Genomic DNA, 72,089 nt, shown 5'->3' with positions numbered 1-72,089 from the left:
CCTTGTTGCTGTGAGGCAGGTCCTTATTATTATGACGTTGTGAGTATTGCTGTTGTGTCATCATGTCAGAGTCAGTCTGTCACACGTTGTGTTGTGCACCCTGAGGGATTATGTAACCTGTAGTCAGCTGCGTAGTTTCCATGTGTTGTACTGCAGCACACAATGCCTCTTCCCTCTTTGCCCTGAATACATTTGGTTTAATCTCGTGTTAATGATCCACCTTGAATAAAAACAAGCTGTGCTCAGTGCTACGAAATCCCTGCGAGAGTCCTTTCTCTCTAAAAGTTGGAGTTGTTTATTGAACTCTATTTGACTCTCGCCGCGGCGGTTTGATTTGCCTCAATATAGGAATTTCTGTTTCAGTGGAGCAGCAAGCCCTGAACCCAAATCTCTGCAGGCAACTCGGCGGAGTAACCTGAAGGACCCAGAAGCGCCTTGGCAGGCTGTGTGAGTACATGCACGCGTACATGTAAACGTGCACATGCGAGTGCTTGTGCTCACTGGAGTGTGTGCGTGACGGGGCGGCGTTGGCGTTGTGGCGGGGCTCAGTCGCAGCACAACGGGCAGGGCTTGGTCAGTGCAGCCCGTTGTATCGTATGATCGGTATTCGTGCCAGGTGCTCAGGGTGCAGGAGTCGGCACGAGAATCGCAGTCAGTTCGTTCAGCAAATGCAGGAACGTTTGTTGGTGATATTAATGGCAAATGCACACTGAAACCCGGGGGTACCGGGGAATAGGAAGGGGTCCTTGTAGACCGTATGCGACATGGATTTGGCATGAGACTACACACGTGGCTTTGTTGGATCACTCAGGATCTGTGCCTACACGCAGCCTGGCGTGCTGAGCCGCTGCAGCGTGGATGTATTTTCAGACATGTGCAGCATGTGTGCTTACGTTACATAGAAGGAGCCGAGGGACAAATCAGGACTTATTCAGAACAATAACAATAACTCAGCACTGTTGAGTGTCTTTCAGTGGTATGGTATGGGGAGGAAATTTGGATATTGTTGTATGATACACAGTTTTCTCTTTTTTCCCCCTTTGTCTCCCCAATCGATTTTTTTTTGGCCCCCACTCTTCCGAGTCGTCCCGGTCTCTGCTCCACCCCCTCTTCTGCCGACCCGGGGAGGGCTGCAGACTACCACATGCCTCCTCCCATACATGTGGAGTCACCAGCCGCTTCTTTTCACCTGACAGTGAGGAGTTTCACCAGGGGGACGTAGCGCGTGGGAGGATCACGCTATTCCCCCCAGTTCCCTCCTCCCCCCTGAACAGGCACCCCGACCGACCAGAGGAGGCGCTAGTGCAATGACCAGAACACATACCCACAGCCGGCTCCCCACCTGCAGACACGGCCAATTGTGTCTGTAGGGACGCCCGACCAAGCCGGAGGTAACACGGGGATTCAAACCACCGATCCCTGTGTTGGTAGGCAACGTAATAGGCTGCTATGCTACCTGGACACCCCCCTGTTTTGCTATCTAGGTTAGTGATAGTATAAATCTATTGGCTGAAATTTCTAACAAAATGAGGTCTGCAGTATTTGAGAGAATATTATTTGGAAACTAGTTTTGGTGTCCTGTTCTGCTACATTACCACACAGTTCAGTGTGATGAGCCTCAGTTGGATTCTTAAACATGGTCACTTTGTATATGTAAGCAGATGTGGTGATGTGTATCAGTCCATCCATCCATTATCCGAACCGCTTATCCTGCTCTCAGGGTGGCGGGGATGCTGGGGCCTAGCCCAGCAGTCATCGGGCGGCAGGCGGGGAGACACCCTGGACAGGCCGCCAGGCCGTCACACAGGGCCCACATACACACAGTGGTTAGAACGGTCGCCTCACAGCAAGAAGGTCCTGGGTTCGAGCCCCGGGGTAGTCTAACCTTGGGGGTCATCCTCTGTGTGGAGTTTGCATGTTCTCCCCGGGTCTGTGTGGGTTTCCTGCGGGAGCTCCGGTTTCCTCCCACAGTCCAAAGACATGTAGGTCAGGTGACTCGGCTGTACTAAATTGTCCCTAGGTGTGAAAGTGTGTGTGTGTGTGTGTATATCAGTATCGTTTTATAATCTTATAATGATATTTTCATATCGCCCAGGGCTAGTTTGAGGTTATACACAGGTTTTTTCAGACATGACACTGTAAGTTGTCCAGGATTATTGCAATACTACCTGGGTAATAATAGGAAGCATGCTTCATATACTCAGGATCCTCCAGGCAGATGAGGGAGAGTTGAGAAGACAGCGGGGTCGTGCAGAGCTTGACAGCTCTTGGATTGTGGAGGTGATGGGTGGTCTTAACGGTCCAATAGCATCTCATGAAAGCTTTTGGGGCAAAGACGGTTGACTGGTTGGGCAGGGTCAGTGCCAATACTTCCTGCACTTTTTGCTGACCCTCTCTGGTGTCACACTTCTCTTACGGAGGGCAGCTGAAAGCCAATGATCTGCTCGGTTGTGCAGATGACTCGCAGAGCTCGTGCTTGAAACAGGAGTACTGTAAGGAGGTAGCAGACTAGTGATGATGACGGTGGTGGCGATCGTGCTGTTGAATGATTGACATATAAAATTGGATACGATGTAGTCGGGAGATACTGTAGCGCTTGTTTGCCACGGGGAAGAACATCCTCAGTCGGGTCATGCCGGCTGAGCAGATGTACATGTTCGATTTAAGAGTTCTGGCAGTGTTGTGGCCCAAGAGCTTGAAAACACCCTTAATGAAAAGAACGGAAAGCAAGTGGAAATGTGACATTTCAAAGCTCGGACTTATTTTGAAGAAGTGTTGGTTGAAGTTATTGGTTCTGTGCCAGAGCTCTGGATAATCCTTTTTATTACCTGACTCTATTCTCTATGGTTTGAGCTTTACTCCAGTAGTTTTTCAATTTGTCAGAGAAACGGCTCGTATTCATGATTATACTGTACAAATCAGACCATCCCAGATCACCGGGATAACACGCGTGTTGTGAGAAACCTTTTTGTTTTGTTTTGCAAAGTATGAGATGATTCTGAAAACATCCATCCATCCATCCGTCCATCCGTCCATCCATCCGTCCCTCCATCCATCCATCCATCCATCCATCCATCCATCCATCCATCCATCCATCCATCCATCCATCATCCAAACCGCTTACCCTGCTCTCAGGGTTGCTGGGATGCTGGAGTCTATCCCAGCAGTCACTGGGCGGCAGGCAGGGAGACACCCTGGACAGGCTGCCAGGCCATCACAGGGCCCACACACACACACACACACACACACACACACACACACACACGCACACACACACACACACGCATTCACACCCAGGGACAATTTAGTATGGTTATTCACCTGACCTACATGTCTTTGAGTCACCTGACCTACGTGTCTTTGAGTCACCTGACCTACATGTCTTTGAGTCACCTGACCTACGTGTCTTTGAGTCACCTGACCTACGTGTCTTTGAGTCACCTGACCTACATGTCTTTGAGTCACCTGACCTACATGTCTTTGAGTCACCTGACCTACGTGTCTTTGAGTCACCTGACCTACATGTCTTTGAGTCACCTGACCTACATGTCTTTGAGTCACCTGACCTACACGTCTTTGAGTCACCTGACCTACACGTCTTTGAGTCACCTGACCTACGTGTCTTTAAGTCACCTGACCTACATGTCTTTGAGTCACCTGACCTACACGTCTTTGAGTCACCTGACCTACATGTCTTTGAGTCACCTGACCTACACGTCTTTAAGTCACCTGACCTACACGTCTTTGAGTCACCTGACCTACACGTCTTTGAGTCACCTGACCTACACGTCTTTGAGTCACCTGACCTACGTGTCTTTGAGTCACCTGACCTACGTGTCTTTGAGTCACCTGACCTACGTGTCTTTGAGTCACCTGACCTACATGTCTTTGGACTGTGGGAGGAAACCGGAGCCCCGGAGGAAACCCACACAGACACGGGGAGAACATGCAAACTCCACACAGAGGACGACCCGGGATGACCCCCAAGGTTGGACTACCCCGGGGCTCAAACCCAGGACCTTCTTGTTGTGAGGCGGCCGTGCTAACCACTGCACCACTGTGCCGCCCTCTTCTGAAAACATAAATGAAAACATAAAACCAAAGTGAATTTAGCGTGGCAGGATGAAATATTCATGAGACTTGGAGAGATTCTCATCATGCGGCGCAGCGTTCTCAGAGTTCTGCAGACGACTGCCGGCCAGCTCACAACTGCAGAGAAGAAGGTGACAAGCCCAGCTGCAGAACTATGATGCATTTCAGGCAGTAAAACCAAAGACGTCCTGCGTTGTCCTTCTTTGTGCTGCTTCTCTCTGCTGACACCTAATGGCCACCGTGAGAACATACTGCAGATACTCAGATATTCACATGTACTTGGTGAATGAAGAATTGGCGTGTGAATTTGTGTTATTCCGTATGCCAGTCCCACTTTGTCTCCCTTCTTTATTCTCTTGCTGCTTAATCTGGCCTTGAGGAATCTTTAGACACAGAGTCTTTGGGTTTCATATGTGACGTCGAGCCGCCCGACAGGAGATACATACATATGTCAGGGCGTCTGGGTGGTGTAGTGGTCTATTCCGTTGCCTACCAACACGGGGATCGCCGGTTCAAATCCCCGTGTCACCTTTGGCTTGGTCGGGCATCCCTATAGACACATTGGCCGTGTCTGCGGGTGGGAAGCCGGAGGTGGGTATGTGTCCTGATCGCTGCACTAGCGCCTCCTCTGGTCGGTCGAGGCACCTGCTCGGGAGGGGGGACTGGGGGGAATAGCGTGACCCTCCCACGCTCCTCACTGTCAGGTGAAGAGAAGCGGCTGGTGACTCCACATGTATGGGAGGAGGCATGTGGTAGTCTGCAGCCCTCCCCGGATCAGCAGAGGGGGGGGGGGGGGGAGCAGAGACCGGGACGGCTCGGGAGAGTGGGGTAATTGGCCAAGTACAATTGGGGAGAAAAGGGGGGGAGAAGGGAAAAAAAGAACTACATGCGTCATAAGAGTAAATCCAATCCAAGGCTATACTTGGCCTTTACAGCACTGGGGGGTCCCAACCCAGTTTCCTTGGGGTGTCTTTGCTTCTGTCCCACTCTTTCCCCCTCTCTTCTCCATAAGTAGTCAGCCTCCCCCATGTGATGCTTTGAATCCCCTCTCGTAGTCCTTGTGTCCTGAATACCCCGCATTGTTGGTGGGATTAGAAAGGCTGCGTTTAAAAATGTAATCAATTACCGGCCTCCAAATATCTGTTTGAAATTCTAATCACTAGCGTAATCTGATTGGTCACCCGCTATCCAATTAGATCTGACCTAATCTGATTAGTTTCGGCTACGTTTGGAGGGCCGTGCTGCCAAAATCTATAGGAAGTTGAGATGAATGGGAAATTGCCGCTGTGTTTGAAGGATGTCGGTTTAATCTTGGTGTCAGATTGTGCGTCTGAATTAGGCCCCGTACCCCTGGTCTCAGAATACCTTGTTGACATCAAACATTCAGTGAGAGACTGAAAAAGTAAGTATTATCTCATTCCCCGTAATAAGATCGGTGTAATCCTGCTCTGTAATCCGGCGTGCCTCGGCCCTGTGCTGCGGCGGCTGTGAAGCTGGCAGCGGAGCGGCGTTCCGTGTTTCCGGCCGGATGTTGTACGGTGCCAAGAAATGGAACAGGGTGCCTGTGACGTTTCAAGTGCCGGGGGGTTAATTATTCATCGGCTTCCTCCTCCTCACAACAAGGAGGAGCACAGCGGGAGAGCAGCTTTCACCGCCGCTTCTCGGTTATTCCCTGGGAGAGGGCCAGAAGTTTAAAACCACTGCTGCGGTGGAGACGGGGGGGGGGGGAGGGGGGCAGGTCCCCCCCCCCCTTTTAAAACGTGAGTTGAAACAAAATGTTAATTGCTGACCGCCGTAATCTGTAGCAGGCAGTAATGAGATGCTAGTCCATCCGGAACGAGCAAGCTTGTCTTCATTTATTTTAATTGCGTGTTTGGTGTAAGAGGATGTTATTTGGACGGGAGTGTACAAATACCTTACTTTATATTGTGTAAAAGAAAAACAGCGGTTATAAAACGGGGGCATGTGAAAGTCATCCTGACTCTCACATAACAGTATTATTACTCTTAATGATAATGCTTATTGATCTGGTACCTTTTTTACATTTTAATTTCTCCCTCCCCCCCCTTTTCCTCCCCACTTGTACCCAGCCAATCACCCCACTCTTCCGAGCCGTCCCGGTCTCTGCTCCACCCCCTCTGCTGACCCGTCCCGGTCTCTGCTCCACCCCCTCTGCTGATCCGGGGAGGGCTGCAGACCACCACAGGCCTCCTCCCATACATGTGGAGTCACCAGCCGCTTCTTTTCACCTGACAGTGAGGAGTTTCACCAGGGGGACGTAGCATGTGGGAGGATCATGCTATTCCCCCCAGTTCCCCCTCCCCCCTGAACAGACACCCCAACCGACCAGAGGAGGCGCTAGTGCAGAGACCAGGACACATACCCACATCCGGCTTGCCACCCGTAGACCCAGCATTGTGTCTGTAGGGACGCCCGACCAAGCCGAAGGTAACACGGGGATTCGAACCGGGGATCCCCGTGTTGGTAGGCAACAGAATAGACTGCTACGCCACCTGGATGCCCCTCAAATAAGATCCATCCATTATCCGAACCGCTTATCCTGCTCTCAGGGACGCAGGGATGCTGGAGCCTATCCCAGCAGTCATTGGGCAGTAGTTACTAATACTTAACTAATGCTTCATTTGTGTAATTATTATAAAGTGTTACCCACAATGCTGGCTGAAGCAAGCCGGCTGCAGTACTTGCTAGAATTTCTAACACCTCTTTGTCAATAACGAGATCTCAGGCTATCTAGCTCGACCACCAACGGCCAAAAATAGCTCCATGACTCACATACAGATGACAAGCAGTGGCTGGGAAGGTGTTTGAACACCCTGTCACAGCCCACTTCATCCCTGGTTGAACCACAATAACTCACTCTCTGGCCAAGTAGGTCAGTAGACAATGAGGTTTACCTTACACTGCACCGCAGCTACCCCACCCCCGGTCCCTCTGGTGCACGCACACACATGCACACGCAACTCTTTACTGGCCATGTTCAGCATCCAGCGCCACACCCAGTTAGCAAAACTGCTGTGGCCCCGGCCCGTCCCACACCCGACACTTCATCCAGCCCACATACCACGTGAAATGATGGCACCTGGACGGTTCGCTCCTGTTTGCCAGATCTGGGCCAGAACCAAGCCATAGCAATGCCGCATGTGCCACATATTTGCCAAAGGTGGCCATATTTGTTCTGTGATATTTGGGCCATATTCACCATTTACCACACGGGCCACTTCAGGGTCACATCCAGACCACATGTTGCCCAGAGCACCGCATCTTTGCCAGAAAAGGCCCACATGTGATTTGGCATATCTGGGCCATATTTACTATGATACATGTGGGCCACTTCAGGCTCACATCCATTTGGTCAGGGCCAGAAGAAGGCCACCAGTGCCGCATCACTGCCTGAAGTGGCCCACATCCGGATGTGATCTGTGACCCAACCCATTAAGTCCATACATGAAGGAACTTCAGAACAAGGAGGACCTCCTCATGTCTTTTCTGTCAGTGTTCAAGGTGAACCGCGGGGATGCATACCGTCTGTCTCTGCAGTTTTTCTTCTTCCTGTGGCTTAATCAGAGGATTGAAATATTGGGTTTTAAATTTCAGGTTTCAGTTTGTCGTGTGCAACAGTTGCCCATGGGGCAGCCAGTGCAATAAAATGCTTATTATGCAGCCAGTACAGTAAAATGCTTTATTGCCCATTTTATTAAGTAAGAACATTAAAAATGCATAAAAAATGGATACAGATTGTGTGTGTGTGTGGAAATGCTATAATTCATAAAATATAGTAGGTGTAATTTATTTTCTATTGGAAGGTGACAACAACAGATCAGCAAAGTGAGAAAACACAATAGTGTTCAAAAATAACACAATACCATACAACAGTACAACAGCCTAGTGTGAGAATAGAGAATTGTTTTGGGGGGCGGGGGGTATTGGGTAGAAATACTGATATTGTACTGCACAATGTAATACGAAATAGCACATTTAAAATGTAGTCATGTCTTTACTGAATGCTTTTCTTGTTTTAGAAGGTAGCAAATGCTTTAATGTCTGCACTGGATGTAGAAAGCCTACACACCCCTGGTGAAATGGCAGGTTTCTGTGAGGTAAAAAAAAATGAAACCGAGATAAATCATGTCAGAACTTATTGCAACCTATAGACATAAACTGAAAGACAACCAGAAACCTTTTAGAGAAAATAATAATAATAATAATTTTAAAAAAAACCTACAATAACCTGGTTGCGTAAGTGTGCACACCCCTAAACTCTTATTGTGTTGAAGCACGTTTTGATTTTATGACACACGAATGTCTGTTTGGGTAAGAGTCTGTCAGCTTGGCACATCTTGACTTGACAATATTGCCCCCCTCTTCCTTGCAAAAACCTTGTAGCTCCGTCAGCTAGCGAGGGCGTCTCCTGTGCACAGCCCTCTTCAGGGCACCCCCCTGATTTTCATTTGGATTCAGGTCTGGGCTCTGGCTGGGCCGTTCCAAAGCACTGATCTTCTTCTGCTGAAGCCATTCCTCTGTTGATCTGCATGTGTTTTGGGTCGTTGTCCTGCTGAACGGTGAAATTCCTCTGCAGCTTTCTAGCAGACGCCGCAAGGTTTTGTGCCAAAATCGACTGGTATTTGGAGCGATTCATGATTCCCTCCACCTTGACTAAATAAAGCCCCAGTTCCGGCTGATGTAAAGCAGCCCAACCAAAGCCTGATGCTGCCCCCGCCATGCTTCACCGTGGGTCTGCTGCTCTTCTGGTGATGTGCTGTGTTGTTTTTGTGCCAAACATACCTTGTGGAAATATGGCCAACAAGTTCAACCTTGTTCTCATCAGACCACAACACCTTTTCCATGTGGTTTTGGGAGACTGGATGCATCTTTCCGCAAAATGTAGCCAAGCGTGAGAAAAGCCTTCCGTCTTGGCCCCCTGCTGCCCCATAGCCCAGGCAGCTGAAGAATACAGGTGATTGTTGTCACGTGCAGGGAACAACCGCAACTTTCCAAAAATGTCTGCAGCTCCTTCAATGTTGCCATAATCCTCTTGGCAGCCTCCCTGACCAGTTTTCTCCTCGTCTTCTCATCGGTTTTGGAGGGACGTCCTGTTCTTGTTAATGTCACTGTTGTGCCATATTGTCTCCACTTGATGGTGATTGTCTTCACCGTGTTCCATGGTGGATCTGATGCTCTGGAAATGGTCTTTTACCCTGCTGCTGATCGAACCCTTTAAACAATTTCCCCTCGGGGATGAGTAAAGTATTCTGATCTGATTCTGATTCTGAATGACATCCTGTTCATGCCTTGTCAGCTCTTTGTGGACCAGGGCTTTCTCCTGACACCAAGAAGATGTCAGGAGAATCCTACAGGAAGAGCTGAACTTTATTTGGGGTTAATCACGGTCACTTTAATTGATGGCAGGTGTATACTAACTACTATTTAACACGAGTCTGAATGTGATTGGTTAATTCTGAACACAGCCACATCCCCAGTTATAAAAGGGTGTGCACACTTATACAACCGGGTTATTGTAAGTTTTGTATTTTGCTTTTTTTCCCTAAAACGTTCCTGATTGCTTTTCGCTGTACTTTTATAGGTTGCAATTTCAAACACGTTCTGACATTATTTATATTGGTTTCATTTTTTTACATCACAAAAACCTGCCATTTTAACAGGGGTGTGTAGACATTTTATATCCACTGCAGAGCCATTACACCATGGAATATGCAGTAGCGAATAACAACATCACAAAACAATAAAAACCTGCTGAACAGATGGTAGGTAGTCAGTGTTTCCTTTGGGACCATCAGGATTGCTGTGGGACAGCGAGTATTTTACTCAAGTACTGTGCTCAAGTACTCAATATCAGGTAGCCTACTTGTACTTTATTTGAAGTCCTTCTACATTTCAGAAGGAAATATTGTACTTTTTACTGCACTACATTTATCTGAGAGCTTTAGGTAGTAGTCACTTTACATATTAGTTATTTACACACAAAACAAAGAGCTTGTAGAATATTCTTCTTCTTCTTCTTTCGGTTTGTTCCCTGTCTCCCAGGGGTCCTCACAGCGGACTTTATAGTTTCCATCGGGACCCTGTGAGGGCCCTGACACAATCACTAACCCTATGGACGGGGGCACAGGCAAAATATTGTTTTGTTATAAATTAAACTGCCCAACAGTATATGTAAGTACACCTGAATCAATTAGTCGATTGAGGGAAAATTATTTGGTTATTTTGATGATAAGGGCTTTGAAATTATGATCGCCTGAGCCCTGTCATTTCATGTCAGACTTGGTGGTTGTTGTTCGAGGGTCCATCTAGGAGGCTGCACATCCACAGACTGACAGGCAAAATGTTTTTATTAGCTATTATTATTTTATTATTATCATTATTTTATTATTATTTTATTAACTTAGATTTTCTAGCTTGAGTGCCGCATATTAGCAAGTTTTTCCCCCCTGTTTCCCGTTCAATGTACTTGGGCGCTGTGCAAAAGTCTTAAAAAGGCAGGAAAAACATTGTATTTTCTATCCATGTGTGTGTGTATTTCCCTTCCCCTGGTAGGGGAAAAAGGGTTTGTCACCAGGTCCGGACGCCGGAGAAGGGGAGATACATACGTCTGGTGGAGAGCTGCTGTCTACGGAGTGCGCTGCTCCAGTTCATTTTGATTTCATGTTGTGAAAGCCAGCCTACACACCTGACCAGAACCCCTTGGGCTAGAGACTAAGCCCCCAGTCTTTCAAGACCCTAACAACGCCTCTGCTAGCTGGTTTGTTGTGGAAAACGAGTCTCTCCCGGTGTGTGAGAGAAGAACCAGCACGTCCCGATGCATGCTCAATAATCCAGGTAAGAAAATCACAGAAAGTCAAATCAGTTCATGTGGACACAGCGTTTACCGAGAGAGATGTCTCATCACTCAGAAGTGGCGTGCCGCTGTCAGTGGAGGCGGACTCATTTCGGGATGTTGCAGGTGTGTGAGGCAAGAGGAGATTCCGTAAAGGGGAGAAGGGGGACAGTAATTCTGTGTGCTTGACTTTTGAAGGGGAATTGCCAAGAGTGTGTGTACCTTGATTGTGTGAGTTACAGGGTGAGGCCGTATGAGAGAGCTCCTCTCAGATGAATTTGCTGTCAAGAATATGGACATGTTATTGCAGGATTTAATGGAGTCAGAAGATGCAGGAGATGTGGTAAGGACGACTGCAATGTTGAAGATTGTAAAATTGCGAGAGCACAAGCGAGGTGCCTGCACTGCAAGGACAATCATGATACAGGGTCAGCAGTGCAGGAATTAAGGAAGAGCAAGTGAATAAGATGAGAGCAGAACTGGGATGTTTGTACACCAAAGCTGCTAAGAGAATGGAGAGAAATGATGAGATGATGGAAGTTCAAAAAGAACGGCAGCAGAAAAGGAATGGAGCTGACAGGCAAAAGGTTTTTGGCGCTCACTGCCGTGGTCACGAATGATGCTGCTGAAATAAAGGGGAAGTCGGAAAGAGTCAAGATGGTCAAGATGGACGCTGCCAGGAGATACATGAATGGTTTGCCATATCTGGAGAAGATCTAGATGTTACACTGTGGGAAGGATTTGCATCAACTCCGACTGGCTCTGGGTTATACTCTACTCAACTCAACTCAAAAACTTTATTGCAGACTCAGTCTGTGAATGTTCTCATTCATCCAGGTTATGGTTATCCAAAGGAGTTGGATAACCATAACAAACAAAGACAAGGTAAAACAAGAGAAGAAAGAGTAAAGCCATAAAGTCATCCTGGCTGACGTTCGTTTCATTGGACAGTGATTTTTGTTGTTGTTTAGTTTGGATATGTGTGTTCTTGTAGTTTTTGGATGTGTTTTTGTCTTTGTGTTGTACTGCTGTGGACAGGGGAACTGGCATTTCGTTTCATGTACGCAAGTGCATGACAGGAAAAACTCATAATGAGTTTTTCTTAATTATTTTACAATATCCATCCACCCATTATCCAAGCTGCTTATCCCAACTGGGGTCATGGGATGCTGGAGACTATCCCAGTGGTCATTGGGTGGCAGGCAAGGGGACACCCTGGACAGGCCACCAGTCCATCACAGAATTTTATAATATGTCTGAGGAAAATCCAAAGGAGTTGAATCAAGTACAACTGGACTTGGTATATATCCGTGAAGACGTTTGGCCTCTCATCCAAGAGGCTTCCTCAGTTCCTGCCTTTCTGACTAGACCAAGCTAGTCTGACTGGCTGCTGATGAGACTCAGTATTTATCCTCTAGGAGTCGTTATCAGAGCTATAGATGTCCATGACTCTTTGTGTCCCGATGTTTACCAATGCCAGTCGCTAACAGAGCCATAGATATGAGTGGCTCTTTTGTGTACCGATGTTTGGCCGCGCCCCTCGTTATCGGAGCTATTGATTTGCATTTGTTTAGCAGCAACGGTCGTTGGGGGTGTTAGTTTCGACTTCGTTAGTGCTCCATTCAGTGGTCATGAGAGTGGTTGGAGCCGTTAGTGAGCGACTGTTGTTCTTGGAGGCTAGGCTTCTTGAGTCTCCTGGGTGGAGATGAACGGACGGCATTGTAAGTGGGAGATAGGTGGTGTCGCAGACCTCCTCCTCTGTTGAGGGATGGTTTTTCCAGTTTCTCATAGATGGCTTCCTTCACCCCTCTTTCAAACCATCTATCTTCTCTGTCCAAAATGTGTACGTTGCTGTCCTGGAAGGAGTGTGTCTTCTCCTTGAGGTGTAGACAGACTGCTGAGTCTTGTCCTGAGGAGTTTGGCCTTCTGTGTTGGGCCATCCGTTTGTGTAGTGGTTGTTTGGTTTCTCCTATGTTTAGGTCAGTGCAATCCTCATTGCATTGTACAGCATACACCAGACTGCTTTTCCAGGTGTGTGGTACACGGTCTTTGGGATGAACCAGTCTTTGTCGGAGTGTGTTGCTGGGTTTGAAGTATACCGGGATGCGGTGTTTGTTGAAAATTCTCCTGAGTTTCTCGGAGACCCCAGAAACATACGGGATGACTGTGCTATTCCTTCTGTTCCTTTTCTCCTCATCGCTCACCTGGTTGGTCTTTCTGGAACGTGTTGCAGTTTTCACAAAGGTCCAACTGGGGTAGTCGCAGGTTTTTAAAGCTCCCCTCAGGTGTTTGTGTTCTTCTTCTGAGTCTCATCAGCAGCCAGTCAGACTAGCTTGGTCTAGTCAGAAAGGCACGAACTGAGGAAGCCTCTTGGATGAGAGGCGAAACGTCTTCACGGATATATACCAAGTCCAGTTGCACTCGATTCAATTCCTTTGGATAACCATGACCTGGATGAATGAGAACATTCACAGACACGTCTGAGGAAAATGTTGACATTCCCAATGACATTCCCAACGACATTCCCTTCACAGACATTCCCAACGGCCTCATCTTTTTCCTGTCATTGTGCCTTTGCATTTCCTGCATTACGTGGAGGAGGAGGAGGAGGAGTCTTGGCGTCCATGTTGTCTAGCAGCGGTGTTCTCACAACTGAACTGCTTGAATGCCAACACATGTACATGACATCCTGTGTTGTACCCACGAGCTCACAAGCTCCGTTTGAAGGCAGCAGGAGATCTCCGATTGTCTGGTATCATGAAACTATTATTCATGTGATCAAACAGGACCAACCACAATACCCGTGTCCTTCATGTTCCTTGGCCCTTGCATCGACAGTACTGGAACATGTCAGATAATGAGATAAGAAGAGCAGCGATTTAGCATTCTCCGACAACTTGAAAATGAAAAGTTGAAATAGTTATTGCTGGGCAAACCCTGTAACTGCTGCTATTTAGCCCTTCTGTGCAAGGGCACAACCAGGCAAACATAAAGGAAATGAAACCACACAGATAACCCTGAGAAATCAAACTCTGCCTCCTTTAGCCTTTATATCCTCCCCTTCTACAGTTTACACCAGACACATCTTCAAGTGAGCAAGGGAAATAATTGTGGAGTCTCTGCACAGCTCCCTGTCTTTCAGTCCCTGCTCCATAGCACGTGATGCATTTGAAAGGAAGATAAACCGTTTCATTTACAACTCCTTCCTTCAAGTTGTCCAAATCCCCTAACTTAACAATTAATCCCCAGTTATTTCCCACTTTCAATTACATTTACATTTCCCTCCCATGGTGAGGATCTGGTCCATGCATTGAATGTATGCATAAGCATCTTATTCTCTGAGGTCTGGTATGTCTTGCACTGAAGCTGTGTAATATGAATGTTGGAATATTTTGTCATTTGTACTATATTAAATCTCACCAGGCTGTGGGGAAATGGACAGAACTTGAATGTGGGTGGAATAAGAGTTTGCATTCTTCAGTCATTTTTTACAGTCTGTTATACAATTTAAGAGTTTAGTTTGAGCTACTATATACTATCCAACAACTAAAGATGAGCAAAATATGAAGCCAAAATCTTCATGTGAGCCACAAAGCCTTTGACAGGCCTTAGTCAAGTCAGCTCAGTTTTATTTGTATAGCCCAATATCACAAATTATAAATTTGCATCAGGGGCTTTACAGCAACACAACATCCAGTCCATAGACCCTTGCATCGGCTAAGGAGCAACTCCCTAAAAAAAACCCAACCCTTTAACAGGGAGAAAAAATGACGAGAAACCTCAGGGAGAGCAACAGCGGAGGATCTCTCTCCCAAGACAGACAGACATGCAATGGATAGTGTGTGTGCAGAATAAAACACAATTTACACAATACCACATTGAAAGAAGATGACAGAGTTACAATGGAATTATAAGATGTATGAAGAATATGATGAGGAGGATGCCAAGCAGTGTCCAGATGCCACTGGAACAGCCTAGGACTTGAGCCATGCAACCACCATCACCATGTAGAGCTGGCAGGAGGACAGACTGCACGTGCACACAGGGGAGACTCACATCACACCACTCACATTTATGGGAGAAGAGACAGGAAAAGATGTTAGAGAGACAAAGACTTGAGAGAGAAGAGGAGAACAGTTGCAAATATCAATAATCTATACTCTACAATCCCGGCAGCAGGACAGAGCTTGGTGAATTCATGAGACAGAAACCGACCTGCCGTGCAGTACAGGTCATGAAGTACTCAACTTAAGGGCAACTAATTGTAGGTTAATGCAAAAAGTTGAGTTTTAAGTTTGGATTTAAAGGACTGAATGGACTCTGACTGTCTGACAGCAGCAGGCGGGTTATTCCATAAGAACGGGACTCGATAGGAAAAGGCCCTGCCACCTGCTGACTTCTTTTTAAATTTGGGAACTTCAGGTACACACAAGAGGCCTGTATTTTGAGAGCGGAGAGCTCAAGATGGAATGTGTGATGGAATGTGTGATGGAATGTATGGTTTAAGGAGATCAGACAGGTATGTTAGGTCAAGCCCGTTTATCTGCAGGTATGTTAGGTCAAGCCTAAGGGCGCTGTTGGTGTCCTTGTAGCATAGTGGCTGCATGGTCACAAAATCTGGCCTGCACATAGACAGCTGGACGCAGACATCCACGCACTTGGGTAGTGATGAGTGAGTGAGTGAGTGTGTGTGTGTGTGTGTGTGTGTGTGTGTGTGTGTGTGTGTGTGTGTGTGTGTGTGTGTGTGTGTGTGAGTGTGTGTGTGTGTGTGTCCGAGTGTTGTCCCGGTCCTCCCCGTTGGGAAGGAGTACGGGGTATCACACACTGTCCCTCATACGGTGGCAGGCTAGAACATAGTACTGTGCAGCCACAGTACAGCTGTCTCTGTGTTCACCTGGTATGTGGGGTAGTTTTCTGGGGTTTGGCAGGGCCATGAATTTGGGGTGTCTCTCCTCCAATTTTGGAAAGTAGTAATCGTGGATTCGCGATGACTACTTCCCCCCTTTCTCTCTCTCCTTCTCCCTCCCTCCCCACCAGATAATATACCTGCTATGCCTGTCTCCTCTTCTTTCCTGGTCTCTCTCGTCCTCCTCCTTTCTATCATCACTACTTGCATTCAATCATGTATTTTCTCACAAAACCTTACACAATCATGTGTGTGAATTAATTAATTGTAAAGAGCTTTGAGTGGCTGTAGCAGCTAGAAAAGCGCTATATAAAATACAACTTGATTGATTTATAAATCAGCAGAAGCACTTTGAAGTCTGTTCTAACCTGGATAAGAAGCCATTGAAGGGACGCAAGAACTGGTGTAATATGGTCAGATTGTCTTGTTTTAGTTAGGATTGTAATTGAACCACCCTAAGACTTTAAGTACTAGAATGTGGCAGGCCTGAAAACAGAACATTACAGTAATCAAGCCTGGATGAAACAAATTCTTGTATTAGAGTCTCTGCATCAGCCATGGAGAGGAAAGACTGAATTTTAGCTGTTATGTAAGTGAAAAAAGGCCGTCTTGGCGATTTCTTTAATGTGCTTATCAAAGGAAAGGCTGGGATCAAACGTAACACCAAGATTTTTGGCTGCAACACTGTGAAATCACAAAGTTGTCAAGTATTACTGTTACTTGATCAAATTGGTGTCTGTGTCTAACAGGGCCAATGATCAGGATCTCGGTTTTATCCAAATTTAAAAGCAAGAAATTTAGTGACATCCAATTTTTCACAGCAGCCAAGCAGGCCTCTAAGTTAGTCATTTGAGTATGATCATCAGCCCTCATAGGGACATACAGCTGAGTATCATCAGCATAGCAACGGAAATGTATTCCATGACTGCGTATAATTTGGCCAAGAGGTGAAATATATAGAGAGAAGAGAAGAGAAGAGGACCATGAACTGAGCCTTGAGGTACACCACATTTAACATCAGAGAATTTCCATGTAACATGGTAGCAGACACACTGTGTTCTTCAGGAAAGAGCTAGGCCAGAAACACCAAAATTACAATTTATTCTATCTAATAGTACACAGTGATGAATGTTGTTAAAGACTGCATTGTGGTCCAGTAACAATCAGAATCAGAAATACTTTATTCATCCCCGAGGGGAAATTGGGTCCTATTACAGACACTCATGCTCTAGTAAAGAAAAACTAAAAACTAACAAGATCAAAGTTAACAAGAAGATAGAAATAAATAAAAATAAGAAAAACAAATAAATAGAAATTGAAGATAAAATAAGAAATAGAAATAAGAATAAAACATATAAACATATATGTGCACCATGCTCCAGCATATAACACCCTATTTATACTGTGTTACTGGGCATGAAACAAACAGCACAAACAAACACCGGACAGGGTAAAATAAGTGGAAGGACCAGTCTAACGACGATTGACTCAGAATGACTGACTCTGAGGAAGGCGTTGTAAAGTTTGATGGCCACAGGCAGGGATGACCTCCTGTGGCACTCTGTAGTACAACAGAATAAAATAGAAGCACAGAGGTGGAATCAGAGCCCATCGAAAGTAGAAGATCATTTACCACTCTGTCAGAGCAGTTTCAGTGGAGTGACAGGCCCTGAAAGCCGATTGAAAAGGTTCATATAGATGGTTTTCTTCTGTATGGGTCGAAAGTTGTTGATACACAACTTTCTCTAGTACTTTAGAAAAGAGTGGAAGATTAGAGACTGGTCGATAGTTATTAAGAGACCCTGGCTCGAGGTGCACTTTCTTAAGTAGATGTTTGACCACAGCTGTGTTAAAACTGCTGGGAACAATGCCAGTAGTAAGTGATAGATTAACAATGTCTAGCATAGTAGGTCCCAGAAAAGGCCAGAGGTCTTTAAAAAGTTTTGCTGGTAAGGGGTCAAGCAGGCAAGCAGTTGGTTTAGAACAGGGGTTCTCAAACTTATTACTCCAAGGTCCGCATCTGATTTTTATTCAAGATCAGAGGTCCAGAACGATTGGTGATACAAAAGAACATTTAATCAACTCACTTATAACGTTTGTTTTTAGTTATTACTTTTATAATGTTCTGCGAAGACCTGCCCTACTCTGCCTCTGATTGGCTCTAACCCTAACGAAAACGCACGTACGGGTAGGCTACTCGTTACTGTCATTTATGGTCGGTGCTAATTTCCTCCTCTCCTCTGCTCTCTTGTGTTTCAACAAGGTGGAGCTCAGCCCCCCCCCCCACACACACACACATGGAGCAGAGGTGAGACAGTGAACTTGGCATCAGCAATGCACAAAATAGAAAATGTTAAACTTAATAATGGATTATATTCATAACACAAGGTACGGACTGGGTCTGGATTGAGTCCAGGTGCAGACTGAGATCGGGACTTTGAGAAGCCGTAGTTTGCACGATGACACGAGCTTAGTCAAAGTATCAACAGAGAGAGTCTCAAAAGCTGCAATAACAGGAACTATCTGTAGCTCACTGTATAGATATGCATTTTGTAAGACAGGCTCTGCAGGAGTAGCTGGAATTGAGGAACTAATTTTGTTTCTAATCTCATCAGTCTTATTGCAGAAGAAGTGTTAAAACTCGTGGGCTGTGAATGGTGAGCAGCTAATAGATGGCTGCATTTTGGCAAATTCAGCTACAGCGTCAAAGAGGATTATGTTTTTGTTAATATTGATTAAGCGAGAGAGATACGCTGTTTTTGCATCAGATAAAACCTGTTTGTATTTCAATTTTCATCATTTATGTTCCAGTCTCCTGCAGGCCCGCTTAAGAGCATGTGTCTCTTCGTTAAACCAGGGTGTAGGCCTCTTTAGTCGCCTAGCTCGGGTAGTGAGAGGTGAAACTGAGTTGAGGAGACTAGAGAGGGCCACATTTAAGTCACTAGGGAGATTTTCAAGAGTCAATCTCTATAGTGAAAGGAGCCAAGACTTCAGGCAGCTGCTGGCCAAATGCAGCTACAGTGGAGGGACCAGTGTGGCGAGTGGCAATTACATCTGTGCCGACATTAACTGGACAGGCCAATGGTGCTTCAAATTTAATGAGAAAATGATCTGACACAGCAGATGTGGTTGGTAAGACATTCAGATCAGAAACAGCTATCCCTTTAGATAAAACCAAACCAAGGGTGTTACCACTGCAATGAGTCGACTCTTGACCAAACTGAGAGAACCCAAAAGTATCAACTAGTGCCAGAAAGGCTTTACTTAGAGGATCAGCAGCCTTATTCAGTTGAATATGAAATCACCAAGAATTAGAATCTCATCAGAGTGAGTAACAAGGCCTGAGACATCCATCCATCCATTAGCTGAACCACTTAGCCTGCTCTCAGAGTTGCGGGGATGCTGGAGCCTATTCCAGCAGTCATTGAGCGGCAGGCGGGGAGACACCCTGGACAGGCCATCACACACACACACACACACACACACACACACACACACACACAGACAATGTAGTACGGCCAGTTCACCTGACCTCCATGTGTTTGGACTGTGGGAGGAAACCGGAGCCTCCGGAGGAAACCCATGCAGACACGGGGAGAACATGCAAACTCCACACAGAGGACGACCCGGGACGACCCCCAAGGTTGGACTACCCCGGGGCTCGAACCCAGGACCTTCTTGCTGTGAAGCAACCACACTAACCACTGCGCCACCGTGCCGCCAGACCTGATACAAATTCTCCAAATTCTTCTAGAACTGGTAAATAAGAGCCAGGAGGCCGATAAGAGTATCACAATGTGGACTGAGCCGAGTCTGTTCATGGCTGGGGGAGCTGGACTTAGAATAAGAGCCCCAAAAGATTTGAATTTAGTTTCAAGTTTAGAAGTTAAATTGAAAATAGATTTATATATTAAGGCAACACCCCCACTTTGTTTATTTGCCTGAGCTACATGGGCACAAGTCTAGTCAGGGGGGTAAGCTTCATTTAAGGGAAGGAAAACATTTTTGTTTCAGCCAGGTTTCACATAACCCAATCATATTTCAAAACCCAATCATATCTAAATTAGATGATGTTTAGTAGATGAGAGGCTACACTTGAGCTGTGATACCGCTGCTGTATTTTTGAAAAAAGATTTCAAGAATACATGGTCATACATTATGACGTCTGGTATTTGGTATGTCTCATTGAAAAGCTTCACTAATCACTTGTATGTCATTAGAATTAAAATAACAGGTTGGACACAAATAACATCTACTACGTAAAAAGATTTCTAACATTACTGGACAACGCGTAAGTAACAAGGGAGGATTTCCAGTGCAAATTGTTCCAAGCACGCAATAGCAGAAAATGTTAGCAAAGCATTTTTGTTAAAATGTGCTAACAACATGCCAATACAACGTGTGTACTATGCAAACCTTTTCACTGAAGTGTGGAGGTTAAAACCGGATAGGTTCATCAGATTAGATGGTTTTCATTTGGTCTTGTTCTTCTTTTAGCCCTTACCAGCTGGCTGCACGCGTGCTTGGCATTGTAGTGTATGGAATGTGCTGGGAAGATTACATTTTGCTTGACTGATTGTTTGACTCATTTCATCAGATTCCACATTTATTTTATTGTTATTTTCACCTTCTTCTTCTGTGTTCTAGGGAACTTTGCTGAATATTCACCACTGTGCAAGATCAGGACATGGCAAGAGAATCAGAAGAGAAACACACGTGCTGCAGCTGGGTGCTGCAGTTGGGTGCAGCAGTTGTTGGGTGCAGCAGTTGGGTGCTGCAGTTGGGTGCAGCAGTTGTTGGGTGCTGCAGTTGGGTGCAGCAGTTGTTGGGTGCAGCAGTTGGGTGCTGCAGTTGGGTGCAGCAGTTGTTGGGTGCTGCAGTTGGGTGCTGCAGTTGTTGGGTGCAGCAGTTGTTGGGTGCTGCAGGCAGGCTGCTCATCCTCACAAATAAAAAAGGCTTCAAGGTACTGGAGGGTTTTCGTTGCTTTCAGCTTGTACACAACTTGAATAGGGCTGGAGAAGTGGAAGAGGTGGCTGAGCTGAACTTCGAAATGGTTTGCTTTTTAATTCCGCTTGCATTTATGAATGAATTACTTCCGGAAATTCACATACACGTTTATGAAACGTCTGTTTCCGTCTTCTCCGTGAAGGTTGCACACTGCACCTTTAGGCCCATGGCAATGTTGCATCAGAATCACGGCTCCCGGAAACGTCACTATGACCTCACTTCCGGGAAGCGTCATCGCGTCAACCCCGTGCCGGCTGGTGGAACCGCTTCGCTTGCGTACGGACTGGGTTTTCAGTTTGACATCTGTTAAAGGGGACCGTTTGACCCGGCATGGCTGAAGACGGTGTCGTGGAGAAAATGAGCGACATGCAAGTGACCGAAGGCAGAAAGGTGGTAATTGTGTTTTTATCTTGCTGGTTCTAAGCCTTGGCATTAGCTATGCCCAGCTAGCTGGAAGAGTAGCTAGCTGTCTCTCGCCCTAACCACTGTTAATGCTACATCGCTAGTTAGCCTTGGTGACTTGCCCTGAGACCCGGGCTGGTAGCAGTAGTCTGTCTGGGGTCCCGTGTGGGTTCAGCTCGTTGAGACCCGGGCTGGTAGCAGTAGTCTGTCTCGGGTCCCATGCGGGTTCAGCTCGTTGAGACCCAGGCTGGTAGCAGTAGTCTGTCTGGGGGTCCCGTGTGGGTTCAGCTCGCTGAGACCCTGGCTGGCAGCAGTAGTCTATCTCGGGGGCCGCCTGTGGGTTCAGCTCGTTGAGACCCAGGCTGGTAGCAGTAGTCTATCTCGGGGGCCGCATGTGGGTTCAGCTCGTTGAGACCCAGGCTGGTAGCAGTAGTCTGTCTCGGGTCCTATGTGGGTTCAGCAAGCTGAGACTCAGGCTGGCAGCAGCAGTCTATCTCGGGGGCCGCCTGTGGGTTCAGCTTGCTGAGACCCAGGCTGGCAGCAGTAGTCTATCTGGGGGTCCCCTGTGGGTTCAGCTCGTTGAGACCCAGGCTGGTAGCAGTAGTCTGTCTCGGGTCCCATGTGGGTTCAGCAAGCTGAGACTCAGGCTGGTAGCAGTAGTCTATCTCGGGGGCCGCCTGTGGGTTCAGCTTGCTGAGACCCAGGCTGGCAGCAGTAGTCTATCTCGGGTCCCATGTGGGTTCAGCTCGTTGAGACCCAGGCTGGTAGCAGTAGTCTATCTGGGGGTCCCCTGTGGGTTCAGCTCGTTGAGACCCAGGCTGGTAGCAGTAGTCTATCTTGGGGGCCGCCTGTGGGTTCAGCTCGTTGAGACCCAGGCTGGTAGCAGTAGTCTGTCTTGGGGGCCGCCTGTGGGTTTAGCTCGTTGAGACCCAGGCTGGTAGCAGTAGTCTATCTTGGGGGCCGCCTGTGGGTTCAGCTCGTTGAGACCCAGGCTGGTAGCAGTAGTCTATCTGGGGTCCCCTGTGGGTTCAGCTCGTTGAGACCCAGGCTGGTAGCAGTAGTCTATCTCGGGGGCCGCCTGCGGGTTCAGCTCGTTGAGACCCAGGCTGGCAGCAGTAGTCTATCTCGGGGGCCGCCTGCGGGTTCAGCTCGTTGAGACCCAGGCTGGCAGCAGTAGTCTATCTCGGGGGCCGCCTGCGGGTTCAGCTCGCTGAGACCCAGGCTGGTAGCAGTAGTCTGTCTCGGGTCCCGACCCAGGCTGGCAGCAGTAGTCTATCTCGGGTCCCATGTGGGTTCAGCTCGCTGAGATTCGGGCTGGTAGCAGTAGTCTATCTCGGGGGTCCCATGTGGGTTCAGCTCGCTGAGACCCAGGCTGGTAGCAGTAGTCTATCTCGGGGGTCCCATGTGGGTTCAGCGAGCTGAGACCCAGGCTGGTAGCAGTAGTCTATCTTGGGGGCCACCTGCGGGTTCAGCTCGTTGAGACCCCGGCTGGTAGCAGTGGTCTATCTGGGGGTCCCCTATGGGTTCAGCTCGTTGAGACCCGGGCTGGTAGCAGTAGTCTATCTCTGGTCCCATGTGGGTTCAGCGACCCGAGACCCAGGCTGGTAGCAGTAGTCTATCGGGGGGCCCCCAGTGGGTTCAGCTCGTTGGGACCCAGGCTGGTAGCAGTAGTCTGTCTCGGGGGCCGCCTGTGGGTTCAGCTCGTTGAGACCCAGGCTGGTAGCAGTAGTCTATCTGGGGGTCCCTTGTGGGTTCAGCTCGTTGGGACCCAGGTTGGTAGCAGTAGTCTATCTCGGGGGCCGCCTGTGGGTTCAGCTCGCTGAGACCCAGGCTGGCAGCAGTAGTCTGTCTCGGGTCCCATGTGGGTTCAGCGACCTGAGACCCAGGCTGGCAGCAGTAGTCTATCTCAGGGGCCACCTGTGGGTTCAGCTCGTTGAGACTCAGGCTGGCAGCAGTAGTCTGTCTCGGGTCCCATGTGGGTTCAGCTCTTTGAGACTCAGGCTGGCAGCAGTAGTCTGTCTCGGGTCCCATGTGGGTTCAGCTCGCTGAGACCCGGGCTGGTAGCAGTAGTCTATCTCGGGGGCCGCCTGTGGGTTCAGCGACCTGAGACCCAGGCTGGTAGCAGTAGTCTATCTGGGGGTCCCCTGTGGGTTCAGCTCGTTGAGACCCAGGCTGGTAGCAGTAGTCTATCTTGGGGGCCGCCTGTGGGTTCAGCTCGTTGAGACCCAGGCTGGTAGCAGTAGTCTGTCTTGGGGGCCGCCTGTGGGTTTAGCTCGTTGAGACCCAGGCTGGTAGCAGTAGTCTATCTTGGGGGCCGCCTGTGGGTTCAGCTCGTTGAGACCCAGGCTGGTAGCAGTAGTCTATCTGGGGTCCCCTGTGGGTTCAGCTCGTTGAGACCCAGGCTGGTAGCAGTAGTCTATCTCGGGGGCCGCCTGCGGGTTCAGCTCGTTGAGACCCAGGCTGGCAGCAGTAGTCTATCTCGGGGGCCGCCTGCGGGTTCAGCTCGTTGAGACCCAGGCTGGCAGCAGTAGTCTATCTCGGGGGCCGCCTGCGGGTTCAGCTCGCTGAGACCCAGGCTGGTAGCAGTAGTCTGTCTCGGGTCCCGACCCAGGCTGGCAGCAGTAGTCTATCTCGGGTCCCATGTGGGTTCAGCTCGCTGAGATTCGGGCTGGTAGCAGTAGTCTATCTCGGGGGTCCCATGTGGGTTCAGCTCGCTGAGACCCAGGCTGGTAGCAGTAGTCTATCTCGGGGGTCCCATGTGGGTTCAGCGAGCTGAGACCCAGGCTGGTAGCAGTAGTCTATCTTGGGGGCCACCTGCGGGTTCAGCTCGTTGAGACCCCGGCTGGTAGCAGTGGTCTATCTGGGGGTCCCCTATGGGTTCAGCTCGTTGAGACCCGGGCTGGTAGCAGTAGTCTATCTCTGGTCCCATGTGGGTTCAGCGACCCGAGACCCAGGCTGGTAGCAGTAGTCTATCGGGGGGCCCCCAGTGGGTTCAGCTCGTTGGGACCCAGGCTGGTAGCAGTAGTCTGTCTCGGGGGCCGCCTGTGGGTTCAGCTCGTTGAGACCCAGGCTGGTAGCAGTAGTCTATCTCGGGGGCCGCCTGTGGGTTCAGCTCGTTGAGACCCAGGCTGGTAGCAGTAGTCTATCTGGGGGTCCCTTGTGGGTTCAGCTCGTTGGGACCCAGGTTGGTAGCAGTAGTCTATCTCGGGGGCCGCCTGTGGGTTCAGCTCGCTGAGACCCAGGCTGGCAGCAGTAGTCTGTCTCGGGTCCCATGTGGGTTCAGCGACCTGAGACCCAGGCTGGCAGCAGTAGTCTATCTCAGGGGCCACCTGTGGGTTCAGCTCGTTGAGACTCAGGCTGGCAGCAGTAGTCTGTCTCGGGTCCCATGTGGGTTCAGCTCTTTGAGACTCAGGCTGGCAGCAGTAGTCTGTCTCGGGTCCCATGTGGGTTCAGCTCGCTGAGACCCAGGCTGGTAGCAGTAGTCTATCTGGGGGTCCCCTGTGGGTTCAGCTCGTTGAGACCTGGGCTGGTAGCAGTAGTCTATCTCGGGGTCCCATGTGGGTTCAGCGACCTGAGACCCAGGCTGGTAGCAGTAGTCTATCTCGGGGGCCGCCTGTGGGTTCAGCGACCTGAGACCCAGGCTGGTAGCAGTAGTCTATCTGGGGGTCCCCTGTGGGTTCAGCTCGCTGAGACCCAGGCTGGTAGCAGTAGTCTATCTCGGGGTCCCATGTGGTGAATGCCTTGAGGCAGCCGGAGCTTGAATGCCAGTGGTGTGCTTTGGCGTGGGCGCACCAGGGGCGAGTCGACGGTTTTCTGGTGTATGTGGGTGCGGAGTACCAGGGTCAAGTTGTGGCAATGAAATACCAGGGGCGTTTTCACCTTTCTTGTGTCATATCCTCTGATTTTGCAAAGAGGGTCCCAGGTTCAGTTCTCGCCCATCTGCATGGGGTTGGCATGTGCTGTAATTTACATTTGTTTGCATGGATTTCCTACAATAATCCAAAGACATGCATGTTTAGTAGGGTCTCTAAAATCTAGGATATGCAAACTTGTGCCATGGAGTGCCAAGAGTATCCAGGTTTTCCTTCCAAACAGTTACTACACCAGGTGATTTCACTGATTAACACACCTTCAACCAAGGAGGAAAGAGTGATCACTGGTATAGGGAATGGTTGGAGGTAAACCTGCATGTTGTCTGGACTTCCTGACACATCTTTACATTTACCTGCTTGTCCATATGTGTGAATGGTGCTGCCACTACCACCACCCTGTTACTTGCTCTTAGCACTTATTGTATTCACTCATTTAAAAAAAAAATCTCTTTTTTGCACTTTTACTGTAGCACTGGTTTTGCTCTCAGATGCTTGTTTAGATGCACTTATGACCTCTGATGACTATTAGTTCTCCTGATTTCCTGCGTTAAATGTACTTATTGTAAGTCGCTTTGGATAAAAGCGTCGGCTAAATGACTGTAATGTAATGTAATGGTGTGTGAGTGAGTGACTGTGTGTGTGTGGACTTTGTCTCCCAATGCCTGCTGGGATAGACTTCAAACCCCCCCCCCCCATTAGCCTCAGTTGTACTGAGTGGGTTTAATAGATTTATGGATAATGTCACTTTCAAATTTAGCTAACCAACTAGATGCCCAGGTTTGGTTGCATAAATTCAGTCATCCTGAAGGCAAGCATTACATGTCTCTGTATGTGAGTGAAGGTGAGCGCTCGTGTTTACATCTGTGAACAGTGGTTTACTCTTTGCACACATACAGTACTTGTACTTGGGTCATTAGTGTCAGGCTAGTCTTTTATTCGTGGTTATTTTGAGAAAGGCAAATAGGTTAAAATGACATTTTCTATTGTGGACAGGAGGGGGCCGGAGGCAATAAAGATGGAGGGAAGAAGAAGACTAAAGGTGCTGCTGGAGACAATGGGGGCAGGGTGGAGGTAAGTTGCTAAATTAGGTGTCAGAGGTATTGAGGATGCTTAGTCTAGTCTAGAAGGTCATTGAGTTGGCCTAATCTACAAGTCAGTGAGTGTAGGTCTAACACATGCATGCTCACATACCCTGTGTGCAAGTCACTTTTCAATACAAGTTTTCAGCTTGTTTGTGATGTTGGTGGCAAGATAACGGCACACAGCCAAGTATGGTAAAGGACTGTGTGAAAACAAGACAAATAATCCTGTTAATTCTTGTTTTATTGGATCGAGAAAACTTTTTAATGTTGGTTTGTCATATGTTGTGCGTAGCCACAAATCAATTTTGAAAATACTTTCTAAACTTCTCTGCTACCTTTCATGTTGTGTAAGTGCAAAACCAAACACCTTTAGGCAACTTTAGGTATGTTTGTGTTGACTTTTGATATAATGACAGAAAATAAGATGGCGTGACAATTATCTGTACTGCTCTTACACCTTTTCCTGGTCTAAAACCTCCATAATTAGAGGCTGGAATTGCTGGCACAGTAGACAAAAGTAATTATCTGGCAGGATAAAAAACCAGCAGCACTGGTTGTACCTGAGAACTGGATTGAGAACCACCGGTTTAGCTGATTTTGGCATCATAACAATGTTATGTATCATTAGAAACTAGCCCTAATTTTCTTGCACCTATTTGTTGCTGTGCTCCAGCTATCCCCACAACCTCAGTACATCGAGGAGCGCCTTGCTCTGTACATGAAGCTGAAGGCTGAACATGGTGCCCTGATGGCTGAGAGGGCAGAGAAGGACAGCCAGGCGATCAAGGTGACCCTGCCCGATGGAAAGGTGGTGGAGGCTGAATCCTGGAAGACCACGCCATACCAGGTGGCCTGTGGAATCAGGTCAGTGTGGCGACTGGAGGTTGCTGCTTTCTGCACGGTGCTGCGTCCCACCAATATACCCATTGCCCTGTCCCGCTAATATACCCATTGCCCTGTCCCGCTAATATATCCGTTGTGAAACCAGCCACATTTCCCCCACAAGGCATTAATGACACAACTTTCACACGATCATCATTTGCATGTGACTGTTATTCAGTACAACGGTATGTTTTGTTTTTTGCTTTTTTGATCAAGGTCTCTGACCGTTTCTTTTTAATATGGCTAAACTGTTTCATATTGTTGGTCAGGACTATGAACTTTTAATGTGTAATACATGTTGCGTCACAAGTATAGAAAAAAATACATCTATGATCACGGTTTAATTTTCTAATTTGGTATTCAATATTTTCCCTTTTCTTCTCCAGCCAAGGCCTTGCTGACAACACAGTGATTGCTAAAGTGAACAACTCTGTGTGGGACCTGGACAGACCTCTGGAAACTGACTGCAATCTGCAGCTGCTTAAGTTTGATGATGAGGAGGCTCAAGCCGTAAGTTTAACTTAGCTCTGGTTCTGACACACTTACTTTGTTGAAAAAATTACACACATTACAAAACAATTTTTGAAAAATTAAAATTTTAAAAATTAGACACAGTTTGTGATGTTTTGTGGCCCTTACGATTAGCATGATATAGATTTTCATTGTCAACTGAAGAAATGTGACACAAAGTTAGTGAGAAATACCAACATAACTGAGAAGTTAAACTAGAATCAGCTCGTAGGAAGGTTGGATCTCTATTTAAACCTTAGAACTGATCCCAGTTGAAAAATACAATGCAATACATTTGCCAACACACTTATAATAAACTTTATGCTTAAAAAGCCCATTAAACTATATACCGATACATTCCCTATATCAGAATAAAATACAAGCTCTTATTGGAGCATTTTTTTCTGTTTCATTTGGTATTTCCCCTTCCCTTACTCACACATAAACAATCAAGTCAGGTGCCCTCTGCCCAGTTTGTTTTATTTTACTTACTTATTTAATTTTTTGCCCCTTTTTCACCCCAATTGTATCCGGCCAATTACCCCATTCGTCCGAGCCGTCCTGGTCTCTGCTCCACCCCCTCTGCTGATCCGGGGAGGGCTGCAGACTACCACATGTCTCCTCCCATACATGTGGAGTCACCAGCCGCTTCTTTTCACCTGACAGTGAGGAGTTTCACCAGGGGGACATAGCGCATGGGAGGATCACGCTATTCCCCCCCAGCTCCCCCTCCCCCCCGCACAGGCACCCTGACCGACCAGAGGAGGCACTAGTGCAGCGACCACATCCGGCTTCCCACCCATAGACACGGCCAATTGTGTCTGTAGTGATGCTCGTCCAAACCGGAGGCAGCAAGGGGATTCGAACCAGCGATCCCCGTGTTGGTAGACAATGGAATAGACCGCCATGCCACCCGGACACCCTTGTCTGGTTTATTTTTGTGTACAGAATACATGCATCTACTACTACTACAACTTTTGGCTGCTCCCGTCAGGGGTCGCCACAGCGGATCATCAACAGAATACACGCATCACATTGCCTGATACCGCTAAAAAAGAGACTCAGGTCAAAGCATCAAGAGACTTTAAATGAGTAGTGTCATCAGAGGACCACTGTGGTATACAGAAATACTGCGTTATCACTGATGTGCTGCTGAACTGCAGCACACAAGCTGCTTTTTCTGACATACTGTTGACACCTAACTGTGCTCTCCGGTCACAACAGGGCTGTATGCACAGGTGAAAACTTTACACCTCACAATCTGAAATTGTTGAGAAATGCTGCAGTATTCTAAATCACCTTGTGTCTCCATTGCAGTGAAGGATAAAGTAGTAAAATCAAGCACCAAAACACAATTTTGCTTCAAACTTTTCCTTCACGAAACCCTCCTTAGAGAATAAGAACAGCTGTAATTGTCATCATCTTTGGTTTTGTCTATCTGATCGGTACTAAATATGGTTGAGAAACATCTTTAACTTGGCTGTGTGCAAACCTACAGACAACTAACAACTTGATAACTGCTGAAAAGGCTTTTTCCATATTTCTTTTTAATTTTGTTCTTTATTTTTTTATGAAGGTAGCCAGGACAGTACCCGCCATTTAATCGGTTCCCTTAAATTTATGTCCTGCTGTATAGTGGTGTCAATTTATAGCCTAGAATGTAAAGGTAGACTGTCTTGCACTCTTAATTTAACCTTGTTCATGTGACTTAAATTCAGCACTGACCGGGGCAGGCTGCTTAACCTGAGTATACAGGTCAGTATCATAAGCGAGAACTTAACAGTCAACAATAAACCTCGATGAACGTCATAAACTGTATAAAACGCACAACGTTATTAGGAGGAAACTGAATATAAAACGTTGGCATTATCAAACGCTGGAATAAAAGAGATGGCAGCCAGTCTCTTTTTACCCACGGGAGCTTCCCAGGACTTACTTCACCGTCTTTACTGTCCACCTGTGTAAAAACATGGCCTGAAGGAAAGGTATTCATGAATACATATTCCCAAGCACTCATAAGATTCAGCAGCTGCCTTCACTTTGCTTTTTACGCTGTCACTAGGTGGCAGATTTTTGCTGCCTAATTTGAGTTTTTAAGGCATGTTTTTCTTGTCAGGATTCAGAACAAAAGATATAAGGTAGACTGGTGTAGTTTTTTCCAAGAAGTTTGGAGGCTCTACTTGGTCTTGACAAACTCTGCGGTGCAGAAATATATGAGGAAAACATGGGTATGAAGATGAGTGACGGCGCTCCAAAGCCAGAACAGACTTTTTTCCAGTGCAGCGATGCTGTCTTGTTGAACACAGCAGACATGGATCAACTCTGTTAGTTCTACTCACCAGGCAGTACTCTCCTGTGTATTCCTCAGGTGTACTGGCACTCCAGTGCCCACATTATGGGTGAAGCCATGGAGCGTGTGTACGGGGGCTGCCTGTGCTACGGTCCCCCCATCGAGAATGGCTTCTACTATGACATGTTCCTCGACAGCGAGTGAGTCACATGGGCGCTGGATTTCAGATCTGTCACAACTGAATTATTTGTCTTGCTTAGTTTGCATTGTGTTGTTTTGGTACACTGTTATGTGTGTACTTGGAGGCTTGGGAGCTGCCAGTCTTCTCATTAAAAGACTGGTGGCCAACACAACAGTTGGATTAATGGGGCTGGGCTGTTAAACTGGATTCTTTCTGGACTTTTGGAATGACATCTACGATGAGGTCTGTCTGTCTCAGACGTTGGAGTCCCTAAACGTAAATAAAACCAATAGAGATTATTTATCCCACCTTTAGAAGGCTGTCCCTGACCAGGGCTGATTACTCCCCCTTCGTAAACAACTTGCGTTATTTGACCTTTACTTGAAATACATTTCTGTCTTCTGCGGCCCACAGGAGAGTGTACGTGGTGCGGTCTAATTAATTCCACACCCTCTTTATTGAAGTCATTTTATGCTAATGAAGTTCTCACACACTGCAAGGTCATCTTGACTTTGCGCAAGCCCCACAGTCCAGGCCTCTAGGTGTTCACTTGTGCCTGTTAGAGGTTATCACTTTCAGCCGCTAATGGCATGGTAAAATGGCAGCAGGTCTTGTCACATTGTGGACATACTCCGGAAGCACGTCAGACTAATGTGAAGTTAGGCTCGCTTGGCATGCCGGTGTAGATGACATTACAGAGTTAGTGTTTTTTCCTTTTCTTTTCTGATGTGTTATTTCTATCGTGTTACTCCTCCGCTGTTTTTGACAGGGGCGTATCAAGCAATGACTTTCCTTGTCTGGAGAACTTGTGCAAGAAGATTATCAAGGAGAAACAGCCATTCGAGAGGCTGGAGATAAAGAAGGAGACTCTTCTGGAAATGTTCAAGGTAGCGACACACACAGACTCGCAGAAACAGCCGATGAGGAGCAGTGCATATTTTGGTGGCCTCTACCTGCTGTTGTAAAATCGGTTTTATCTCTTTGACAGTACAACAAATTTAAGTGCCGTATTCTGAACGAGAAGGTCACCACTCCCACGACCACGGTTTACAGGTAACCCCCTGAGATTTATTATTATTGTGTATCTTTACACATGCATTAAATAGAGATGTTTATATGGAACTTTTTTATAAGCTTTACAAACTTTTAAAAAACATACTAAAAGATAAATTAGAAACCAGTAAAATCTGTGTTAAAGTAAAACCAGAAAAACAATAAAAACTAGAGAGCAAATCCCTGCCAGGCGTATCTCCCCTTCTCCGATGCTCGGATTTGGCAACAAAACATCCCTTTTTTTGGCTGCCGGTAGAAGGGGCTCTTCTTAAAGCACTTGAAATGTGTTTCCCGTCTCAGTTTTCATAATGTAAATTGAGTGAAGGTGACTTTCATTCATTCTAAAGCAAGAAAACACCAGTATGAAAACACTGCTCAGCCATGGGAGGTTATTTTATAGCTGCAGAGATGATGTCCAGCTGTGACTGGGATTAATCCAACTCTTGAAAATGTACTATCGTGGCGTTAACATTGGAGTCTATGGCACTTCCGTGTGTAATCCCCTCATGATGTCAGCTAAACAAACATGGCGGCGAGGTGAATAAGGCGAATTATTTTCGGTTCATCCAGTGTTCCTCTTTCTCTCCTGTGCTGAGATCAGCAGTGAAAAATTTGCTGATTTGCAAAATACAATCGACGTCTCATTTACTTTAAGCACTCACACCGTCGCTGCCTGATCGAAGTCAACGTGTGCGTGTGCAGCCGCAGAGAGCAGCGTTAGTTGCATGTGTGCAGCCGCAGAGCAGCGTTAGTTGCATGTGTGCAGCCGCAGAGAGCAGCGTTAGTTGCATGTGTGCAGCTGCAGAGAGCAGTGTTAGTTGCATGTGTGCAGCCGCAGAGAGCAGTGTTAGTTGCATGTGTGCAGCCGCAGAGCAGCGTTAGTTGCATGTGTGCAGCCGCAGAGAGCAGCGTTAGTTGCATGTGTGCAGCTGCAGAGAGCAGCGTTAGTTGCATGTGTGCAGCTGCAGAGAGCAGCGTTAGTTGCATGTGTGCAGATGCAGAGAGCAGCGTTAGTTGCATGTGTGCAGCTGCAGAGAGCAGCGTTAGTTGCATGTGTGCAGCCGCAGAGAGCAGCGTTAGTTGCATGTGTGCAGCTGCAGAGAGCAGCGTTAGTTGCATGTGTGCAGCTGCAGAGAGCAGCGTTAGTTGCATGTGTGCAGCTGCAGAGCAGCGTTAGTTGCATGTGTGCAGCTGCAGAGAGCAGCGTTAGTTGCATGTGTGCAGCTGCAGAGAGCAGCGTTAGTTGCATGTGTGCAGCTGCAGAGAGCAGCGTTAGTTGCATGTGTGCAGATGCAGAGAGCAGCGTTAGTTGCATGTGTGCAGCTGCAGAGAGCAGCGTTAGTTGCATGTGTGCAGCTGCAGAGAGCAGCGTTAGTTGAGCGAGCTACAAGAGGGAGTGGCAATAGTGAGAGAGAACAAACGCTTTCTGAAGTTACAAGAGGTTCTTCATCATACAGCCATAACTGCACAAAAACATTTCAGGCTGATAGGTCCAGTAGTTTGCGAGATTAGCCGCAGACAGACACACACATGCAACCAAACGCACAATCCCCTCCAGGCTACCCGCCTGACGGTGATAATAACAAGTTGAAATATAGGGAAGACTATAATAATAGAATGAAACCATGGATTCAAAAGATTCTGGTTCTGCCAGCCTAAAATGACAGAATAAATATAATCAGTTTTGGGTCGATGTTTCCAGTTTTGTTCACTGTCTGTGTCTCTTGTCAGTCATGTGATGTGTCTACTGTGGGTGAAATGCAGCCTGTGATATGTATGTCAGTCCTTTCCCCTGAGCTGTGAAGTCTGTTGTCGCTAGTTAAACCTGCCTTTTCCCTCTTAGGTGTGGCCCCCTGATTGACCTGTGCAGGGGACCTCATGTGAGACACACTGGGAAGATCAAAGCCCTGAAGATCCACAAGGTGAGCTTTGTGTTTCCCAGCATGTCACGCCGCTCACATAGAAGAATCGTCACTACATGAAATCTGTTGGAACCCTGAACAAAGCACACTAAACATCCGACAGCAGGCATATGACTTGCCTCATCTGTCTGCTCACATTGATGTTTTATTTTTGTTGCTTTTTGAGAGACTTTGGGAAAGTAGGGATGCAAATGAGAATAGCAGTCAGCTCCCAGGGCAGTGGGGGAATACAGTAGGCCTCAGAGTTGGTTGAGAAATGTAGTCACACCACTTGGGTGCAGAAAGTAGCCATCCCCCAGCTGTCCCTTCAATGTGTCAGTGTATTAGGGGTGGAACGGTTCACAAAATTCACGGTTCGGTTTTCAGTTCAGTACATTTTTGGTACTGTGGGGGGCATTAACAATTTTGACATGCTTTTCATTTATTTGGCAAAAAAAGTTAATAACTGTTTGTCCATCCATCCATCCATCCATTATCCAAACCGCTTATCCTGCTCTCAGGGTCACGGGGATGCTGGAGCCTATCCCAGCAGTCATTGGGCGGCAGGCGGGGAGACACCCTGGACAGGCCGCCCTGTTTGCCTAATAAAATTCTGGCTAAGAACCTAAGGAACATAAACACTTCTTCATTGTCAAATCCTAATTAAAAGAATAGGTTTTCTAATTAGTGCAAACAACACAGTCAGCTTTGTTGTTTTTATGTAAAAGTGGCCGCAGACTAAGACCATCAACAAAGTGCAGCATAAACCAAACACACTATACACTGTGTCAAGACAACACTGCTCTTTTCATTCTGTTGTCATGTTCTTCTGCAAGAAGGTGAGTAGTAATAACAATAATCAATTAAACTTGTATAATAAGAGCTACATAGGCTGTGTTGGGCAGTTCTTTCACAATTCCTCATGTCTGTTAATAAAGTTTGGGAGTCACTGTATTGCATAAGTGTCGTGAGAGGTGATGTTATCGCGCATCTCAAGTACTTTAACGATATGCTGAAATCCTGATCCTCCACGACTGCACAGGGCTGCATATCTTTCACTATAAACCCCCCGCCTGTGCTGTAGTTGTGGATTTTGCCCTGTCTGAGTCTGCATGTAGAGGCTGTTTAACACCAGAACGACCACATGTCACTCCTACCTAAAACCACCACGGGCGGTCAGAATGACAGCCGGTTTTTAAACGCTGTATTCTGTCAAGATAAACACCCAGCTGAGATATTAATACATTATCTGTGTTAGTATGTCTGTTAGGAAACGACAGTTTAACAACTATAATACTATTTTTAAACAATTTAAACTTCAGAGAGACATGTTCAAACTTGAATAGCAAAATTTAAAAAGTGAAAACATTACCTGGAAAACAAAACAGAAAACACATATTGCTAATCTAACAAACATAACAAGGCCTATAAAACGTGACATGTAAAAATAAAAACTGAAAATAAATACTGAAACAGTCCCAAACAACAACCGGAACTTAAAAACTACTAGAACGACCGCCCACTTTTTTTACACTCTATATTGTGTCAGATAAATACCCAGTTGAGATGTTAATGCATTACATATGTTAGTATGTCTGTTATGAAACTAACTGACACCAAAATTAACATTTTAACAACTTAAATACTACTTTTCAAACAATTTAAAATGGCTGCTGTCCAACGCCTGTAAACACTGCAGCGCCTCGGCGGTAGTCATGGTGCGTCTGTAACCAGACATGTTGGACATCATCACACATCAAGTTTAGACTATTTCTCTGCACTGGAGGGCGCTAGTGTGTTTCTAGAACACAGCAACGAACTTCACGAAGGAAATGACGCCACCAACACACGTCATAAATACATGACGCACACCATCACGCGCGGTCATGTTGACCGCTCATGGTCGTTTTAGGTAGATCTTATCATACCTTTTTTTGTGCAACTGATCTGAAACTCATGTTATTAGAATATATGTGATTTTTAGGAGAGTTCAGGGAGCGGCAGGTCTGTATCTTTTTTTATTTCATCAAGTTATTAAATTCTGAAAATCTGAAAGCGGCAAACTGACGGCCTTGTTCGTTCTCGTGTTAAATGCTGCGGGGAGAAGGAGTTGCTTTTTCCTGCCCGACCCTCCTCCCTGCGCTGTCAGCGGACACGCCGGGGAGATGCTTCGTCCTATTGGGGGTGTTGCATAAGCCACACGTGTTGCACAGCGCTGCACACGGTCACGTTTCTCCTGCTGCTCTTCTCCATCACTGTCGTAGGTAACACCCGTAACACCGTAATGCTCGCATACAGCAGACCGAAACGATGATGGCGGATGCTCGAGCTACTGCTGCTTGTTCACTTGCCATTTCTGGACCGACTGACGGCTGCGTTCGACACGTCGTCCGTGCCAGCTGAGAAGTTGCGCTGGGTTATTGGCACGAGGCTTTTCCCTTCCGATAACTTTATTTGAAGGTTTTTTTCCGCGCATAAATTTTTGACTGAAATATGAGGCTACGCCCCATTTCTAGTGTGACAGTAAATCCTGGTAGAAACAGCAGCACTAAAACTCTGCAATAAAAAAAGCCCACAGTAAGCCTCACAGCCTCTTTCAAATGAAGTGAACAGTACATATGCATGCCCCGAACCGTGGCTAGTGAACCCAGCAGTTTGGATGTTTTTACTTGAACTGTTCTATCCCTACTGTGTACCGATCCAGAACTCCTCCACCTACTGGGAGGGAAAGGCCGACATGGAAACTCTGCAGAGAATCTACGGTATCTCCTTCCCAGACTCCAAGATGCTCAAAGAGTGGGAGAAGTTCCAGGAGGAAGCCAAGAACCGGGATCACCGCAAACTGGGCCGGGTACGGACTGTAGGACGAGGTGGCTGTAGACTGGTGAAAGAATGTCATGTCTTAAAACGGGTTCCTTGCTGGTAAATGTCCTCAGAAAGATTGAAAAAAAAGCCCAAAACAGAACGGGCAGCGGGTTTTCTTCAGTTGTGTGTTTGACAAACGTTTGTGAACAAACAAAAGGATGTGTGTCACTCCAGTGCTATAATCTCAAGACAACTACTTGTGGGTGTTTGTACATGGCCGTGTCTGGTAAGAAATAATAGAGCCTCCTCTAGTCTGATATTATCTGGTGATGCGTCTTGCTCTGGCAGTTGGCTGGAGCTCAGTGTTGTGGGTGAGAGTGTGGTGTCTAGGATGCAGTTCAAACAACACCGTCACATTTTCTGGTCAACATTTTTATGTCAGTAATCAGAGTGAGCCCCTGATTTGTCAGTGGAGCTACTTGAAATAGTGTCCTTCTAATGACGTCATTGCCCCCTCCCCTTGTCCTTCTAATGACACCATTGCACCGCCCCCTCATAATGACATCATTGCCCCGCCCACTGCCCTTCTAATGACATCACTGCCCCCTCCCCTTTTTTTGAGTCTTGGATCTTTGGATTGTACTGAAGGAGTTGTTGATAATTAGGTAATTAGAAACGAGGCAGGGCCAAGAAGCCGTGTGCCTGAAAGTGAACGGACCTGATGAGCCGGTCCAACATGACATTTGCATGTCAGTGTCAGATTCTCAGTATAGCTGAGTTCACATGAAGCTGAACGGTTGTTTAGAAACCATCCTGATGGTGACTGGTTAACTCTGAATCCATTTTTCATAGAAGTGGCACAGTCAGGGGTGTGTGTGGTGTTGCCATTTGAAATATTTGAGTTTGTGGGCATGAAGCTGGTCTTAAAAAAAAAATAATCAAAAAACATTGAAACACAGGGAAACGCTCACTATTTCAGCAGGGTCATTGTGGCTTGCCTCAGGAATCCAGACTTTTATCATCGCAAAGCGAAATCAGTTTGGCCCGAGTGTTGCTCCCTCGTTCTCTTTTTCTCATTTTCCTTCCAACATTTAATGTCTTTTTTTTCTCTCCTCCAGGAGCAGGATTTGTTCTTTTTCCACGACCTGAGTCCAGGGAGCTGCTTCTTCCTGCCTAAAGGGGCCTTTATCTACAACACCTTGGTTCAGTTTATCAGGGTAAGTCTGAGCTCTGAACGACAAGGTGGAAAGAGGCGGTGTGATCTTAACAAGATCTGTGAGACACAGCAGATTTAGTTTGCAGCAAACTAAATAATACAACGACTGTGTGTGTGTGTGTGTTTGTATAATGCAAACAGCACATCTGTGTTAGTGGTGCAACGGAACATAGTTTATCTGTGGTCTGTACAGATTGCCCCCCACAGTTCGGCACACATGAACTGCAGATTAATGCAAAATAAACCATCGTACTGCAATAGTTTTACTGCCGCTGCTACTTTTTAAAGTAACAGTTCCTTGAATCTCAGTGCAGAGTTGCAGTAAAAAGATAGACAAGACAGCTGCATGCTCTGTTTTACTCTGAAGCGCAGTGATTGGTTGATTATGCAAAGAAAGCCGTTGTGCGTTGACATGAAGAGGGGATGTTGAATCCCAACGAATCAATCGGGGGACGCTCGCGTTGCAAAAACGCAGTAAAAGCACATCGACAGTCATGGCCTGTGGAGGAACGGAAGAACTTCAAGCCTCCCGCATCATTTAAAGGAAGAAGGCGTCATGCCTCATATTATGAGTATAGAATATTTGATATATTTTAAGATTTTGTTTAAACATTGGACATCTTGAGTGTTTTCATGTAAGAGCAGGGGCAACAGGTCCTCTTTAAGTGATTTACAGAATAAATGGTAGGCAAAGTTATGTTTTTTTTTTTGCTGATCCAAAAAACGACCCAATCCGTGACTCAAAACCGTGATAAGATCTGAACCGTGAGTTTTGTGATCCGTTGCACCCCTAATTTGTGTATATGCAAATGAATCTACCCTCCAAACCTCGTCCGCCTCCCTAATAACACAGACATTGCTGGTGGAATGGCTGATGTTGGATGGCTTAACATGATTTCCTCGTTTCAGTCTATTAAACTTTTAACAAGAAAGGGTGCAGAGCAGTAGACTTAAAACACTCTGAAGTTTGAGTCGCTTCTGCAGATGAAGCTGCACATGAACTGAGAAATCACCGGGTAAATATTTCAGAATATTTTTTGGATAGCAATAAAGGGGCGCTATGAAATGTCCAGATCATTTTCAAGAGCCGGATAATTTGGCTCAACCTGAAGATTCACCTTCTCAGCAGCCTGCCAACAGACTGCCAGCAGTGCAGTTGGTGCGCATCATTAATGATGAATATTATGCACCACATTGAAAGCAGTTGGTGTGTAGCCACAGGTGGGGAGCTTCGTTCTGTATGATGGGAGCTGAGTCATAATGGTGTCATTTCTGATTTTTCTTCGGAGAGATCATAGAATGAGACGTGTGGACGAAAGAGCATGCAGAGTGTTGTAATGACTTGGTTAGATGTCATCTTGAGTTTATTTGGCTTATTTCACTGCCAGGTTTTTTGAAGTAACTGATCAGTCACACTGTAAATCCCCACCATTACCACTTTTATCCCTTCCTGGCTGATGGATATCAAACATCACAGTGCCTATGTGTGCTGAAAGCACCATAAATATTGCAGAACTCCAGCTGAACATGTTTCAGTGCCCTCTCAAATGCGGGCCTCTTTGGAACTGGTTGTTGACAGTGAGATGAAAATGCAAGGTCTGTGTGTTCTTCATCAACCTACCTTTCCCCTTTTGGGTTCAGTCACGACCCCGTTATAATACGTGTGAGGGCCTGCATGATGTAGAGAATCAGCCCTTGGATGCACACTCTTGGCTTCGGTTTGCATCTGGTAAATCTCAGCCTTTGTGCAGAAAGACGTGTAATCCTTTTTAATAGATGTGCACACTATTCATTTATAAGACTTGAGATTTGACAGGGAACATGTTCCAAGCAGTCCCCTCAGCCCGGTGTTGTGCAGTTCAGTGTTGTGCAGTGCAGTGCATAATGAAAGAGCTCCTGATTGAAATGACATGTAACTAAGAATAAAGTTAACAAGCGGTGTCGACATTTACATTTTAAATTTCCAGTGCTCGTTTCTCATCCTGACAGAGTGAGTACAAGAAAAGGGGCTTCCAGGAAGTGGTGACACCAAACATCTATAACAGCAAGCTGTGGCAGACCTCCGGCCACTGGCAGCACTACAGTGAGAACATGTTCTCCTTTGAGGTTGAAAAGGAGACCTTCGCTCTTAAGCCCATGAACTGCCCTGGACACTGGTAAATACCCCCCCTCCCACACCGTAGTCCTCAGAGCTGGGCAAAGTTGCTCTCAAAGTACAGTTTACATTTTGAACGGCATTAGTAAATAAGTGTCAAGAAAATGGACAGCGCTGGTCAACCTTCTCAAAATGCAGTTTTTAAGGCAGGCAGGCATTCTGCTTTCTCAGCCAGATGAGCATGTATCATACAGATTAGCCTATATGATCAAGCTCATCAACAATGTATCCACTAGATGAGCATGTATCATACAGACGAGCATGTATCATACAGATGAGCAGGTATCATACAGATGAGCCTGTATCATACAGACGAGCATGTATCATACAGATGAGCATGTATCATACAGGCTGTAGATGAGCATGTATCATACAGATGAGCCTGTATCATACAGATGAGCCTGTATGATACATGCTCATCGACAAGGTATCCACTAGACGAGCATGTATGATACAGGCTCAGCCTGTATGATACATGCTCATCAACAAGGTATCCACTAGATGAGCATGTATCATACAGACGAGCATGTATCATACAGATGAGCCTGTATCATACAGATGAGCCTGTATCATACAGATGAGCATGTATCATACAGACGAGCATGTATCATACAGATGAGCATGTATCATACAGGCTGTAGATGAGCATGTATCATACAGACGAGCATGTATCATACAGATGAGCATGTATCATACAGGCTGTAGATGAGCATGTATCATACAGACGAGCATGTATCATACAGATGAGCATGTATCATACAGGCTGTAGATGAGCATGTATCATACAGGCTCTAGATGAGCATGTATCATACAGACGAGCATGTATCATACAGATGAGCATGTATCATACAGATGAGCATGTATCATACAGGCTCTAGACGAGCATGTATCACACAGGCTCTAGATGAGCATGTATCACACAGGCTCTAGATGAGCATGTATCATACAGGCTGTAGATGAGCATGTATCATACAGGCTGTAGATGAGCATGTATCATACAGACGAGCATGTATCATACAGATGAGCATGTATCATACAGGCTGTAGATGAGCATGTATCATACAGACGAGCATGTATCATACAGACGAGCATGTATCATACAGAAGAGCATGTATGACAGGCTGTAGATGAGCATGTATCATACAGGCTCTAGATGAGCATGTATCATACAGACGAGCATGTATCATACAGATGAGCATGTATCATACAGGCTCTAGACGAGCATGTATCACACAGGCTCTAGATGAGCATGTATCATACAGACGAGCATGTATCACACAGGCTCTAGGTGAGCATGTATCATAGACGAGCATGTATCACACAGGCTCTAGATGAGCACGTATCATAGACGAGCATGTATCACACAGGCTCTAGATGAGCACGTATCATACAGATGAGCATGTATCACACAGGCTCACATCTGACCACAGCGTCAGTCTGCTGCATTTTTTTAGTTTGTGAAAAATAAATCAAGAAAAACAGCAAGATTGGGGTTTCAGGACTCAACTGACCTTGATTGGATAACTTCCAGGTTGATGACTTGAGCAGCACTTTTTTGTTTTTAAACTGCTATCATGGAGGTCAGTGTTTCCCATGCCGGTCCTCAAGGCCCCCTGCCCTGCAGGTTTTCACTGTAACCCTGCTTGTACTTACTTAACCAGTCATGTAGTAGTACTTCATTATTCCAGGTGTGCCAAATCTGACATAATTAAGTGTGGGTTGGCCGAGTAAGTACAAGCAAGCCGGCTCAGGAGGTAGAGCGGGTCATCTAGTAATCGGAAGGTCGGTGGTCCGATCCCCAGCTCCTGTAAAGAGTGTCGAAGTGTTCTTGAGCAAGACACTGAACCCCTAACTGCTCTTGATGAGCAGGTTGGTGCTTTGCATGGTAGCTTCCACCATCAGTGTGTGAATGTGTGCGTGAATGTTGTAAAGGACTGTGAGTGGTCGCTAGACTAGAAAAGCGCTGTAGTGTATAAATACAGTCCATTTACCATTTACATATGTAGGGTTACCATGGAAACCTGCGGGGCAGTGGAACCCTGACTGGCTTGGAAATCAGTGGCTCTTCCATCAAGCCAGTTTATGGAAAATTTGATGTTTTGAATGCAGCAACAGCACATTTTGAAAATCCCAAATATTGCAAAAAAGCTTACTATATACTCGGTTTAGGTGGTTTTTGCTTTTGTCGATGCAGAGTTCATGCCCTAAATGGGCGATGGAAATGCATTTACCAAATTAAAAATGAAATGCGAATAAAATGTAATGATCCGCTGTTTGTTCTGCTCCGTCTTTGTCGTGGGTGTCGAAGTATGGACGCTTGATGTAGGACACGCCAAACTATATTCAGGGTTTATTGGCTTAAACAGATCTGGAGGAAGTGCAACTAATTCGTATCGTTTTTTTCTTGACTTTAGAAATGTTGGCTTAAAATCTGCTTGAGTTGAATGGACACATGGCTGTTGTTCTCAGTACCACAATAATGGTTTCATCAGCAACTTTTCTGTCTATATTTTGTTGAAAGGCTTTGTCCCTAGTGGTTGAAATGAGAGGAAAGCTGTTAGTGTTTGTCTTCATCCCGTCTCTCTGCCACCAGTCTGATGTTTGACCACCGGCCGCGCTCCTGGAGAGAGCTGCCCATTCGCATGGCCGACTTCGGCGTCCTGCACAGGAACGAGCTGTCAGGAGCACTGACTGGCCTCACTCGGGTCCGTCGCTTCCAGCAAGATGATGCTCACATCTTCTGCTCCATGGACCAGGTAAGATCCACCGGGCGGCGTAGCCAGGGCAGAAGTGTAACTGAGGTCCAGAAGCAGAAGCAGAGCAGGGTCATTTTACAGCTGTACGTTTTAACTTTTTTTCCCAGGAAAATTGGCATGTAACTTCCTGCATTCTGGTGAATTGTTAATACATGTGAATCACGTAAAAATAGCAAACTGACTTTTAGGACAAATAGTTGAAAATATTGTGGGGGAAAAAGCTTATCTTAATTATTTTTTACAATAAACAAGTAAATAAAAATAAATAACTACAGCACGATATGACTGCTTATGATTATTCCTCTACATCATTATCATTTTTGTCACACATAATTTGAGGCAAGTGTTCTGATTCATTAATTGTTAACATAATTGTAGACAAAGGTGTAGTGTAGTATAATATAAGTGTATTATAACTGAATAGTATAACTGAATAATATAACTATTATAACTGAATGATGTGTATTATAACTGAATAATATAAGTGTATTATAACTGAATAGTATAACTGAATAATATAACTATTATAACTGAATAATATAACTATTATAACTGAATAAGTGTATTATAACTGAATAGTATAACCGAATAATATAACTATTATAACTGAATAATATAAGTGTATTATAACTGAATAATATAAGTGTATTATAACTATTATAACTGAATAATATAAGTGTATTATAACTGAATAATTGGAAAATATGTGAAAATTCAGACGAGTGAAAGAGCACACAGTGAGTTGGGTAGCCCATACGGCCCAGTTCAACAGATTTGTGAGCATGGTAAATATATGACATTAATATTCACCTAGGATGACCATACTATAGACTAGTTAGTAGACACTTAAGCTACTCACTGCTGGTAGGCTCTCGTGGTTCTCATCCCTCCGACTATCAGATGTGACAGAAACACGGTCGCTCATGACTGGAGAATAAGTTCTAATGGGATGAAACCAGTCTTTATCCGGCGGCGCAATACCCACCATAGGGCCTACAAAGAACTCGCTCAGATGTGACTGTTGTGCCGAGGCTACGCTCTGTTATTATTATCTTAATAGATGGGTCAGCGGGGGAAATTATAACAATGTAAAAAACATCTTCATTCAAAACATAAAATGTTCGTTCACACACACCCATCATGTAAAACGTCAGCCTGAGAAGGAAAAAATGACCGAGGTCCAGACCTCGGCGACCTCATAGCTGGTTACGGGGGCAATTCCCACCGGTCAGCCGAGCTCGGACAGCGCCTGCTTTGGAGCGCCAAGTCACATGAATGAGCTTTTCCATGGCTGGGTTTGGTTGTTGTTTTTCACACAGGCTGAGATCCCGAGACGAGTGTTTCACATTACTGCCAAGTATTTCTTGGCAACATGGTACACGGCTGATAAACGTCCACTCCTTTATTGATATTCACATCAGTAACAATAATAATACATTTTAGCCATAATGCACTTTTCATTAAAAGCGGATGTCAAAAGGCTACAAGAAAAAAGGCTATTAAATGAGTAACACACAGCATGAAGGGGAAAAGCCGAGCGACAGGGATGAAAGCCCCGGGGGGCAATGCATCAGCTGACAGAAATGCCTTTCTGCAGGAAAAAAGCATTTTAGCCCATCGCCCGAGGCTCATCGCTATGTGTATCTTTATGTTAACGTTCCTCTAAACTAAATGAGTTGCAGGTGAATCCTTTCACATCACTCTTGTATAGGATGAGAGGATCATTCCTACTCTAAAAACCTGCCACAGGCATCACAGAACATGCACTCACCAGACATGAGCACCGTAAATACATACGCACGTGGACGACACCTCCACACGTCATCTTGGGGTGTCGGTGGTACACACGTCATCTTGGGGTGTCGGTGGTACACACGTCATCTTGGGGTGTCGGTGGTACACACGTCATCTTGGGGTGTCGGTGGTACACACGTCATCTTGGGGTGTCGGTGGTACACACGTCATCTTGGGGTGTCGGTGGTACACACGTCATCTTGGGGTGTCGGTGGTACACACGTCATCTTGGGGTGTCGGTGGTACACACGTCATCTTGGGGTGTCGGTGGTACACACGTCATCTTGGGGTGTCGGTGGTACACACGTCATCTTGGGGTGTCGGTGGTACACACGTCATCTTGGGGTGTCGGTGGTACACACGTCATCTTGGGGTGTCGGTGGTACACACGTCATCTTGGGGTGTCGGTGGTACACACGTCATCTTGGGGTGTCGGTGGTACACACGTCATCTTGGGGTATCGATGGGACACGTCATCTTGGGGTGTCGGTGGTACACACGTCATCTTGGGGTGTCGGTGGTACACACGTCATCTTGGGGTGTCGGTGGTACACACGTCATCTTGGGGTGTCGGTGGTACACACGTCATCTTGGGGTGTCGGTGGTACAGACGTCATCTTGGGGTGTCGGTGGTACACACGTCATCTTGGGGTGTCGGTGGGACACACGTCATCTTGGGGTGTCGGTGGTACACACGTCATCTTGGGGTGTCGGTGGTACACACGTCATCTTGGGGTGTCGGTGGTACACACGTCATCTTGGGGTGTCGATGGGACACACGTCATCTTGGGGTGTCGGTGGTACACACGTCATCTTGGGGTGTCGGTGGTACACACGTCATCTTGGGGTGTCGGTGGTACACATGTCATCTTGGGGTGTCGGTGGGACACATGTCATCTTGGGGTATCGATGGGACACATGTCATCTTGGGGTGTCGGTGGTACACACGTCATCTTGGGGTGTCGGTGGTACACACGTCATCTTGGGGTGTCGGTGGTACACACGTCATCTTGGGGTGTCGGTGGTACACACGTCATCTTGGGGTGTCGGTGGTACACATGTCATCTTGAGGTGTCGGTGGTACACATGTCATCTTGGGGTATCGATGGGACACATGTCATCTTGGGGTGTCAGTGGCACATGTCAGGGATGTTGCGGTGCAAAGTGTCTGAACGCTGGTTAAACTCCTCTAGTGGCTGAGTGAAGAAACCTGGTGGGGTGAAGTGGAGTTGGGCGTAGACTGATCAGAGAACAGTCTACATTTTGTACATTTCTACTATTTTCACTCATTCATCTTTTATGTCATGTGTATTTACCGGGTAGGATATTTTATTTATACTTGTTGCAGTTTATCTCCGTTTTATTGACAATGTTGCCCTAGCTGTTGTTTACTCAGAGAAATGAAAAAGCACTCAACATCAGTCATACTCGGAGAACATTATCAAAATAGTTGCTGTGCTGTTTTTGTTTGTATGTTTGTTTGTTTTGTCTCTTGCACTGTTAAATCTGCCTTGTTGTGTTTTTTCCTTTTGGGGTGTGCATGGCGCTGCACCTTTTAATTGTTGCTATGGCGATGAGTTAAATTCATCTCATTTTAAACATACGCCGACGTTGTGTCGTTGCCTCTGATCGCAGATCGAGGGCGAGATCAAGGGCTGTCTGGACTTCCTGCGCACCGTGTATGACGTGTTCGGCTTCACTTTTAAACTCAACCTGTCCACGCGACCAGAGAAGTTCCTGGGAGACCCTGAGGTGTGGGAGCAGGCAGAAAAGGTAAGATGAGTTGTTTTAGTCTGGCTACGCCTAACAGAACTCTAATGCCGCGTGGAGCCCTGTCCCACAGCACAGAACCCGCAAAGCTGAGCGTACAACCTGTGGTAACGTTAAGAGGTAAATTCTGGGGCTGCTCTAATAGCATCTGACTGAAGACTGTTGACGCCCATAATGGTGATGTTCGTACCACTACCACCACCATTACCACTTCCTCTTCTTCTTCTTCTCCTCCTCTTCCTCCTCCTTCTCTTCCTCCTCTCCTCCTGTGAGGGCACAGCAGTGATGGCGGTCTTGATCAATCTGCACAATGATTTGGCAAAATTTTATGTCGGATGCCCCTCGTGACACAACCACTAACCCTGTGGACTGGATGTACTGCTGAGAATTATTCTGTGATATTACTGTCAGAAGATGAGCCTGATGGTCTGCTGAAGCCCTCCATTATGGTCTTTCCCAGTACAGTTTCTGTGAGTGGCGACAGGGTGGCGATAACATCACACTTCAAGGTCTTACACTTTCCTGAAACAAGAGACCAGTAAATTATGTTCAAAAATCAGTAACAGAAAGCTACACTGTAGTAATAGAATAAATAAATTTGCATAATGGGTTACAATCAAGCTGCCTAGTTAGTGCCTGTTCAGCAAAGCAGCAGCTGGGAGCACTTGTGACTAGATGGCCCATAATGAGCATCTATCTGTCCTGCATTAAACAGGACAAACACATGCTTATATGTACGGGTGAAATTAATGTGGGTCTGCTCTCTGCAGAAACTGTGACATCTGCATATCTGACTGTAAACAGACTGACACCCACACTGATACAAACAGGAAAGAGTATTTCTAGAAGATGAATGTTTGGCTGATTAATCGGCTCACCCTTCGTAACCTCTGGCTGATGTGCAACATATTTAAACATACATAAAAGTCCCCAGAGACATCATTTGTATAATGTCACATTCAAGAAAAAAATGATTTGAGTTTTATGCAGGCATGGAAGTGGAAAATTGCAGACACTAATAAAAATAAAATTACAAACCTTACATAGCGACTGGTACCGCCTGGCTCTGATTAGAAATCACAGTGTCAAGAGCACAACATCCATCCATTTTCTGAACCGCTTATCCTGCTCTACAACAGTGTTCCCATGTAGTGTGATGTGGTCTGTAAAAACACGGACGAAGCTAATGACATCTATGCTAACCAACCACATTTAAGGAGCGACTTCTAAGGTACTTCGTCCTGGGTACGATGTCAAACTGCAACCGTCGGGTCGTCGGCGACTAAACCAGCATCCCCACTTCAACCCTTGGGTTGTTGTGAGGAGGGTGTGTGGACACCCAGCAGGACTAAAAACAAAACCTGTCAAAGGGCGGATGAGTTTCTCTGTGAACTAATGGCCATCCATACCTGGAGAGGAGATAGGGACCACCAGGTACTCCCCCTGCTGAAACACAATGACTCAACCTGTTGAGGCATCAACTGTGCGCCTATGACCTCCTTAGGTTATGGAACTGATAATGATGATGACGAGTTTGTAATACAATAGACTGTCGGTGTCCCAGCATCAATTTTTACAAGGGTGGAACTGTTTACTGCTGAGCTGACGGCACACAAGCCACAATGGCTGCTACACCTGGTCTGTAGTCCCAGAAAATCAGAGTCAATAGGTCTGTTTCTCGCTGCCTCCTACATCGTACTGAGATGTTTTGACAACCAGGCCGGTCGTTTGTTCTGAATTCAGAACGTGGAAATCGAAACACGCCTATTTGTGTACTGTAAGATTTATCATGTTTGGACAGGTTGCCTCTAGTATTGTCGTTTGCTCATTGTATTTAAGTGTACTGGCCAGCCGGTGTTATCCCCACAAAGCAATAGTCATTTGTTATTTTGACAGCAACTGGAGAACAGCTTGAATGAGTTTGGGGAAAAGTGGATCCTGAACCCGGGAGATGGAGCGTTCTACGGACCAAAGGTAAGCATTGACACTGACTGACCATGAACTCCAAGGTGATTCACCTCCAGTTTGGATCAACGGGAGGATAATTCTTATTTGCTGCCATTCTTCCCCCAGATCGACATCCAGATAAAAGATGCCATTGGCCGGTACCACCAGTGTGCCACGATTCAGCTGGATTTCCAGCTACCGATCCGCTTTAATCTCTCCTTTGTCAGGTACCACTCAAGCTTGCCCTTATTCTCAGCCAGGCAAAAATAACATTGAAAACTAGCGTTGCTGATGAAGGTCCAACAACAGCAGCATTGCCGTGAATATCTGTATGAAGTCTGTTCAGTGCAGCCTGCTGCTGTAGGTTTGTTTCATGCTGCTCGTGTCATTTTTCCACTTTCACCGTTTTAGCCTATTCAGTGTGCTTGTGAAAGAGAATGAGGAATGATGCCCTATTGATTCAATAACAAGGACACGCTTGCTTATTCTTGAGACGCCAGCTGTTCTCCATCAGACTTCTCTAACTAGCTCATCTGAGTGAGTTGTTTTGTTTTATTCATTGTTGTTTCTTTTCCTGCGATTGTGTAGCCACAACGGGGATGACAAGAATAGGCCGGTGATCATCCACAGGGCAATTCTGGGATCAGTGGAGCGGATGATCGCCATCCTGACTGAAAACTACGGCGGCAAATGGTTTGTGGCAACGGATGCACACGTCACTCGTTCTTTGTCATTCACTTTTTGTAGGTTTGTCCATGAAGTGGACAAGGTGTCAGTTTGTGTGCATGCTCTCCTGAGAACGTGGCTGAGACCTAAAAAACGAATTCAACCTGACCGGGGTATTCCAGTTTGGGAATTCTTTCTTTTGTCGTGCTTAATTAATGGTAATCCATGAATTTGAGCAACAGAAATTCAGCTGCTAACGAGCGCCGCTCTTCCTCAGGCCTCTGTGGCTCTCCCCTCGTCAAGTCATGGTGGTACCTGTGGGACCCACCTGTGAGGAATATGCCCAGAAGGTAACGGCCCCGAAGTGGGATGGAAAGTGCATCAGAACAGACATAAGCTACATAAGCATGATATGGCTGTTGACTTATGATTTTAATTATGGCTGTATAATATTGTAATGTAGTTGACGCTTGAGGGCAAAATGATGTTTTTGTATCCTTTTGTGAATATTAATTCTAATGTAAATGTTTACTGGCTGTTTTGTCTTTGGGGATGTGGTAGGTCCAGCAGGAATTCCACAGCACAGGCTTCATGACCGACGTGGATCTGGACCCGGGCTGCACGCTTAACAAGAAGATCCGCAACGCACAGCTGGCCCAGTACAACTTCATCCTGGGTCTGTCTTCCTGTCTTCTGAGTAGCTTGCATATTTCAGTTTCTAGAGTTCAGCAGTGTTAGAGAAGCTTGGAAATCAAAGCAAAGAGATTACATACAAATTAATCATTTGAAGTATGTTGTAGAAACAATTGATATAGAAAGAAACAAATTAATTACATAGTTTAAAATTGGTGACTATGTTGATGTAGGCTAGCCCACTGGCTTTCTCACTTCTCTTTCTCTCTCACACCATCACTCTTGTTGTCATGTGTTGCTATCTTGTTATCACCCTCCTCCCTAAAAGCTTCATCATATTAATTCCTGTTTCACTTTTCTTGTTCTTTGCCGGGAGAAGTGGTGGGAGAGAAGGAGAAGATGAGTGACACGGTTAACGTTCGCACCCGAGACAACAAAGTGCACGGCGAGCGCAGCGTCAAGGATTGTATTGAGCGTCTGCAACAGCTGAAGTCTTCCAGAAGTCGGAATGCTGAAGAGGAATTCTGAGCCTTCCCAAACTCACCACTGCCATCTTGTCTTTTTTCGTCTTCTTCTCTACAGCAGCTAATATCCGGTTTCTTCAGAGGCACATGGATTGTGGAAAGGTGTTTTGGGGGATGGGATAAAAAACGACTTCTACATTGTTGCCTGATCTCAACTTTCTTTCCCCAGGAATCAGATTTTCTAGAAAGGAAAACTACGAACAATTGTTTTTTTCCATGTCTTCTATTTCTGCCTGTGAATACAAAATCATTTTGTCATGAACTGTCCTGTACTGGTTACCATGCCCTTCACTGAATTCACACTTATCAGTGAAATCACTCTGGCTTTGTGTTGGCGCTTGTACAGATTTACACAACTTTTCTGTATAATTCAGTTGAAATAAAATATGATTTTACCTTCACTCTTCTCATAACCGTTACCACAAAAGGAATTGAATCATCATGAATGAATATGTTGGTGCTGGCAAAATGTTTTGTATGTCATACATCTCATACAGGGAATTGTACATGTTAACATTTTGATAAGATTAAAAGGTCTATTCTCGGTGAGTATGTTGTGTTTTTGGAAATCCTTTTTCATCATGTGGTTTTTGAATCAACTCCACATATCCAGACTGGACCCAATCAGTGTTGAAAAGAACCACATTAGACTGTTTGTACAGCTTAGGGCGGCAGTTTTCAAATCAAGTCCTCAGGTAGCACCAGCACTGCTGGTCCTCTATAATGGAAGGTAGTTCGTTACATTATCTGTTCCAGTTATTCAGTTAATCGGGGCGGTTTTACACTTTGAACATCAGGTGAATAATGATGAACTAAGAAAACAAGCAGAGCTGGTGGTACGAGGACCTGATTGAGAACCACTGGCTTGGTAAACATGGGGAGATTATGGTTTTGTAACTGGGAGATGAAAGGGGCTCTGACAGGTTTTTCTGTCAGACTAAGTGGTTGGCTGCTGAAGATGGGGCCATCCAATTTTCCCACCCAAGTGTGTAAGTGTTAGAGAATTGTCTACTTCTGTGGGGAAGTGGATCAGTAATAGTTATCTGGCTAGCATCAATCACACAACTCGATTTTACCTCACTTCTGCCCTAGTTGACCCTTTGTTGGTCCTTTGATTGGTCAGCAGATCCACCAGTAACTGCAAGGCCGGTGACATTGTAGGGATGGAACTGGACTCTTGGTGGTGGTTTCTGAGAGGAGGACGATGTTGAAGTTATGTGCCATCATGGACAATGTCTCCCACCCACTAGACATGCTGGTCGGGCACAGGAGTACTTTTAGTGATAGACTCATTCTGCTGAAATGCACCACAGGAGGTCATTCCTGCCTGTTGCCATCAGACTTTACAACTCCTCCCTCAGAGGGTCGGACTCTCTGAGTCAGTAGTCGTTAGACCGGCCCTTTGACTTGTTTCACCCTGTCGGCTGTTTGTTTGGGCCCTGTGATGGCCTGGCGGCCTGTCCAGGGTGTCGCCCCGCCTGCTGCCCAGAGACTGCTGGGATAGGCTCCAGCATCCCCGCCACCCTGAGAGCAGGATAAGCGGGTAAGATAATGGGTAATGGATGGATGGATAAATGTAACACACCACGGCTTACTGAAGGCCCTGCTGCAGACGCCCGTCTTCAACACAGGTCACAGACAGGGTGGAGAGGAAGTGATGAAAGAAATGCAGGAATTAGATAATTCGTTACATCAGCAGGCGTCAATAGGTTTCCAATGGAAACACCGTGAGGCTGCTGTTTGGCTAACTTAGCAACAGTAAGTGACAAGCATCCATACAGGTCCGTGTCAACCACCAGTGGGCGCTACACCTGTGTAGTGAGCCGTGTTATTACAGCATAATCACAAGAAAAGCAAGACATGCGGTTACTAGTTGAGTTATCAAGTAGTTTTTTTTTCTTCCTTTTTAATTAGAAATAATGGCTCAAATAAACAAAGCCTTGTTTTATTATGGAGATTTTAATTTTAATTCAGCCAATTAGCCCTAAAAACACAGTATGATGCTGATGTTCCTGCAGCACCATGAGCACATCCCCACAGGCAGCATAGTCATGCTGGTCTCCAACCAACAAACCACAACTTCATCCAAGTGTTTGTAGGCTCAAGTTGGTGTGTGTGTGTGTGTGTGTGTGTGTGTGCAGCACCCCAATGCAATTAGGAAAAAATGAGTCGTAAGACTTTTTGTGTAAGAACTCAAATGTAGCTTCAGTATTTGGTGAAGGTGGAAAACACTACTAGATAGATAGATAGATAGATAGATAGATAGATAGATAGATAGATACTCAATGGATAGACAGATAGATAGATGATAGATAGATAGATAGATAGATAGATAGATAGATAGATAGATAGATAGATAGATAGATAGATAGATACTAAATGGATAGATAGATGATAGATAGATAGATACTCAATGGATAGATAGATAGATAGATAGATAGACAGATAGATACTCAATGGATAGATAGATAGATAGATAGATAGATAGATAGATAGATAGATAGATAGATAGATAGATAGATAGATAGATAGATACTCAATGGATAGACAGATAGATAGATAGATAGATAGATAGATAGATAGATAGATAGATAGATAGATACTCAATGGATAGATAGATAGATAGATAGATAGACAGATACTCAATGGATAGATAGATAGAGAGAGAGAGAGAGAGAGAGAGAGAGAGAGAGAGAGAGAGAGAGAGAGAGAGAGAGAGAGAGAGAGAGAGAGAGAGAGAGAGAGAGAGAGAGAGATAGATAGATAGATAGATAGATAGATAGATAGATAGATAGATAGATAGATAGATAGATACTCAATGGATAGATAGATAGATAGATAGATAGATAGATAGATAGATAGATAGATAGATAGATAGATACTCAATGGATAGACAGATAGATAGATAGAGACAGATAGATGATAGATAGACAGATAGATACTCAATGGATGGATAGATAGATAGATAGATAGATAGATAGATAGATAGATAGATAGATAGATAGATAGATAGATAGATAGATAGATAGATAGATAGATAGATACTCAATGGATAGACAGATAGATAGATAGATACTAAATGGATAGATAGATGATAGATAGATAGATGATAGATAGATACTCAATGGATAGACAGATAGATAGATAGATAGATAGATAGATAGATAGATAGATAGATAGATAGATAGGACAGATACTCAATGGATAGATAGATAGATAGATAGATAGATAGATAGATAGATAGATAGATAGATAGATAGATAGATAGATAGATAGATACTCAATGGATAGATAGATAGATAGATAGATAGATAGGATAGATAGATAGATAGTTGGATAGATAGATAAATAGATAGATACTCAATGGATAGATAGATGATAGATAGATAGATGATAGATACTCAATGGATAGATAGATAGATAGAGACAGATAGATGATAGATAGACAGATAGATACTCAATGGATAGATAGATAGATAGATAGACAGATAGATACTCAATGGATAGATAGATAGATAGATAGATAGATAGATAGATAGATAGATAGATAGATAGATAGTTGGATAGATAGATAAATAGATAGATACTCAATGGATAGATAGATGATAGATAGATAGATGATAGATACTCAATGGATAGATAGATAGAGACAGATAGATGATAGATAGACAGATAGATACTCAATGGATAGATAGATAGATAGATAGATAGATAGATAGATAGATAGATAGATAGATAGATAGATAGATAGATACTCAATGGACAGACAGATAGATAGATAGATAGATAGATAGATAGATAGATAGATAGATAGATAGATAGATAGATAGATAGTTGGATAGATAGATAGATAGATAAATAGATAGATACTCAATGGATAGATAGATGATAGATAGATAGATGATAGATACTCAATGGATAGATAGATAGATAGAGACAGATAGATGATAGATAGACAGATAGATACTCAATGGATAGATAGATAGATAGATAGACAGATAGATACTCAATGGATAGATAGATAGATAGATAGATAGATAGATAGATAGATAGATAGATAGATAGATAGATAGATACTCAATGGACAGACAGATAGATAGATAGATAGATAGATAGATAGATAGATAGATAGATAGATAGATAGATAGATAGATACTCAATGGATAGATAGATAGATAGATAGATAGATAGATAGATAGATAGATAGATAGATAGATAGATAGATAGATAGATAGATAGATAGATAGATAGTTGGATAGATAGATAAATAGATAGATACTCAATGGATAGATAGATGATAGATAGATAGATGATAGATACTCAATGGATAGATAGATAGAGACAGATAGATGATAGATAGACAGATAGATACTCAATGGATAGATAGATAGATAGATAGATAGATAGATAGATAGATAGATAGATAGATAGATAGATAGATACTCAATGGACAGACAGATAGATAGATAGATAGATAGATAGATAGATAGATAGAGATAGATAGATAGATAGATAGATAGATAGATAGATAGATAGATAGATAGATTGATAGATAGATACTCAATGGATAGATAGATGATAGACAGATACTCAATGGATAGATAGATATAGATAGATAGATAGATAGATAGATAGATAGATAGATACTCAATGGATAGATAGATAGATAGATAGATAGATAGATAGATAGATAGATAGATAGATACTCAATGGATAGACAGATAGATAGATGATAGATGATAGATAGATAGATAGATAGATAGATAGATAGATAGATAGATAGATAGATAGATACTCAATGGATAGATGATAGATAGATAGATAGATAGATAGATAGATAGATAGATAGATAGATAGATAGATAGATACTCAATGGATAGCTGATAGATAGATAGATAGATACTCAATGGATAGATGATAGATGATAGATAGATAGATAGATAGATAGATAGATAGATAGATAGATAGATAGATAGATACTCAATGGATAGCTGATAGATAGATAGATAGATAGATACTCAATGGATAGATGATAGATAGATAGATAGATAGATAGATAGATAGATAGATAGATAGATAGATAGATAGATAGATAGATAGATAGATAGATAGACAGATAGATACTCAATGGATAGATGATAGATAGATAGATAGATAAGAGTTTTGCTCCAGAACAGGACATAGCTACAGAGTTACAGAGCATGAAACATATCAGAAAACAGGCCAATAGAAACATGAAATCCGCCTCTAAGTGTAAAACCCCCTAAAACAATAAACCACCTGACACTGCAAACCACGGGGGTCTGCTGAAGGGCAGCTTTGCTGCATGGAGGTGGGATGTAATAAACAGGAAGTACAGCTGTGCAAACGATCCATAACGTGACACAAATAAATATAACTGATGTTGTCAAGAGCTGCTCTGCTGACATTATATGACTACACAATATATTCTGTCACCCAAGTGTTTGGTTCTACAAATACTCATAAGCTCAGTATTAAGAAGTGCCGTCAGTTCTGATCCAACACAGCGCCCTTATCTTCAGAAGGAACAATACCTGGGGACTGTCAGTCACATGTTACTACCCTCTCTCCCCTCTTCATTTCATATATATATTGTAGTGAATTTGGGGGGCAGTCTGGGAACCGGACGTGAACCCGTATCACACTACCCCCCCCCCTTCAGCATACCAGCTCCCTCACGCCTCTGGGCGCACGCCCTTCCGATGACCTCACGGTCTCACCGTCCCCCTTCTGACACCAATGCAGCGAATTCAGGGGGCAGTCCGGGACGCCGTATCCGGGACGCGAACCGGTGGCTCCCACACCGCAAGCGACTACATTAACCAGTCGACTAAAGGGCCCGACCCGTCAGTCAAGGACCAACGTGTCTACTTGTCCATGCACGTTACAGTATATATATATATATATATATATATATATATATATATATATATATATATATATGTATTTATATATATATTTCCCCATCCATCCATTATCTGAGCCGCTTATCCTGCTCTCAGGGTGGCGGGGATGCCGGAGCCTAACCAGGGGTCACTGGGCGGCAGGCGGGGGGGGAGACACCCTGGACAGGCCGCCACATATATATATATATATATATATATATATTATATATATATGCACTTGTTACGCCCCTGCTTTCAGACGAAGGCTAACTGCTGTGTCGCCCGGCAGTGCCGAGCGGCCGCCTGGTCGCTGCTCACCACTGAACAGGGGAAGACGACACGTGTGAGTTATGTACACGTCATCCGCCATTCATCAATCAAGTGAACGTGGTTAAATGAGCTGCAAGACAAGGGCCAGTCTGCAGGTTGTTGTTACAGAGCAAAGCTGTTCTGCAGGATGGCTGCCTGGACACAGGCCCTACAGGGGCCAATGAGAACATCCATTCTGGCCCCGCTGCAAGGTGCTGCTAATTAAAATGAGGGGAGAAGCCATCAATTCTTTCAGCCTAACTGGGACCTTCAGCAGCGTGTAAAACCCACTGCCATGTTTTCCTTCCGGGGCGCAGCGCGGCTCCTCCATGCAGTACGCGGCGCAGCGCGGCTCCTCCATGCAGGACGCGGCGCAGCGCGGCTCCTCCATGCAGGACGCGGCGCAGCGCGGCTCCTCCATGCAGGACGCGGCGCAGCGCGGCTCCTCCATGCAGGACGCGGTGCAGCGCGGCTCCGCCATGCAGGACGCGGCGCGGCTCCTTCATGCAGGACGCGGCGCAGCGCGGCTCCGCCATGCAGGACGCGGCGCGGCTCCTTCATGCAGGACGCGGCGCAGCGCGGCTCCTCCATGCAGGACGCGGCGCAGCGCGGCTCCGCCATGCAGGACGCAGCGCGGCTCCTCCGCGCAGTACGCGGCGCAGCGCGGCTCCTCCATGCAGGACGCGGCGCAGCGCGGCTCCTCCATGCAGGACGCGGCGCAGCGCGGCTCCTCCATGCAGGACGCGGCGCGGCTCCTCCATGCAGTACGCGGCGCGGCTCCTTCATGCAGGACGCGGTGCAGCGCGGCTCCGCCATGCAGGACGCGGCGCAGCGCGGCTCCTCCATGCAGGACGCGGCGCGGCTCCTTCATGCAGGACGCGGCGCAGCGCGGCTCCTCCATGCAGGACGCGGCGCGGCTCCTTCATGCAGGACGCGGCGCAGCGCGGCTCCTCCATGCAGTACGCGGCGCGGCTCCTTCATGCAGTACGCGGCGCGGCTCCTCCATGCAGGACGCGGCGCGGCTCCTTCATGCAGGACGCGGCGCGGCTCCTCCATGCAGTACGCGGCGCGGCTCCTCCATGCAGGACGCGGCGCAGCGCGGCTCCTCCATGCAGGACGCAGCGCGGCTCCTCCATGCAGGACGCGGCGCGGCTCCTTCATGCAGGACGCGGCGCGGCTCCTCCATGCAGTACGCGGCGCAGCGCGGCTCCTCCATGCAGGACGCAGCGCGGCTCCTCCATGCAGGACGCAGCGCGGCTCCTCCATGCAGGACGCAGCGCGGCTCCTCCATGCAGGACGCGGCGCGGCTCCTCCATGCAGGACGCGGCGCGGCTCCTCCATGCAGGACGCGGCGCGGCTCCTCCATGCAGGACGCGGCGCAGCGCGGCTCCTCCATGCAGGACGCAGCGCGGCTCCTCCATGCAGGACGCGGCGCAGCGCGGCTCCTCCATGCAGGACGCAGCGCGGCTCCTCCATGCAGGACGCGGCGCGGCTCCTCCATGCAGGACGCGGCGCGGCTCCTCCATGCAGGACGCAGCGCGGCTCCTCCATGCAGGACGCGGCGCGGCTCCTCCATGCAGGACGCGGCGCAGCGCGGCTCCTCCATGCAGGACGCGGCGCAGCGGGAGCGGGTTGTGTTGAAACCGGGCCCTCAGTCCGGGTGTTGCGGGTCTCTATAAGCCCTACACGTGTCACGTCTTTACTACCCTAACAAATACTCTCGATGCAGCTTCAGAATGTGCACAAAGCTTTTTACACCGACAAGCGTAAAAACACCTGCACAAATTATCTCTGCGCGCGCGCAGTTCATATCTACGTGTGTGAAATAATATAATATACCCGAATGCATGTTTTATCACGCGAGTTGTTTTTGGCACTATTCTGTCGCCATACCCTTCCACGCGACAGCTGGTCTCAACCTTCCATTGGCCCGCGGTCACGTGAGGGACTCGACACGCGGCTCTTTACCAGTTACACACGTTCACAGCAAGAGAGAATAAAAGTTAACAAGTAAATAAGTCAACAAGTAAATAAAAGTCAACAACTAAATAAATAAACGTCAACAAGTAAATAACAGTCAACAAGTAAATAAACGTCAACAAGTAAATAACAGTCAACAAGTAAATAAAAGTCAACCAGTAAATAAAAGTCAACCAGTAAATAAAAGTCAACAAGTAAATAAACGTCAACAAGTAAATAACAGTCAACAAGTAAATAAAAGTCAACCAGTAAATAAAAGTCAACCAGTAAATAAAGGTCAACAAGTAAATAAACGTCAACAAGTAAATAACAGTCAACAAGTAAATAAAAGTCAACCAGTAAATAAAAGTCAACAAGTAAATAAAAGTCAACAAGTAAATAAAGGTCAACAAGTAAATAAAAGTCAACCAGTAAATAAAGGTCAACAAGTAAATAAAGGTCAACAAGTAAATAAACGTCAACAAGTAAATAAACGTCAACAAGTAAATAAACGTCAACAAGTAAATAAAGGTCAACAAGTAAATAAACGTCAACAAGTAAATAAAAGTCAACAAGTAAATAACAGTCAACAAGTAAATAAAAGTCAACAAGTAAATAAAAGTCAACCAGTAAATACCAGCAGCAGAAGTAAAAACATGAGTATGAGCGCAGAGCGAGCAACGTTCTCCAGTCGCCTAAACACGCAGAGACGCGTCACCAGGACAAACTGTTCACTCGGCCCGTTTTACTGTTCCCAACTCCGGCGCGATTATTCCACACACCCCCCCCCCTGCTGGTCACTTTTCACATTACATTATTATGTTTGTCGCATTATATCATGGTGTCTGTGAATGTTCTCATTCATCCAGGTCATGGTTATCCGAGGGAGTTGAATCAAGTGCAACTGGACTTGGTATATATTATTATATCACTATGTTTGTCACATGACATTATGACTGTTTGGATGTGTGTCACATGACATTATGACTGTTTGGATGTGTGTCACATGACATTATGACTGTTTGGATGTGTGTCACATGACATTATGACTGTTTGGATGTTGGTCACATGACATTATGACTGTTTGGATGTGTGTCACATGACATTATGACTGTTTGGATGTTTGTCACATGACATTATTTTTTCGCATTACATTATCTGGTGGCGAACTATGATCCGTTTACGTCATCAACACCCAGGGAACGTGCAGCTTTTATTTAGCAGTGTCGCTAGGCAACGACGCAAGAGGGCGGCAAACCGCCGAGCCACGCCAGGTTTGTTGTCCTCTTCCTGTTGTTGTTACCATGGCGACAGACGCGGCACCAAAACAACCGCGCCCCGCTGTGTCAGTGACGTTAGCTGCTCGCCGACGGAGGTGTGAGCCAGTCTGGAGTTCTTGTGAGTATTCTGCCCCGGTCCGGACACCTTCACCCGCCCGGACCTCCGATAAAGACGGGTTCTTCGGTTCTTCCCTCGACCGCAGCGCTACCCCCCCTCATGACCCCCCTTCCCTCCCCAATTTCTTTCTGAGCCGTCCCGTTCGCTGCTCCACCTCCTGTCTGCCGATCCTGTGGTGCCCCGACCGGCCAGAGGAGGCGCTAGTGCAGCGACCAGGACCCACACCCACTTCCGGCTTCCCACCCGCAGACACGGCCAGTTGTGTGACCGTCAAACAAATGACACGTCACCAATAGCGTTGACTTCCTGGATTCAAGTGAACCGCACCGGAGTTGGGCTGAACCGCACCGGAGTTGGGCTGAACCGCACCCCAGGCCCCCGTTTTCTGGAGGACTTGGATACGGTCCCTTGGTGCGCGCTCGAGTTCGGAAACAGCTTTCGTATCAACAAAACGAACCGAACTAACGGCTGTAGAGGACTCGGGTCCGCACCGAAAGCTCCAGCTGTCTGGCCCGTTTTAACCGAACCCTGGGGCGTGTTATAACCCACCTGGCGCGGTTCGTTCGGGCAGGTGTGAACACAGCAGTCGCACTCGGGTGCGGACCAATACAACCGGATCGAGGCCTTGCTGAAGAGGTGGTCTCGGTCCGGTTCCAAACAAAATCTGGTATGGTTTGTGGTATAAACGTGATCCGAACTGCGAATTGCGCATTTATCTGGATTAAAGCGGCTCCAGTGTATTATGGGTATTGTGAGTCTACAACTACTTTCAGCTGCTCCCATTAGGGGGCGCCAGAGCGGATCATCCGTTTCCATCTCTTCCTGTCCTCTGCATGCTCCTCTGTCACACCAGCCACCTGCATGTCCTCCCTCACCACAGCCATAAACCTCCTCTTTGGCCTTCCTCTTCTCCTCTTCCCTGGCAGCTCCATATTCAGCATCCTTCTCCCAATATACCCAGCATCTCTCCTCCACACATGTCCAAACCATCTCCATCTTGTCTCTCTTGCTTTGTCTCCAAACCGTCCAACCTGAGCTGTCCCTCTAATATACTCCTTCCTAATCCTGTCCTTCTTCATCACTCCCAATGACATTATGGGTATTGTGGGTATTATGGGTATTATGGGTATTGTGGATAATGTGGGTATTGTGGTTATTGTGGGTATTGTGGATAATGTGGGTATTGTGGGTAATGTGGGTATTGTGGGTATTGCGGGTATTATGAATATTGTGGGTATTATGGGTAATGTGGGTATTGTGGATAATATGGGTATTGTGGGCATTGTGGATAATGTGGGTAATGTGGGTATTATGGGTAATGTGGGTATTGTGGATATTATGGGTATTGCGGGTATTGTAGTTATTATGGGTATTGTGGATAATGTGGGTATTATGGGTATTGCGGGTATTATGGGTATTGCGGGTATTGTGGGTATTGTGGTTATTATGGGTATTGTGGATAATGTGGGTATTATGGGTAATGTGCGTATTGTGGATATTGTGGATAATGTGGGTAATGTGGGTATTATGGGTATTGTGGGTATTGTGGGTATTGCGGGTATTGTGGTTATTATGGGTATTGTGGATAATGTGGGTATTATGGGTATTGCGGGTATTATGGGTATTGCGGGTATTGTGGGTATTGTAGGTATTGTGGATAATGTGGGTATTATGGGTATTGTGGATAATGTGGGTATTATGGGTAATGTGGGTATTGTGGATAATGTGGGTATTGTGGGTATTGTGGATAATGTGGGTATTGTGGGTATTATGGGTAATGTGGGTATTATGGGTATTGTGGGTATTATGGGTAATGTGGGTATTATGGGTATTATGGGTATTGTGGATAATGTGGGTATTGTGGGTATAATGGGTAATGTGGGTATTATGGGTAATGTGGGTATTGTGGATAATGTGGGTATTATGGGTAATGTGGGTATTGTGGGCCGAGGACGAGCTTCGTCAACACAGACCTGCTGACTGAAGGCGGTGCGTCTTCTCCACGTCAGCTGAAGCAGCACATTGCTGTCGGGACGTTTTGTCTAATATGGCCCGAACCATAACCGCAGTTATGAACAAATGCGGCTCTGCCGACGGTCCGTTTCGGATCGTAGCTTCCCGGAAGAAAAACACTCTCCTTCTCCCGCCAGATTCCTGACCAATGAACGGAGTGACGGCTCCCACGTGGCTTCTGCTGATCATTTTGGTTGGCTTGAGATATAGCCAGCAAATGTAAAATGGATATTGAATATTCCTGTAACTTCTGTGAACCAGAAGAAGAAACTATCTGTCATGTATCCTATCATCAGTGTGTGTACACCAGCATATGTTGGGTGGAGGCTCAGGGAACACTGGGCAAACAATCCACTTTCAGGATAAAGACATTTTTATTTGTCTTGAAGATAACGAGATGGAAAAAGATGTTGTTTTCTTTACACAGTTAATTTTATCATTGGGAAAATTCCACGTTCATAAGAAGAGACGGACGGACTCCAAACCACATTTAGGACATTTTCATCAAGAACTGCCCAGTCACAGTACTACGATCAGAGGACTTAAAAACAAGAAGGCCGTTAGAACTAACTGTGTTCTGGATACATTTCTTATAGACTGAAAACACTAGTTTGAAGAAAACAGTATTTGTGTTTTGTATATGCATGAACAGTTTGGTTTGTTCATCGCGTCATGTACACGTGTTCTGTACAATAAAGAGGAAATAAAGTGCGGAGCCAAACCGAACCAAAGGAAACACAACAAAATACCAGCTCATCCACTGGCTCAGACCACAGCAGACGGACTACAGGTGTGAAAACGTCCCAAGAGTAGAGACCATTTAAAATGTCCCCCGCACACAAATCCAAGACAATAATGCTTTGACAGTGAAAGGTGTCTTGCACGAAGTGACCACCAGGTGGCACAGTTGAACCTCTGAAAAGAAAAGGTGGGTGGGGGGGGGTCCATGTGGTTGGAGTGTGGGAGAGAAAAACATTTTGATAAGGGGTTATTGAAGAAGTCAATAGACTAAGAGAGGTGTGAGACAGGCGGGGGTCTCTGGAGAGACCACAACTCTCTCTGCCTTCCCATCACTCCCCAAAAACAAAACCCTCAGCCATCCTTCCAGCGGTGCTGGATCTCCTCGAAACGCCTCAACAACACTGACCCGTAAGAGGTCACAACGCTTCACTGACCTGAGTAAACCCCCCCCCTCCCCTCCCCGCTCTCTCCCCCTCCCCGCCGGCGTTCGTTTGGGAGGACAAGTCGCTCTTTAAAGGACTTATTGACAAGCAGTCCTTTCCATAGGTGGTGTAGCATCATAACAAAACAAGGTGTTTATTTAACACCAGAACGACCAAAATAGTGTTAAAAGTTGTTAAACTGGTAGTTTCATAACAGACATACTAACATACCATGTGATGCATTAACATCTCAACTGGGTATTTATCCTGACACAACATAAAAACCGGCCGCCATGTTGACCGCCCATGGTGGTTTTGGGTCGGGGTGAAACCCCGGTCCTTCTGGCGTGAACCCTTTCAGGCGGACCACATAGCTGGAAACACCACTGAGAGTAGCACAACTGCTGAGTTGCTCCTGCGGCGTTTCCTCCTCCAAACGGAGCCAACATTTTATTGATCTCAATTTAATCTTGATTGTCATCGATTGTCAACCCTAGAGGAGGACTCTGAACCAGTTCCTTCCCTCCTTCCCTGCATGAACTGATGTGTTACTTTTAACTGTGCAAACAAGCTACACCACCCTGGCAGCTCTTTCGTGGCCCGTGGAAATCCTAAATAACACGGTCACTGCTGAAATGACCGTTCATGGCGGAAACCTTTCAAACACATCTAGGCTCGTTTCTTTTCCTGTGACAACGTAAAGCCGAGGACTCATACTGAATATGAATATGAATGAGGTGAGCAGCGGCCTCGTGTGGTCAGGAGACGTCATCAGGGCTGTTGCAGCAGCTCTGCATATGTAAGCCATGCGGCTTCACATGCGACGGCCAGCGCGTTTACATGCACGGCCTAGTGGAGCTCCGGTTCCAGCTCCACTAGGCCGTGTAACTGGACTACCGCCGCTGTCCCAGTACACAAGAACCGGGGGAGAATCCATTTACTGACGGGAGTATGTCCGACCCCGGTACGCTAGGTGGCGATATGCCCCCTTTCAGCTGGCTGCTATTGGGTGAAAGACCGCCGGGTGAACTACGGATCATGTGCAGAAGGCCTAGGCCGGGTGGGGGCCGATGGCAGCGTATACACGCCAGAGCAAATCCATCCCCACCGCATCATCTAGGTGTGTTGGTCCCACTTCCAGTACGACCTCAGCTGGACTAACACGTTTACATGTGCTTTAAAAGTCCACTTGTAGTCGGACTAACACGATAAACCCACTTTTTCTAGCGGCCCTGTGTTTTCGGCCTGCGGCGACAAGTTCATGTTGTTGTGGCTTTTGTGCATGTACCTTTGTTAGCCACCTTGCAGACTCACAGTTAACGCCACTGAATATCCAGCTTTTTAGCCCCCCCCCCCACACTTTTCCAACAGTCACAGCCAAAAAACGTTCCCGACGACACACTTCCAGTACTCCTACCAACTCTCCACCCTCTCATCCCTGAGTAATGTTGCTTCTGGCCCTACGAATTGTATATTTGAACACTTAACAGCCTTTTTCTTCTCCAGAATACCTCTCTGTCTGTGAGTAACCCCCCCCCCACTCTCTCTCTCTCTCCCTCCCTCTCTCTCTCTCACACACACACACACACAGAAACCTACAACCCCTCTCCACCAGTGCCACTACCCCTCCATATAAATGCAACAGAACCCCAAATTATGGTCAGCCGCTCGTGAAGTTAGTTTTGCTTGGGAAAACCGAGCTGCCATCTTTAATATTGTAATGTTCCCAAATTACATGGTTCTAATTGGGAACTGTTTGATCACACTCTCCGGCATCTGGAAAGCTAGCGTGTGACCTTAACAGGGTTTTTTTTATTTCCAAATCTAAAAGTATGACCTTTTCTCCTGCCCTGGCAGAAATGAAGGAAACCACTTTACACTGGAGGAGGGCTCGCAGTCACACCCTGCGTGCAGCCCAGGCCAACATCTGAATGTGAGCGTCTACGGCGGAGGTCTGCAAACACAAGCTGCTGCACAGTGATACAGCAGATGGTCAGAGAATCCCACACCATCAGGAGGCAGAGAGTCGGACCGGAAACAGAATCACATTCACTCGTATGCAGGGGTGTAGCACCAGCTTCTGGGCCCTATACATCAGCAGCCTCTGTGGGCCCCTTTCCTCTTTTGTCTCTCGTCACTCACGCATCACTTTTTTGAGTATATTATTCACAATCACAGTACATTAATCTATTTTAACCTAACTTAACCTGACTTAACTATCTTTCAGTGATTGAAAAAAAATGTACAGTATAATTTCAACCTGTGATGCATCTTAGGGCACTGATGCTGACACCATGATGTTTATTCCACACTAAACACCCCCCTGATGGGACTTCTTGCAGTCACTCGCAACAGGACTAGATGAGCTGCATTGAGAGATGCTCGTGAGGGGCGGACTAAACCATTTTGCACCTTTTGTAAGGGGTGAGAGGGGCCTCAGAGAGGGGTGAGACGGGCCTCAGAGAGGGGTGAGACGGGCCTCAGAGAGGGATGAGACGGGCCTCAGAGAGGGGTGAGACGGGCCTCAGAGAGCCTCCACTATTTTCTTTAAGTCCCTCAACCCATGTACTGAGCCAGTTTTAAGTGAAGTTATGACACTAATTAGTTAGAAATAAAAATTTGCAAACCAAAAGAAACTTTTACTTCCAGGCTTCCCGAGCCCCCCCCCCCCCTTCTGGAACCTGGTAGGCCCCCCCCCACACACTACGATGCCGCTGCTCACATGGCACATACTTTTTATCCAAAACCACTTCCAACATAGCACATACACTCGAGCTCTACCAACTGGCATCACACATAGTAATAATTTCATAGTAGTTCTATATGAACATGTAGTAGTAGTGCATTTGCTACACAGTACTCATCGTAATAGTAATATATGGAGTAGTAGTGAAGGTACTACATTTGCTACATAGTAATCATATCATAGTAGTACTATAGGAAGTGGTGGTAGCAGAAGTTCTAGTACATTTGCGACACAGCAATCATATCGAAGTAGTACTACAATATCGACTACTGACAGTAGTAGTAGTAGTTAAGGGTGTAAGAAAATATCAATACAGTTGAGTATCACAATACCCTCGTTCACAATATTGTATCTATTTTCTTAAATGCTGTGTCAATATCTGCATTCACAGATGTGGCAGTAACACTACTAAATTTTGTAGTTTACTACTTCATTGTGTTGTGTACTACTGCATTGTGTAGTTCACTATGTCATTGTGTTGTTTACTACTTCATTGTGTTCACTGTTTCATTTTGTTGTTTACTACATTGTGTTGTTTACTACTTCATTGTGTAGTTTAGTTTCATTGTGTTGTTTACTACTTCATTGTGTTGTGTACTACTTCATGTGTTGTTTACTACTTCATTGTATTGTGTACTCCTTCATTGTGTTGTCTACTACCTCATTGTGTTGTGTTGTCTACTACTTCATTGTGTTGTGTATGACGTCATTGTGTTGTGTTGTGTATGACGTCATTGTGTTGTGTATGACGTCATTGTGTTGTGTTGTATACTACTTCATTGTGTTGTGTATGACGTCATTGTGTTGTGTTGTGTACTACTTCACTGTGTTGTGTATGACGTCATTGTGTTGTGTTGTCTACTACTTAATTGTGTTGTTGACCACTAGGTGTCAGGTGCAGTATTGTAACAGGGCTGTGCAGAACCACACCAGCTGTCACATAAACTGCAAAGTGCCAGTAGAGACTATTTTAGGATGGAGGTGGATCTGGGAGAGTGAAGTTTCGGGTCTTTCATGAAGGGCCTTGAATGGAACTGATTTTGATAATGATCGTTTTGTTGTTGTTGTTGTTGACATGAATAACATGCAATTAAACAACACACTGAAAACATAACACAAGTTTAGCACCCCCACCCACCAGTAATTCTCTGTGACAGCAAGTCCAAGAGCACCAGACCTTCCAGAATCTAGACGGTACAATGGTTATTCCAGATGGTCACATACTAGATACGAAAACAACCGAGAGCACAATCTTTCACTAGGACATCCCCAAAAACTGACACGACCACTTCAGCCGGATCCCACCGCATCACGGTTTACGTTAAACAGGCATCTATACCGCCAGCTCCTTGGGATTTTCCATGCAAAGCCTATGCCGTCCTATTCACCGCTCTTCTTAAATCCATGAGTACAGACACCGCTTTTCTCCCACAGTCAGTCGTTCAAGAGAGTTTACAGTTCCTGTTTGTGATCTCAAATGAAAGAGGCGGAATTCTATCATAAAACGTGGAGAGACCATTTCTGTGCCTTACACGAGTCTTTTAAATCAGCATTCTTCTATTGTAAACAGCACTGCATTAGCTCGAGGAGCGGTCTGTTTCTTTAGCTAATATAATCCTCATGGTAATTACATAAATCTCTGGTATGTGGAGTCCACCTTCCTTTCATGCCAGTTTATGTCTAAATTGGCCCACTGCAGCGGCCCGGCGTAAATCTAGCAGCCTCATTATAACCAAAGCAAAAGCCCATTACTCCGTTCTGCCCACGAGGAACAACACCTTCCTCTTTGTTAACGGACCAAGCAGAGCTGTTAGTCAGAGTGCCCACACTTTCCATTACAGGCCTAGCTTTTACATCACACTGTATCTACACCCTCCTGAAAATCCCCCCCACAACCCTTCGCTGGCTTCTCCCACCATCACACTTTGTTCACTTGGACAGCTTCACCTCCATCGACACCAAATAAAATATTTAGGTTCCATACTGCCGTGAGCATAACTTTTGTCTTTATTACATTTTGGCTTGACAATGTTCACTAACATTACCCAACACTAAAACAAACACTAAAACACATCAACGCTAACGCTGACATTTACAAACACCAACACCAGTGCTAACACTAACCCCCAGTAACCAACACACAAACTAACACAAACACTACCGATGCTAACACAAGCTTTAACACACAATGCAATCCACACCTACAAAAACATGAACACACACCAACACTTATGCTAACTAACACGAACACTAAGATGAACACTAACAATAGCACGAACACTAAAACTAACATTAGCAGACACGAGCCAACACTAACAAACACTGATTATAATTAACAACACTAATACTACAATTAACAATAACACCAATGCTATCATTAACTAACCCTTATGCTAACACTCATGCTAATGTAACTAATGTAGCTACAAAAAGACTCACTGGCCGGTCGCCAGGGGGCCGGCCCCCTTTAGTCGAGCGGAAATATGCTCGGTTGCACTAACGCTAATGCTAACTAACACTAATGCTAATGCTAACACTAACGCTAATGCTAACACTAACGCTAACTAATGCTAACACTACCGCTAACTAACACTAATGCTAACTAACGCTAATGCTAACACTAATGCTAAGTAACACTAATGCTAATGCTAACAGTGGTGACAGAGATTTCAGGTTAGACTGACTGACTTGCAGCCTCTCTATCGCCACTTCCTCTTTTCTCGCCTTGGTTGAAATACAGATCAGACTCCGTCTCAGAGACAACCAGACAGGAGTTTAGCCTGGATTCTTTTCTTTTTCCAATAGAGGAGGCCTCTTCGACTCCAGTGGTACTCTTATTTGTTTTTATTCCTAAATTGTACTTTTCACTTCACCATTATTGCGGTTTACTTTAGCCCACAAAGTAGCAGGCATGAAGAAACAAAGGCTCGGACGGGATACCCACAATTCACTGGTGGCTGACGGAGCTGATGAGGTTGAAGCGGACAGCTGTATAAATCACACGGGCCGCGGTGCTAATGGGTGGCGGTATAAAAATCAAGTGGAGACCACCCATGCTGAGGGGGCAGGAGCAGGAGCATCCAGTTATATCTAACATGCGGCACTGTACCACCACCCGAAACACTTAACCCCCCTCCAGCTCCCTGGCCGGTTCCAGTCCAAAAGGCTCTCTTAGCAACACAGGAAAGGCCCGTCTGGCATCCACAGCGCAGTGATTCATATTTGGCACTTTCATAAAGGTTTCAGGCTGCTGGGGTTTTTGGGCCCATTGTCGAGAGGCGCTCTCCTCGATCCCCCCTCTTGGAAAAACCTATAAACACTTCAAGGCCAATGCCCAAACAGGAGTTAGTGCTTTTTCCCTTCATATGAAGGTCTTAGTGCACTTTTGGATATGCTGGGTTTGTGTGTGTGTGTGTGTGTGTGTGTGTGTGTGTGTGTGTGTGTGTGTGTGTGTGTTTAGTACATGCATATAGTATATACATACACAGGCATGAGCAGTAAAAGCCACACCGCTATCTGCAGCGCCTCTTCCTTCGTAAAGGGGGAGATGATGTTGCTTAATAATGAGACCTACATCCCCTGCAAACACACACTACCTTAACCATGGGCCCTATGAATGTATACCGCTTCACACACACACACACACACACACACACACACACACACACAGACACACACTGCAGGTCCTGCTGTGTCCCCTGACATTAACAGGCGTAATGAGGCAGGGGGCTGCAGCTTCAGCAGCTGAAAAGTGGCTTTTGTTAGACCTGTTGCAGTAAATGCAAATGTTTCAGTCACAGCTATCCTCTTTGGTTTGGCAAGTTTTGGGATCTGTTTCTTTCAGTTGTGAGAAAGTTCCTGTTACTTGGATATTGTTATGAGATCTCTGTCACACGCTTTGCCACATCCGACAAGGTCGGTGTCCCCCATGGTTACTTAATCCATCTTAAAGTCAGACCGACACTGAGATCCTGCTATTTTCTAACGTCGTTTATTACTTTAATCATCATTTTCTACTGATTAAAAAATAGTATAATATACAGAATTCCCTTTTTCTATTATCGTATTTTTACAAGAGCGCCCCCTGGTTAAACGTCTCTCAGCTGCTCTTTTTATTCTGATACTCATGACGTCATCAGACACACTGCTTTACATTCAGCCAAACAAATCACATCATCAAACTATGAAACCCTGTTTCAGGGCTGTTGCTCTGTGGGCTACAGGCCCCGCTGTGGGCTCCTCCCTCCCTGCAGGCTCCTGGCCCCCCTCGTGGGCTCCTGGCCCCCCTTGTGCCACCCCCCCTCGTGGGCTCCTGGCCCCCCTCGTGGGCTCCTAGCCCCCCTTGTGCCACCCCCCCTCGTGGGCTCCTGGCCCCCCTTGTGCCACCCCCCTCGTGGGCTCCTGGCCCCCCTCGTGGGCTCGGTGTTCCTCTGGGGTTGTGGGGCTTTGGGCTTCAATGGTTCTCTAAGACGTGGGGTGTCTGCATGGCCGCGGGGCCCGCGGATGGCTGCAGAGGCTGTCTGCTGCTCGGAGGCACTACGGTCAAGTCGTGGACCTCAGACACCAGAACTTATGGGACTACTCCCGTGCACTCACGGGCGGCCACGTCACATACACGCTGCTGGCATCTGCCCCACACCCAGTGTTGGGGAGCAACTAGCGCCGCGTGACGGCGTTACGCAATTAAACGACAAACTAAATGTTATTGTAATCCGTTACAGTTACTGAGAAAAATGTAATTAAGTTACAGTTACTAATCACAATGTCGGTGATTACAAAGGGGTTATACATGCATGTATTTGTTTTGGTGGTTGTGCTTTGAAATCAAAACATCCATCCGCTATGCAAGCCGCTCATCCTGCGGGCAGGGTGGCGGGGTGCTGCAGCCTGGCCCAGCAGACACCGGGCGGCCGGCGGGGAGACGCCCTGGACGGGCCGCCGGGCCACCATACGGGGCCTGGCCCAGCAGACACCGGGCGGCAGGCGGGGAGACGCCCTGGGCGGGCCGCCGGGCCGCCACACGGGGCCTGGCCCAGCAGTGACTGGGCGGCAGGTGGGTGAGACGCCCTGGCCGGGCCGCCACACGGGGCCTGGCCCAGCAGTGACTGGGCGGCAGGTGGGTGAGACGCCCTGGCCGGGCCGCCGGGCCGCCACACGGGGCCTGGCCCAGCAGTGACTGGGCGGCAGGTGGGTGAGACGCCCTGGCCGGGCCGCCGGGCCGCCACACGGGGCCTGTCCCAGCAGACACCGGCCGGCCGGCGGGGAGACGCCCTGGGCGGGCCGCCGGGCCACCATACGGGGCCTGGCCCAGCAGACACCGGGCGGCCGGCGGGGAGACGCCCTGGGCGGGCCGCCGGGCCGCCACACGGGGCCTGTCCCAGCAGTGACTGGGCGGCAGGTGGGTGAGACGCCCTGGCCGGGCCGCCGGGCCGCCACACGGGGCCTGGCCCAGCAGACACCGGGCGGCAGGCGGGGAGACGCCCTGGACGGGCCGCCGGGCCGCCACACGGGGCCTGGCCCAGCAGACACTGGGCGGCAGGCGGGGAGACGCCACACGGGGCCCCAGTCCTCATTCAAGTTCCGGTGAAGAACTTGTAATAAAGCTTTACTCGGCTGTCTGACAGGAAGACACGAACACTTACCAGGGTCACGCGGCGACCTCGCACGTCGCTTCCGGCACTGCGGTCGCTGGTCCTCGAGCGAGCGAGCGAGTACATCAGTTACCCAGCAACTGGTATCTAGCCCGGCTTCTAATGGCGTCCTCCTTCCCGCACCTCCTTTCGACAGGTCTGGTTATGATCTCTGTAATCCTTCTTGACCTTCTCCCGTTTGTTCGCGATTTGTTCCGTTGTTCTACTGAAGCGCTCGCTCACGTTTGCTTCTGCTTCTTCTTCTGCTGGTTTAGTGGCCAATTGCCACCAGCTGGAGCTATATCGCCACCTACTGTTACACTAAAGAGTCGCTAATTTATACCCTTCCCAGTCAGTCCAGTATCCTGGAGAAAGGTGAAGATATATTTGAGAACATCATTCCCGGTGTTCCTTGTGAAAACTGAGTTTGGGTCCGTGTGCATAACTCCTTTTTGCTGCAGGACAGTCTGTAGTACGAATCTCTCTCTTGCACCTGCTGGGCAAATAGAAAATACACGTTCCGACGTCACAGCTCCCAGCTTGACGTTTCCCGAGGAGTCGCAACGAGGAATTCCGCCTTGTACGACCTGATCTTAAAATGGCGGCGAATTTCTTATTCTCACTGCGAAACTAAGCATCAACAGACATGCGCCAAGGGTTAAGGGGCAGCACATTTCTTGCGGCGGCCCCCCTCCCACAGCCGTGACGTCAGGTTCCAACTTCTGGGCCAGCAATTTTTTGGCACCGGCCCTGGCACCAGTCTTTTTTCTGTGGAAAAGCGTGGAACCGGTTCTAGATTAGGCACCGCACCGGCACCAGGGCGGTGGAAAGGGGCTTTTAGTCCTCCCCCCCCCTTGTCTTCTCCTTTATCGCTGTAACTGCTGTCCTTAACTGATATCAGCAAGGTTGGTTTAATTATGTTTTGCCGAACACGTGTCAGTGTGTCTGTCTTCCCACGTGTCCTTCTTCGTTTGGAAGTTTCCTTGTTTCACTTGTGCTGAACGTCCCCCTCTTACACAAGCCACGCTGACTGCTATGTTAGGTCAGTGGTTCTCAACCTTTTTGGGGTCCTGGACCCCCTGCGTATTTTTGATCTACCCTGAGGACCCCTCTAGTCCATGGGCCAGACGATATTTCGGTACACTCAAGGTGGCAAAACTTACTTATAATTTTTGAAAGGATCCATGTCTGTAGATGATATTTTGGTATGATAACCATTCCTGAGTGGCAGCTGTATCACAGTTATCAGCTCATGAAGTTAACCACCCGCTAAACTAAATAGCATTTTAGACGCTGGTGCATATCCTGGTTTAGCCTCATGGTCAGGACATTTTTCAATGTTCTATAATATTGTCTTTGGTATCATTTTAAAGGGGACCTTCTTAGCTTTCATTCAAGCCCTGTTGTGGATATTTCTCACAAATATAGAGGTCACTTGAGCTCTTCAACCCGTCAATAACACACATCTTTCTGCAATGTTCGCCTAAACTATATACTTTCTTTTAGCCCTGTGGCATCTAGGAATATCAGGGACACAAAACACAAAAACTGGAATACTCACAGGACTGTAAAGATTCAGGAAATGTATAATATACCCATACTATTTCATTGTGTGAGGTGATTGTGAGCCTTAAATGAGAACTAGACCAAAGCCAGTTAGGTCACAAA

At 46.4% G+C, this 72,089-nt stretch overlaps 1 protein-coding gene across 1 annotated transcript; it reads left to right on the top strand.

The window, feature by feature from the left end:
* Positions 1 to 21,108: 21,108 nt before the first annotated feature.
* On the top strand, positions 21,109 to 49,846 carry tars1 (threonyl-tRNA synthetase 1). Its single transcript, XM_056281078.1, has 19 exons — positions 21,109 to 21,248; positions 26,126 to 26,203; positions 26,888 to 27,078; positions 27,483 to 27,606; positions 29,975 to 30,096; positions 30,847 to 30,964; positions 31,066 to 31,130; positions 32,974 to 33,052; positions 35,736 to 35,882; positions 36,955 to 37,053; positions 39,042 to 39,208; positions 41,801 to 41,963; positions 45,393 to 45,530; positions 47,424 to 47,501; positions 47,601 to 47,701; positions 48,063 to 48,167; positions 48,418 to 48,490; positions 48,702 to 48,816; positions 49,153 to 49,846. The coding sequence occupies exons 1-19, from the start codon at positions 21,189 to 21,191 to the stop codon at positions 49,299 to 49,301; spliced, it is 2,172 nt and encodes a 723-aa protein (XP_056137053.1). The 5' UTR covers positions 21,109 to 21,188; the 3' UTR covers positions 49,302 to 49,846.
* The last annotated feature ends 22,243 nt before the right edge of the window (positions 49,847 to 72,089 follow it).

Source organism: Lampris incognitus, chromosome 1 (assembly GCF_029633865.1).
Source record: "Lampris incognitus isolate fLamInc1 chromosome 1, fLamInc1.hap2, whole genome shotgun sequence".
In the NCBI taxonomy this organism is placed as follows: domain Eukaryota; kingdom Metazoa; phylum Chordata; class Actinopteri; order Lampriformes; family Lampridae; genus Lampris; species Lampris incognitus.
Note: the sequence above shows the minus strand (reverse complement) of the source record. Positions and strands in the feature narration are given on the sequence as shown.

What these genes read in the sequence shown, in the direction of transcription:
- tars1 (XM_056281078.1), top strand. Translation starts at nt 21,189, where the DNA reads ATGGCTGAAGACGGTGTCGTGGAGAAAATGAGCGACATGCAAGTGACC. An exon ending in ATGAACTGCCCTGGACACTG is followed by an intron (nt 39,209 to 41,800) that starts GTAAATACCCCC and finishes CTCTGCCACCAG; the next exon opens with TCTGATGTTTGACCACCGGC. An exon ending in TGTGGGAGCAGGCAGAAAAG is followed by an intron (nt 45,531 to 47,423) that starts GTAAGATGAGTT and finishes TTATTTTGACAG; the next exon opens with CAACTGGAGAACAGCTTGAA.